The following is a 72,089-nucleotide window of genomic DNA, read 5'->3' as shown; positions in this document are numbered from 1 at the left end:
GTAATCATATCAACCTAAAAAGATGTACCATTGTATTATCAAAACAAGTAGATACTCTTAAACAATACATTCCGATTAGTAATAGAGATAACGGATGACAAAGTTCGCAATATTTTTGTTTTTTATATATTTCGGCTGAGCCCTTTTTATTTTGTATGATGGTGATGTCGGGGCCATCTTGGCGCACCTCGACTATTCCATTGTGTACCTGCTACTTACAAGCATAGTTACCGGATAGCTCTAACCACCAAGGCTTGTATTTTTCTTAGCACTTTTGACAACTGGTTGCTTTTTATAGAGAATCGTGTCTTTTTTTTGGGTAAGATTCTTTACATGTGTATACATCTTTTATCCACCATTTCAATAAAAGTCATTAACTTATAAAAAAAAATATAAGCGTAGGGCAATCAAATCAACCTGATAAATGCAGCATTATATAGTTGAATTATGTACATAATCTTAAATGAGAAGAAATAATAAGTAGATGTAAAGAGTAGAAAATTAGAAACTTTGTTTTTTCCCACAATTTACCTTTCTGGTGGCTAAAGTGGGAGTTAAATCCTCAGTGAAAAGAGTAATAGCAGTATATTGGACAAGATCAGCACTGGACTTGGCAAGAAACAAGTGAACGAGCAATGAAGCGAATGATAACACCAGCCCTCCTAGTGCTGCCCATTTTATCTTCGATTTCATCTCTCAATAATTTAATCCAGCAATGCGATAAAATCTCCCCTCCAAATCTGCGAACTCAATTTAATAACAGAAGAAAAAATCCATATGTTGAGAAGCAGTAATAATAATTCAGCTGGTGACCGACAGAATTCAGGGGAATTAGATCAAACACTTGGAGTACACAAGGTAAAATTGAGTGGGATAATTGAATCGAGAAATATAGTGTTTAAGTGCTTACGAAGGAAGCTTTAATTTGTTTTATTAGATCGAAGAGAAATTGAATAGGAAGATGATCTGATTAGAGGAGAGAGAGTGATTAGTGAAGGATTAAAGGATTGCTTAAAAGAAGGGTTTAAGCGGATATTGCGAAGATAGCTACTGCCTACTGCCCACGGGGACGGATAAGAGATTTCATTCATTTTCAGTAGTAGTTCGAATGCGAACCCCCAACATTTAAAAGGGGGAAAAAATAGCACAAACAAACAAACAAACAATTACTTACAGTTCTTTTCCTTTTACTTCTTTTTTTCTTTTTGGATAAGATAAGAAATTGCAATTTTCGTGTATTTTACACTTTGACAATTGCTTCACTATTGTGAAAAATCGTGAATTTTATGATTGCTATTTTAATCGTTTATAATCTATCAGCAAAATTTTGCTATAGTGCGTGTTTAGATTAGTACTTCACATAAGTGTTGGAGAAAAAAAAAACATTTCTTTCTGTTCTTTAACCAAATTGTATTCGACAATTTTTTTATGAAAAAACTGTTTCAACCAAATGGAGTAGGATGTCAATGGACCTACTGGATATCTATCTTTGCGGTTTAGCAGGGCAAGTGCACGGATAGTCATTTTCAAAGATGTTATTTAGAATTAAATTTATTTTGTCCTGAAATTTTAAACTAAAAATTTTAACTTCAGAACAATTCAAGATAATTTTGTCCTAAAATTTTAAATTGAAAAACTAAAATTCTGAATGCAATCCTTTAAAGCGGCTATCAGTGTCATTTCCACCGGTTTAGTTCACATAAGTTAGCAAAATTTTGTGGGCCTTGCGACATGTCCAGTGTGTCAGATTTCTCCATTAAATTTAGGGCTTTTCTGTTCCGCTTGATGAGAAAATTAGTTTAGAGGCCCGTTACTTCACTAGCATAGGGTCTCTTGTTGAGTTTGAAAATTTTGGGTGGACTGGCTACTTTTTGGTGGGCGAAGTGCACCACTTTTAAGCCTGATATATAATATAGTCCTAATTTATAATATATTTAAAGATTATTCAATTCGTTCAAACTTCAGGACTAAACTCTCGTTTGGCCACAGAATTTGGAACTTTTTAAAAAAATTTGTTTCCAAATATCTGTTTGTTTATAGATTTTAACCATTTTTGGCAGATTTTGAAAACAAAATCTTCAAACTCCAAAAATAACTCTAGAGTGGTTTTTGAAGTTTTTTACTTACAAACTTCTAATTCTTTTCAAGTAAAATGCATGTCTAAACATAGTTTCAATTTTCAAAAATTATTTTCATCTCAGCTCCAAAAATTTATTTTTTTCAAGTTTCAACCAAATCTATCTCCAAGCGCTAGCTAAGTATCCTGAATTTTTGAACTCCTAATTTAAAATTCAGGACTAAGTGTCATAAATTTTTGAACGGTTAATTTTAAATTCAGGACATAAGATTCGAATTTATGGACAGAATTTTCGAACTTTTAGACACTTTGTCCTGAAATTTGAGTGAATATATTTTAAACAACATACTTAAAAGTTGCTATCTAGTGTCATTTCAACCATTTTGGTCATGTTGTGAGTTCTTAGAAGAATTAACTTAAATAGTCACGTACCCAAGCACTTAAAATAGTCGGCGGATATATAATAGAAAAAATCATGTGATACATCAAATATTTACACTGTATTTATCATTCATAGCTATACTTTCAGCAAATTTACCATTCGTAGCTATATTTGAATTATATAGCAAATCCATAAAATAAGAGATTACTTATTTTGAACTGAAATAAGAGAGAAACAAGCTCTCATAGCTCAGTTGGTTAGAGCTATAAGTTATATCCTTTGTATATATCCTTATATTTTACCTTGGTTACAGTTAATACATATTGTATTTGGTGCATGAATGAATACAATTGCGTGAACGAATACAGTTGATACACGCCATATTCATTGCGCGAACGAATATAGTTGACACAAGCTCTATTCGTCACGCGTTTGAATGCAAGTGATACAAGTTAGTAACAATTAAATAGTAGCTACAAATGATAATTAGGCAAACTATAATTACTAGGCTCTAAACTATAGTGGTTTATGAAAATTTCTCTGTATAATATATGTATAATCCATATATAATACGTGTATAAGCATATATAATTATTGTATAATTTATATATACTGGTTGAAAAAAGTAAATTCGATCGGTTATTTGTGTAAAGATCCCGAATTTTTAGTCACTATTTGAAATATAACAGGAAAATGGCTACTTTTTAATGTGAAAATAATATTTGAACAAAAAATACTTACTTAAAACATAAAAGAATATGAGAAATAATTACTTGAGTTTGAATATTTATCAGTTCAAACCCCATAAATTGTTCCTGGAGTTCAAAAATACCCTACAGGCGGAAAATCAAATATATCGCTTTCTTCACCTAAAATATTGTAGACCGGTCTTTTGTGGAAAATGAGGTAATTAAACTCATCTTTAACGTATTATTTTGACCATATTTTTTTCTAAGGTATTATATATAATAATAGTTCTCTAGATTTGATATAAACAGTCTTAAGGCAATAACTCTTTAGTCTTTACTAATGACTTATTTTGGTGTCATGAGTAAAATATTTTCACAAAGAAAATTTATGTCTAAAAGCTATCTATGTCATTTTCCAATGTTTAGTATGTATAGAAGCCGGTGTCATGGATACTGGATAGTACTAGAAAGTATTTTATCTTGCGTCACTTTAATAATAGTTGCAATTAAAATTGGCAATAATATTTAACTTTCATATATCCTCTTTCAACTACAATTGAACATACTTTCTTTCTTCAAATTTCAACCAAATATCATCTAAACTCTTATTTTTGTAAGAACTACTAGTATAATTGTTAAGGAGATAATTGTTGTCCCCCAGAACAAAATTAAATTATTTTGAGAAGAAAAAAAAAAAGAAGCTTCAGCGTCTTTATTTAGAGTATAAAATATATATTTAGTTTATTTTCTTTTAGAAACAAAAACAGAGGCGTGTTTTATTTTATTCTTCTAATTCCTTGAATGAAATAAAAACTAAAAGTTTCGTCATAAAACGAGTTGTCAATCTTCTGCAAATCATTTTCCTGTGCGTGCTGCTTCAAAGATGACTTGCATGAAAATTTAAGAGGTTTTTTCTTACTTTTAGTGTGCGTCAAAAACTATATACATTCGATAGTTAAAATAATGTATAAAATTTGTATAATTTTTGTATGTAACGTACCATATATATATATTTCGATTATTATTTTGAAAGCGGTTATATACTGTCATTTTCCTAAATTTTAATGCAAAATGAAAATGGAATGCAATCTCCACGCAATACTTGATTTTCCAAGAAGCCCAAATCAACTTCTTTTGTCTAGACTAAGTTTTTGACCAACACACTTAAAATTGTCCACAAGGCAAATGATTGAGTCTTTGCCAAAAACCAATGAAAACATTGGGACATCAATCAAAACCTAAATACCTAGGTCTACATTTTATATCCTTGGTCTTTTCTTTGATTTCTTGAGCAATTTTGACTGCGAATTTTCTTCCTCTGATGGATAGGGACATTTTAAGAATTTTTTCGTGTCACTGCTTTCCCACTTTGACCCTTTCAAACTCACTATAGCAGTCACTAGCTACAACAAGACAGAACATTTGATTTTGATTTTGATTTGATGGTTAAGATTTTATTAATTTCCTTTATTCAAGGTTTGATCACTCAAAACTTAGACAAGACCCCTTGCTGGTCTAGGTTATTCAAATTTATACGAAAGTTGTCCAACTAATTACATTCTGTGTCTTTACGCTTTGTCCATATAAAGACAAGACCGTTGACACGTACAAAAGAAATTACAACCCTAGTTATGTACTTAATACTACAACTTTGCATAGGAGTAAACATGTATGTACTCTGAGTAATTACGAAGTCTTTTCTCGTCTTAACTTCTTTTTAATTCATGTCATCCAATCTCATGAAAGTTTTAAGATTATTAATCTCATTTTCTTTTGTATTGACTTAACTCATAAAAATTTGAAACGAATAAATTAAATTTTGAACCTTTCATTTCTTTTGACTTCTTTAACGTGTTCGTTCATAATAATTCACTTGCTTCCAATAGAAATTGTCATTCTCAATTGGGGAATATAGCATGTTCATAAAAAAAAGACTACACAATATATAAGTTAATCCTTTTCGGACAAAGTTTTCTTTTTACCTTGCATTCTTACAACGAGCTTCGTTAGAGAGTTATTATGTTATTTTTCGCTTTTGGTAGGTGAAGAGCAACAATATTACTAAGAAATCATCCTGCTAAAATTATCAAAATTCTTTATTTTAAACTCTAACATTATTATAATCAATATAATGGCGAGTTGTAAGTATTAACACTTATTTAGAAAAGAGAAAGGAGAGACCTCAGGATAAAAAAGTGTAACAGAGAGCTAAGAGGTTTTGTATGTTTCATTAACAGGCCAGTAAAGCAAGAATCAAAGGACAGGATTTTTAACAGTGGTTTGGCATTGTCAAATGCCCATAAAAAAACCTACTTTGCTGAGAACATAGAAAGTTTCTTGTCGGGCAAACCTATAATAGAAATGCCATTACTTTCTTCTTCTTCTTCCTCCTTTCCCCTAACCTATTCATCAAACTAACCTATTCATCAAATTAAATTCACATATTCCCCACTTTCAATACCAATAATTTAAAGAAGAAGAGATGGGGAGAGGAAAGATAGAGATAAAGAGAATAGAGAACTCAAGCAACAGGCAAGTGACTTACTCCAAGAGAAGAAATGGGATCATTAAGAAAGCTAAAGAGATCACAGTTCTTTGTGATGCCAAGGTCTCCCTTATCATCTTTGGTAATTCTGGCAAGATGCATGAATATTGTAGCCCTTCTACTACGTAAGTCATGTCTTTAATTTGCAGTTTATTTTTCAGTTGAAACCCACAAAGAGAAAACCCTAGTTTTATATAATGGTTTTCCTTTTTTTCTTTTCCAAAAAAATAAAGTTTATCTTCTTCTTGTTGAAATTATAATTTATTGGTCTTTTTTTTTTGATTTATTCAGGATAGCTGATATGCTTGATGGGTATCAAAAAACTTCTGGGAGGAGGTTATGGGATGCTAAGCATGAGGTAGTTTCACTTTAATTTGTGTGTAGATTTGAGTAGAGATCGAAATTGAAAACACCTTTGTGTCCATGTTTTTCTCTTGAAAGTATAGCTAGATTCTGGCTTTTTTCCTGTGGAATAAGATATGGTTTTTTGCTAAAATTATGTCAAGTGACTTGAAACATGAATTCTAGGAGCAGATCTACAAATAGGATGTGTAGCTGCTACCTCTCTCTCTCTCTCTCTCTCTAGATGTCTCAATTTTTTTTCCCTCTCTATAGATCTCTCTCTCTCTAGACGTCTCAACTTCAATTCTCTATCTCTGCTGAATATCATGGCTGCTCTTTAAGGATAAAGAACACAAAACCTTGTAAAGTATGAGATTTTACATCTATTAATAGATCTGAAAAAATAACACAAATTATCCCCTCTCGCTAGCTCCTCTATCCATCTCTAGCTCTCTTTCTTTCTCTTTTTTGCTAAATATATTTGTAAAATTAATCTCTAATTAAAGACTTAGCTTGCAAATTTTGGTACCTTGCAAAATCAGTGTCTTCCGATTTTGTAATTGTTGTAACAGCACTGTCGCTACTTGATGAAAAGGGTACAATATGATCTTAAAAACAAGTTCAAATTTATAAATAACACAGTTGCATAGAGTTATTTGTCACCTCAGCTTGAATATTCGCATAGAGTAACAATTCTAATTACTCTTGTGCTTCGTGAATAAATGGGGATACTTAATTAATACAGAACTTGAGCAATGAAATTGATAGAATCAAGAAAGAGAATGACAGTATGCAGGTTAAGCTCAGGTAAATTAATAATTCTTTCTTTTTTCTCCTTTATATTTTAACTTCTTTTGTGTATTCCCCACCCTCGATTATGTACAATTATATTAATTTCCAGGCACCTTAAAGGAGAAGATATCAATTCTCTGAACCACAAAGAACTTATGATTATGGAAGAAGCCTTACAAAATGGGCTTTCTAGTATCAGTGCCAAACAGGTAATTTAATTTATCTTTAATTTTTATCAATAATTATGTCTTAATAATTTGTAATTCCAATTATCAAAAGCAGACAGCTTTGATATCCTTTCTTTTTTCTTGGTTTTTTCAATTGCTTACAACACAGTCTGAGATCTTGAGGATGGTCAGGAAAAATGTAAGTATGCAAATTTATTTATATACATAGGTGAATGAAATCATAAGTACCACTTTGGACCTATTATAGTTACTAATATCTTATTTATTTTGTGGGATGAAATAATTCAGGACCAAATTCTGGAGGAGGAACATAAGCAACTTCAATATGCTTTGGTAAGTCACGACCATCATAAGAAATTTAGTTCACTTGCCACATGTACATGTACAAACATGAAAAACTATCAAAAATGATTTTATCTCTATTATAATTTTTCAAATTCTTTCTTTCTGAAATAGTTGTGACTACTACTTTATTCAAGGAAAATTAGCCAACAAATCAAAGCCAGTAGTGACAAAAAGATATAGTAGCTACATCTCTCTACTTCCAATAGTAGAGATTTCATTTTTAGGGGTATATTTTTTGGCTATGTGAAGGGAGCATTGGCGTAACTAGTAAAGTTGTTGCCACGTGATCAGGAGGTCACGTGTTCGAGCCGTGAAAACAGCCTCGTGCAAAAATGCAGGTAAGGCTGCATAACCTTGTGGTTCGGCCCTTCCCTAGATACTGCGCTTAAGGGAGATTAGTGCACGAGGCTGCCTCTTTTTTTTGCTCTGAATTGGTTATTCCTTCTCTATTTTGTTTAATTACGGAGAACAAATTACTTAGAAAACAACTAATTAGTATATCAATTTGTGAACAGCACCAAAAGGAGATGGCAGCCATGGGAGGAAACATGAGAGTGATTCAAGAGGAAGTGTACCATCAAAGAGACAGAGATTACGAGTACCAGATGCCATTTGCCCTGCGAGTTCAGCCAATGCAGCCAAACCTACATGAAAGAATGTAACATTATTTATTCCACTATCTGCAGTGTAACTAAAGGATCCTTAGTAATTTAGGGTTTGTACTAGAAGACTAATTAACGCCAGTTATATGGTGAACTAGCATAGACTTTATCCCGAGGCAACTTTTCATGTGGAAATTAATGGTTGTACTGAATATTGAAGGGCTCTTCCTATGGTTTTAAGTACTAAAAATGTCATACAAATATATGTGTGTGCACTGCTATGTAAATGCCGTTTGGTCATTATACATATTTTTTTCCTTCCGTTCCAAATTAGTTGTTGTTACTTTTCTTAAGAGTTAATTTGATGGATTAAATCAACTCAATATTTTAAAACTAAAATCAAGATATTCAAAAATTATACAAAAAATACTATAAAAAATTTGCCAAATTGCGGCGATTATTTATGGGGGTCATAAAAAAACTCTCACTATACATTTGTTTTGTAGCGTTTGAGCCAAACCCCCCACAAAATAGTTTTTATTGTGGCGGTTTAAGTGTGGGGGTTGCAAAAGACCTCCACTATATAGTCAATTCGTGGCGTTTGTTCCAACCTCCTCAAAAATTTTCTTATTATGGCGGTTTCTTTGTGAAGGTTTTTGATAACCTCCACAAATATTTCAATTTCAACTGTTTGAGAAATTGTCGCAATTCAGATACAAATTAATGATTATTAACTCATGCATATTTTTTAGTTATTTTTTCCGCCTTATTTCTTTAAAATTTAATCAAATTACATATTTTAGTTAAAATTATGCGAATTAATGCAATTGTTTTTTTAAAATTTTACGCCTTCAAGTGGCACCTTCCTTTATATAATCCCAGCAAAAAGAGCACATAACAGAGGGGGACATTCCACCTGACCTCTGTTCATTACATCTAAAAGACTATCCTTATAACCGTTAATAGAACAAATACAAAGATAAAGTACCTTTCTTACCAATATGCAAAAAGTACGTAAGAAAGTCTACCTATGTATGAAAGGAGCTCTCAGAAAGTGCTATACAGAAAATGACATATGTTCAGTAACAAATTTCTTTCCTCCCTTGTGTCTAAATATAGCCATTTGTATCTTATCCATCAGATATGGGCCTATAGCTTGATTGGGAAGATCCTTCCAATTATAAAAGATAGAATTCTCATGAATGATACTCCATTTAGCCAATGCATCTGCTACTTGATTAGCTTCACGATAGCAATATTGGATGGAAAACTCGCAAGATTGCAAGAGTTGTAGAATATCCTTAATTGCGTCCTGCATTTTCCAAGATGGATCGTACATGCCTTTTAATATGTTAACCAAGATCAAAGAGTCACGTTCTAAAATCAAATTGTGATATCCCTGGTCGATGCACCATTTAACTTTAATCAATGCTGCTTTAGCTCAGCTAAGTTACTACTAGCCCTTCTCAGTGGTTGTGCAAATACCATAATCAAAATACCATTAGAGTTTCTAATGATGCCCCCTGATCCCATATTCCCTTATCCATCCCTACTACCATCTGTGTTAAGCTTAAATCAGTTTGCAACTGGTTTATTCCATCTAATAATAGTAGTTTCAACAGTAGGAACAAGTACACAAATTTGATGACAAATGACATCCCATTGGTTGCCCCAATCCTTCTTCAGATTCTTTGCAATAGACCATCTATGGTGTGAGAGTATTTGATGGAATCTTCTAGCCACATAAACTCTAGAAGATCCATATCTGACTATACATCTCGCCTTCCATATCTCCCAGCAAATAACTATAGGAGTAATCCTCAGAATCTCCTGATGAATAAAATTCTTGGGCTTCATTTACCACCGTCTTAAAATCATCAATTTGATGGGAATATCTTCCCATTTAATGTCCAAGGGGTTGCCAAAGGTTTTCCATAGTCTATTTGCTACTTCTCTAGTCATGAATCTGTGATGAATTGTTTCTCCTTTAGGTATCCTGCAGCAAAAATATTTGGAAGCAAAATGTTGACCAAACTTGAGAAAAACTTCATCGAAAGGCAATTTTTCTTTTAAAAGTCTTCACATGAGAAAAGACATTTTGAAAGGCAAATGTGTATGCCAAATATTCTGAAAAAAGGGGAATGTGTCCCCTAACTTGTCTAGCTATCCTCCAAGCCGATGTTGCCATAAATTTGCCATTATAAGTTGGCATCCAAATAGGAGCATCATGTTTCCTGTGATCTCCAATGGTAATGGATAAAATCTGTCCAGTCATGTATTCAGGCAGTTGTAGATGATCAATGCTCCATCTTCCATCTACGATGATATCATTAACAGTTTGATTAGTCGGTGAATAATCATAATGAATGACCTGAGCAATGGCCCCAAAACCTGTCCAGTTGTCCCACCACAAGCTAAAATAGCTTGAATTTATCTTTCATAGCATATTGTCTTCAACTTTGTCCTTGACTTGCATGAGCTTTTTCCATCCATGTGACTGCCTGTCCTCCATTTCTTCACGTCAATATCTATACCTTCTAGCGTTTGTAATCTTTTTCTCCTCACTTTCTTCAATTGCAAAAATAAGATACAAGGTCTTCCATTATTTCTCTATGTCTTACTCGCTAGTTTTCTTTTATTGTTTTTGTGCATTTCTTTAATTCGTCTCTGAATCACGACTTCTATTTCATTTCTTCCTCATAGGTTTTTTATTTATATATTATACGAAATATCTACCCATAAATACTAAACATAATTTCTAACCACGTGAGTATCGTGAACTTTTAGGTGCAAAAAAAGAATGTGACTGATGTTGAACCACAACATTGGGTAACAAAAGAATAATGCAAAATGAGCCATCACAAAAGTTGAGATGTGAATCAACAAAAGCAAGGAATGATCGTTGATTCAAGTTGGTCTCAATGTCACAAGCGATATTTGTCTCCAAAGAAGAAGACAACTATATAGAGAATTGAATACATCAGGTACTCAGTGAGGCTCACTGAACAAAATGTAGGGTCGACGAGGCCTAATATAAACGAAAAAATATACTTTAGATTAACCATAAATAATATTTGCATTCATAGGTAACGACTACATATCAGATGAACAATAGTTGCAGGAGAGACATCTAAGTTTTGTAATTATCTATACAAACATTTGATTTTTTTTTTAAAATTATGTTTGAGATAATTTAAATTTTAAAGGGATATAGATATTTGTAATACTTAGCATGCAGATTTTCTTTATTTTCATCATAGCAGGTGTTCGACGTTCAAATAGTATTTTGCAAAGGCGGGTGTGTGAGACGAGCCATTTTACTACGGGACGAGACGTAAGCCCCACGTGTCTTTAAAATTTTTAATTTATAAATTACGCATAATAAAACAAAAAAATAGAAAGTATATTAAAGTTTAAGAAATTAAAAAAGGAATTAAAGAAACTCATAAAAAAATAAATATCTAATATGTTTTTAAAAATATAAATAATACAATAGTATTAAAGTTACTATGAGATACAACTATAACGTCTTAACTTTCAAATTTAAGAATTGTAATAATTCTGAATTTTAGATGAATTTGTAATGGTTTTTGTAAATTTTTCTATATTTTAGTTTGTCGTTGTTTTGGATTTTGTTTTGTCCTTACTTTCTTTATTATTTCTTGTTTAGTAGATAAATGAACTGTGTTTAAGTAAGTTTTACCAAACATATTATTTTTATTTTCCAAATGTGCTTCTATTTAAATAATTGTAATAATGAAAATTAAACAGAGGAAAAAGTAAAGAAACCACTTCAGTATTTTTCTTTTCATTTCCCTCATTTTTTAACTGATGAGCTTAAAATTACTCAACATTTATGCCCGCTTTGTGTCCTTGATTTGGTTGATTTGATAAAGATTTAGTCCGATTATGGTTTAATATATTGACTTTCAGTGCATGTGGTGCAAAGAGGATTAATGGACAGATAGTGCACTAAATGGGAGGAAAACAAGCTGAGCAAGAAGAAATTCTCATGTGCGGCCGCGCCCGAGCACCCACAAATGTGCACCTGAGCACACAAATATCACAAAAACACTGCCAGATGTGCGCGGCCATGTGCGCGGTCATACCCCCAGGTGCGCGGCCGCACACGTCCGTCTCCGAAAATTCTAGTCAGGTTTATTTTTGTAAATTTGGAGGCTTTTGACTTATGTGAAGTCTAGCTCGTCCCAAAAGAGGGTATCTCGGATTTGGAGTAACTTTTGGAGAAAAGAAGGCAAGGAAACAACCTAGGCTTGAATACTTCATACGAATCATTCAATACGAAAGTTTGTTGAATTCATGGGTTGTTATATTTTTTTATCCTCTTAATACTCTTTTCATGAATAATTTCTCCACTATGGAGTAATCCTTCTTAGGGTTATTGACAGATATTGTGAATTGATTGTTATTCGAGGGTTTGCTTTATGTTAGTTGCTTGAATTTGTTGAACGAATTTTGAATTAATTTAGAAAGTTAATTGGGGTTTCACTTTAATAGGAAGAGAAGTGTTGCTACAATTATCATTGTGTTATCTTGTTTGGGTAAATTTCAGGACTCTCGTAGGTAATCGAAAGAGCTTGCAAAGTTATCAATTGATCTAACTTAGAGGAATAGTTGAGAGACGTCTTCGTAAGAACATTTATTCTGCATATTTGATAACTTGGTATTTTACCAATTTATCTCATTTTTAAGCTTAGATTTGTGCTATATTTGATTGATAAAATTGTGTGTTTAATGTCGTTTACTTCTATTTTATAGGTTCTATGTGATTTAGAAGTGATCATGAAGAAACCAAGTGAAAACGAGTCAAAAAAAAGTTGAAAAGAAGAAAATCTGAAAAATGGCCTCAGATGTCGCAATTGCGACATAAATGTAGGAAATGCGAAGATAGCAGCAATCACAATTGCGATTAAGAAATCGCAAATGCGAAAGGGTCGCAAATGCGAAGTCAAACCAGACAGTCAACCTTCGCAAATGCGAAGTCTTTATCGCAAATGCGATAGTCAATAGGAAAGTCATAGTTTGCAAATGCGAACATAGCTTCGCAAATGTGAAGATCGCGCTTCAGTTCTAGGTACTTATGTAATTTCATATTTTTTGGCCCTAAACCCTTTAATACACGACGTAGCTCATTTGTAAAATATCTTTGGCAGCTTTGGACATATCTTAAAAAGAGAACACAAGTTTTGGAGCTAAGGTTCTTGCACACACACTTGGGTCTTGAAGATTTGAAGCTTTTGGTTGAGAATTTCTTACCCATTTATGTTCATTTCTTCATTTCCTTGCTTTGTATTGTATATCTAAGTGTGTAGTATTTTTTTAACACTTGAATCTTATTTATGGGAATATTTAAATTCAAAGTGTGGATTAAATATCTTGTTGTGCTTATGTATTGAACGTTTTTTATTTATTATAAAGTGAGTTATTGTTTCTTTAATTATTCTTGTTCTTTAATATTTTCAAAGGGATTAGCTAATCCTAGGACTCGCCCATTTACTTCGAATTAATTTTGGGAAAGATAATTTGGGGTTGTGAAAGATTAATTAACAAGAACTTGAGGCTTTAACCCTCACTTTATAGATTCTACCTAGGGATAAGATTGGACTACTTGTAGCCATATTCGGGTATGCTTAATCTCTTAATTATTTTAGGGATAATTCAATTAGGAAGTCTTGTTAGTCTTTGGAAGAAGCTAATATAGAATTATTACCCGAGGCTAATTAACATAAACTCACTCATATTTGTAAAATCATAAAATACATTGGATTGTTACTTGAGTGTAATTCCCCGTGCATCCATACTTGTAGCCATTGATCATTTTACTTGCTTTCTAGGTTAGTTTATACTTTCGCAATTAGTTATAAATATTTTCTCAACCATTTTTAAGTGTTTGTCTTAGCATAATAAGTGATAATTCTCTTACACGCCTAATCGTCTATATATTATTCTCTGTGGAATTCGACCCCGACTCATAGTTGGGTAAATTATATTGCATGTGACCGTGTCCATTTACTTTTTAGTAGTAGATTTGGACGTTATCAAAATTGGCGCCGTTGCCGGGGAACAATTTGACGTATTTAGATTGTTTGAGAAATAAGCGTACGTGCTTTGGTCCCAACTTGTGAATATTTATATAATTATTTTTCTTATCTTTGTTTATCTTCTTGTTTGTTTCTTGTTTATTTTCTTAGTTTTTTTTTTTTAAAATGGCATCATATAATAAAAATTGGTCGGATGGTAGTTGTTCATACTTTGATGACCCTTGTCCTTATTGTGGAGGACCACACTCTCAGCAAAATTGTTTAAATTCTCCCGGGGTGGATTGTGTGCACAATCGCAAACCCATGAGTGGAGTATTTGTGATAAGTGTGGTCGTCAAAACGGCCATTGGGATAATTGTGGTTATTTGTCCTTTCCTTCCCCAAACCCCCACTATGATGATTCTACTTTTTGTGATGACAAGTATAGGGATATGGAAGTGGAAGAAGTTGATCATGGTAAAAACGAAGAGTTCAAGCTCATGGTGGAATGCCTACTTGAAGGAGGAAACAAAGAGCAAAGTACCTTGGAGGAGCTTTTGGAAAATAGTCTCCAAAATGACTTGGCGCTTGAAAGGTTGAACTTAAAAATGGGAGAAATGCTTGAAGCTTTAGAGGTCCAAAAAGCCCCGGAAGTGAATGATAGCCAAGAACCTTCCTTAGAGGTTGAAGCCAAAAATCCTTCTTTGGCACTTGATCAAAACCGAGAAGAACTCTCAAATGCTCAAAATGAGAGGATGATGCTCATGTTGGAGGCCATTCTTGAAAATGAGGAGAAGCAAAGCTTGGCACTCAAGGACTTAAAACAAGCACTACATCGAAATGATGAGACTATCTGTACTTTGGAAGATCAAATGAATTCATTGATTAAGGCTCATTATGCCTATCGGTTTGAAAGTGTGGAAAGAGGTCAAGAAGAGTCCAACTTCGAGGAAGAAAGTGAGCTTTATTTTTAGGAATCAAGAATTGAACATCCACTAACCGACTTCATACTTGTTGGTGATGCTAAGAAAAATATGGAATTAGAGTCAACCGGTGTAGTTGAAAATATGGTTGAATTTGACTCTAATCTGGGGGACCAAGAGGATGTCAAAATCAGGAAAGAATTGAAATTTGGAGGTTTGATGTCACATTCCAAGTATTTTTCAACATTGAAATTATGTGGTGATATGGAAATTGAACTACACGAGTCAATGAGGGATTGCGAGGAGGAAAGGCAAAGGCCATACATTTTACAATTTGAAGGAACAAGAAGGCAAAATAACATTCCTCACATGAAAGCCAAGAAAAGCAAAATGAAAAAATTAAAGTTTGGCTTGATCATCTATTTACCACCCCCCCCCCCCCCGTCGCTCGTGATCACAAGCTTGAGTCCAATTTAGGTGCCCAATTCATATCGTCCAAGTGGCGAGAAAAGTGGTAAAGTTGATTCGCGTCGTGCCACGACATTAAATGCGGCGCTTGGTGGGAGGCAACCCATCATTTTCAAAAATTTTAGTCGTTTTTGAAATTTTCTTTTTTAGAGTAGCTTAGTATATTATTTTTGACTAATCTACCAAGTTTAAAATTTTTGGAATTGATTTGAGCAGGTCGGGGTGACCGGAGAGCCAAAACCAGTAGCTGCTAAAATTGCAGAAGCCGAGTGTTCGCATTTGCGAACAAAGGTTCGCATTTGCGAGCTTTGACACATCGCAAAACTGAGGACTAGGTCGCATTTGCGACCTCTGATGAATTTTTAAAGTTCGCAATTGCGAAGAAGGGGTCGCAAATGCGACATCAGGGGCCTTAAACAGGTAACTGTGTTCCATTTTGAACAAAAGTAAAAAAAAATTTGGGGCTCTCAAACCTTCATCTTTCTCACTCTCCTAACTCTCAAGTTCCACCATTTACACTCCTAATTGCAAGCATTAAGGTATGAAGGCTTAATCTTTATGCTCTATTGCATCATCTTCCTCTTCTTATTCTCTCCTTGTGCTCTCACATACTAGGGCTTAAATTAATTCTTATTTTCCGTGCAAAAATTATTTGAAAATGTCACGCCCCAAACTCGGGGAGCGCGACCGACGCTCAACCGATGAATCCGGCCGAGCAAGCCTGCTAGATACTTTCTGCCGCAAACTCACTCATGGAAAAAGAGGTGACGTATATTCATTAATTAAACAATAGGGAGATCATGAATACAATGCCAAAACCTTTCTATTAGTTTCTTCATCTTTAGTATCTCAAAATACACACCTTTTTATAGGCTAAAGTGGAACAAGTGATTCATTCAAACATAAACATGAATTATTTGACTTCCCCCAATACCGACATACAACCCACACAATGTCTACGGAGCCTCTAAAAGATACAAAAGAGTACAATGACAATGCCGACAATAAGGCTCCGGCTATACCTCCAAAGATGATAACAAAATGAAAAAAGGTACATGACCCCAGAATGAGGCGGGGCTCACCAAGTCTGCTAGGAGGAAGGTGCACTGCTATCGCTGATTAACACTGCCTGCTATGGAACCACCTGCATCCATTTAAAGATGCATCGCCCCGGACAAAAGGGATGTTAGTACTGTCGAATAGTACTAGTATGTAAAACTAAATACCATCTCAATAGAATGAATAATAATACAAGGGGGAACAGTCAAGAATTCAATAAGAGCTTCAAATAATATTAAAATATCAAGTTAAGGATCACATAAGTTTTCAAGTCAATTTCTATGTTATTAGGTTGGGTGATCTTTAGTGCCGATATACCATAATTCACAATACCATCGTATTCTTATACGGAGTCTGGTCTCGACCCAATCGTTTAGGTCGTCTTATTTGAGACATCAACCATAACCACAATTTCATTATAATTTTTAGCACAGTCACCATCATGTGTGCGGCATGGCGTCTGATCACAGCCCGATCGGCTAAGCCGTCTCACCCCAGACATTACCTTTCCCAATCAATCATCTCACTTCATACCCCTTTCACCTCTTTTCAATTCATTGGCACAAGTGGCCACAATTATAAAGTCATTCTTGGCACTTGACCGTATTTTATAATTCTAGTTCCCCTTTCCACATTCAAACATCATTATCATTATCAACAACAATAAGGCTTCTCATTTAAGACAATAAATACACATATGAGCAATTAGGGAATCTTAGGCACATAGAGGCCTTTCATACAATTTGGCATAACATCCTTTATTCGATCTTGACTTGAAGTCTTAACATTGTTAATATATATTCCATATTTTTAACACATCCTCAAATGATAAGATTACATGATGAAGCATTTAGAATACATATTGAACATATATCCTTCAATACAATCACATTTGGAATAGCCAATTCTATAATGATCAATTTGGGACTTACACCAATCACACGAACACTGTGGGATTCAATTCTAAGAAAAAGGGGTTTATCCAACATACCTCAATTGAGCTTCCTTAAACTCCAAAATGTTCTGGAATTCTTAGCAATTTCAATCTATTTTAGAAATATAATAAATTGAACCAAAATTAGGAAGAAGATCATGGTTTTAGCTCATTTGAGCATTTTATCAAACACTAGGTGTGTATTAAGGGTTTTAAGGCCCTTTTACAAAAGGTTCCATCATCCCTCAACCCATTCTCTACCATTTTTAGCTCACAACCTTCCTACATTATTTGATAACACATGCATGCAAGATAACAACTCCCACACCCAAAAATTGTGTTGCTAATTACTCCATTTTTAGTAAATTTTCGAAATTAAAAGCTAGGGCATAGACTCTTACCTTTAGGATGAAGACTTTCCTTGTTTATATTCAATGATTGAGCAAGAATTTATGGATAATAGGTTGAAGATAACTCTCTCACTCTAGGGAACTCTCTCACTCTCAAAATGTCCAATTTTAGCTCAAAAATGGTACCAATCGTCTATTTAACGAAGTAGGGTCGGGTTATAAAAATCCAAAAATGAAGTGATAGAATATAAGGGTCCACCAAACTCTATAGAGAACCAGGTTCCCTATCAGTTCTACTAGAACACACGCACACTGCAGTAAGTAAATGACAAGAGGATATTTACGTGGAAAATTCCTAGCTCAACGGGATTAAAAACCATGACCTACCCTTGTAGGATTTCAACTTCACTACTGAGCAACTTTTAGATTAAAACCTCTGCAACCTAGGAATTAACCTCTTAATCCCTCACTAACTTGTAATACTCTATTACAAGCCACTTTGTAATAACTCTATTACAAAGACTTTACAACTCAACTAACTCTAGCTAAGACTCAAACACAAAGGTTTAAGGTTTACAAAGGGTTTCCTACAGAATACTTCTAAACAAGCTAAGTAGGAATTACAATTGAAGAACTATTACAAAGTTACAACTCAACTAAGGACATACAATAACCTGATATGGGGAACTGGTGCTTAGTGATGTTGTTCTTTGTTCTTGATGCACTTGAGAATCATTTTCTTGATGATCAATCATAGTGAGTGTGCTTGAGTAAATTCTCTAAGTGTTCAAGTGATTTGTTTTACCTTCCTTGATGTTAATAATGCATTTGTGACATCACTAGGATGATGTAAGCAAGGTAGGTAAAAGACACTCCCCATAAAGTTGACTACTGCATTGTTTCTGCACTGTAGCGTGTGCAGGCAATAGCTTTACAGCTGGGGCAGTTGACTTGTGCAGTTTCCTCGAGAAACGGTAGCTATCTCTTCCCTCTATTGTTCCTTTGACTCTGAAGAGTTGAACCATATCCCAAGCTGGAACCTTTTGATCTTAAGGTCTTGAGAATGTGTAACAGGTTCCTTTTCTGGTTCTTGACAGTAAGTTTGTTAGATCATCAAAACATAATAGGGATATACATATAGCCTATCAATTTCCCCCTTTTTGATGATGACAAACTTATAATTCAAGTTCCCCATTAGAACCAGCATTTCCTAAATTCCCCCTGAATCTGTCATGCCACTTGTGTGCACACAACATGATTAAAAATAGAGCATAAAGAGCAAGATATATACAACAAAAAGGGAAAAACTTCCACTAAACAATTTGGATTTGAAAACAGGGAGCAGAGTCAATGTTACTGACAACTATCCACAATTAAGAACAACAAAAACAAATACCACAAACATCATAAAAAGAAATCATAGGAAACCAATACTTAAGACTTGACACTGAGGGGACACTGTTTAGGGAGCACTGGAAGGAGAGGGCTTAGAGGCAGAGGCAAGGGTTTGGAGGACGAGATCCATTCAAGCATTTGCCGACATTTGCTCGTTGAGCAGTCTCTCTTTTAGGTCCTCCACTTGTTTCCTGAGCTCATCATTCTCTTTTGTTGGACGAGCAACCTCTTTTCCTTGAGAACTACTAGAACCATGTGCCTCCTACAGCTGACTTAACTGAGTCTCAAGGATAGCATTCCTTGCTTTCAATTTCCTTATCTCCGAGGTAGCATTGTTCTGAGCATTGATCAGTTGAGATATGGTAGAAGTGCTTCCAACCCCTCCAATTTTCTCGATACACTCACATTCTTCAAGAGTAGCTTTGGAGAAAGTTTGCTTCTTTGTGCCCACTTTAGCTTGTCCCAGAGGAACCTTGAAGTTCTTAAAGACCTTGGTGAGAAGGAACCCATACGGCAGCCCATGATTACCATCTTTAAAGTCTGCCACTTTGTTCATGTGCTCTATCATAATCCCAGGCAGATTGATAGTAGTGAAGTTGTCCAGTGCTTCCATGAGGAAAAGGTTTACACGAGAGGTGATAGATCTTCTCTCAGCTCGAGGCAGCAGTACCTTGTTCACCATCTCAAACAGTAGTTGGTATACAGGAAGGAGGGCCTTCTTTTGAACCCGTTCCCCCTGCTGAACTGCTCTGTCCTTTAATATGGCATTTCTGAAGTTTTAAGAACAGGATCCATGAACACTAAATAGCCCTTCAGCAGGCACACCAAGAATGGACCCCAACAAGGTAGAGTCCATCACCATATCAACTCCAATCACCAACACACAAATGTGATCATCTTCAACTTTAAAAAGATCAGCATAGAAACTTTGAACTTCCTCTTCATACACCATTGGAGCATCATTTGTGAACAAATGTGTCCACTGTTGGAACTCACAGATCTCAACCAGCTGTCTCATACTAGGCTCCTCCAAGATATCAGGGGCAAATGTGCGGCCCCATAGAACCTTTTGACTTCTTAATCTCTCTTTCCCAGCACTCCTTGGATCACCCACTCTGGCCTTCTTTGAGGAACCAAGTTCCTCATCTGTATAAACTTTTCTCTTAGCAGACTTGCAAATATTCTTTCATTTTTCATCAGACTTCATAGACTTTTCACCAAATTCTTCCATCACCCTGGCAGCAGACTCTTCTACCAACTTATCACCAGATTCTTTCACCATATTTTCACTAGCGACACTATCATCAGACTTGTTCAGACTTTCAGCAGACACAGAAGATCCCCTTTTAGGCTTGGGGAGACCATACTTCTGTGAGCGCTTTCTAGTCAAGGAACCAGGTTCCTCTTCTACTTCACTATCCACATTCACAACTGACACTGTCTTCTTGCTCACAACTTTCCCATCTTTCACTAATTTTCTTCTCCTTGACTTAGCTTGGATGTTCTTAAGCACAGACTCAAGAGCCTCCTTCCTTTGCAACCTTGTAGTAGGTCGCTTAGGAGTAGACTCTTAAGTAACCATTGGCCTACGCCTAATCAAGCTAGCAATTGGCATATCGTTAGAATCCTCTTCACTTTCCCCAACTACTTCTTCAGAATCAGATCTCATCTCAGGCACAACCACATACAAAGGCTCAGCATCGAAATGACAGGAGGGAGCAGGATCAATACTGACCTGGGGCTCTTGAGAGAACCCTGAGTTGGATCGTCTGAGGAGGGATCATGTCCCTTATTTGGGACCTCATTAGTATTGTCCTCTGCCGATTGTTCAGGAACAAGCTCTCTACCCTCTTTCACAGTCTTAGACTCTTCCCCCCGAGTCCCAAAACCATCATCATCTCCTTCTATAACAACCCCTTCATGAGCTACGGACAACATGTTCTCTATTGCCTCTTTCTCTTGTACATCCATGGAAAACTCAATAGAGGAAGGAGTGTTACCTGTGGACACAAGATCAAGAGCAATCTTTGTTGAGTCAAACTTCTTGGAACTATCAGTTTGATCTACCTTTGACCCCTTTTTCATAGGCGAACTTGAAATTTCCTGATTTTCTTCTTTGTTAGCAGTACTCTGTTCATCCCTTTTTTTCGGTGAAGTAAGATAAGGGCTCTGGGCTATAAATTTTTTTGGAGTCGAGATTTTACGACTCTTATGAGAACCAGAACTCGAGTGGGTAGGAGAGGAGACGGAATGTGGGGGTGACTCTGTCCTAGGGTTTTTGGTTAGCAGTGGTGTGGGGTGAGGAGTCTAATATCGGTGTTTCAACAGGTGAGGACTCAATGGGGATGTCACTTGGAACACTCGAGGTTGTTTGATTTTCAGCCATGGTAAGAAAAAGAGAAGGGATTTGGCAGTTTGAAGAGAGGCAGAAGAATGGGGTTTTGAAATTTGATGGGAGGAGTTGTGATAGTGATAGATGTATTTATGATGGATGAGGGACCGGTTAAGAAAGGGCGGCAGTTTTTGGAGTTAGAGTCGGTTCTCAATGGGTGAGACGTTTGGGTTCAAAGGACACCAAGTAAAAGTAACTGACATACTGATGACGTGGCACTTATTTTAACCATTCAAAATTGTGCATGAGAGAATAGAGAAACTACTAACCTGTGTTAGGAGAACCAGGTTCCCTGACTAATCTTGCATCTGTAAGCTTTGCCCTTTTTACCAGCACGTATTGCATCAACTGCTTATTTGCTTTGTGATCATCACGCGTGTCTACCTGTAACGGTATAGAGATGAGTTAAACTTTGCCAGAAAATATTTTTTAACTAATTTTACATGAACATCTATTTCATAGCCAATCATCGAGGGATCAGGTTCTCAGTTGGGCTTTATCAACCCCAGTGCTAGACGATTTCTTTCAAAATGTTCTTTACTCAAAGCCTTGGTAAATATGTCTATAATCTGATCTTCCGTGCTGCAGAATTTCATGCAAATGAGCCCCCTTTCAACATTGTCTCTGAGGAAGTGGTGACGCACATCAATGTGCTTGGTTCTCTTATGTTGGACTGTATTTTTAGCCATATAGGCAAACAATCTAAGAACACTCCAAAGTCTTCCAGTTGTTGCTTGATCCACAACGATTGAGCACAGCAGGAAGCAGCTGCTACATATTCTGCTTCTGTAGTTGAGAGTGCCACTGAGTTTTGCTTTCTTGTACTCCACGAGATTAGGAAAGAACCCAGGAAATGTGCCATTCCAGACGTGCTTTTCCTGTCCACCATATATCCTGCATAATCAACATCAATATACCCAATAAGATCAAAGTTGTCACCTGATGGATAGTAGACAATCAGGTCCTACGTTCCTTTGAGATATCTCAATATTCTCTTGGCAGCCTTCAGATGAGATTCCTTTAGATTGGATTGAAACCTTGCACAAATGCCCACACTGAACATAATGTCTGGTTTGCTTGCAGTGAGATACAAGAGTGACCCTATGATCCTTTTATACATGGTCTGATTTACAGGGGAACCAGGTTTATCCATGTCTAGACGAGTAGCTGTGGCAATAGGTGTGTTGATGACTTTTGATGCTTCCATGTCAAACCTTTTCAACAATTCCTTGATGTACTTCTGCTGACTTATCAATGTTTCCTTCTGAGATTGCTTCACTTGAAGTCCTAAAAAGAAATTTAATTCTCCCATCATACTCATCTCGAACTCACTCCCCATGAGTTTTGCAAATTCTTCACAAAGAGAGTCAGCTGTGGCTCTAAAGATGCTATCATTAACATATACCTGAACAATGAGCAGGTTCCTCCCTCATTTCTTCAGAAAAAGAGTGTTGTCAATTTTTTCTCTTGTAAATCCATTTTCTAGAAGGAATTTTGATAACCTTTCATACCAAGCCCGGGGAGCCTACTTTAGCCCATACAATGCCTTGTCCAGTTTGAACATATGCTCAGGATGCTCGTGACACTCAAAACCAGGAGGCTGCTTGACATAGACTTCTTCTTTTAGATAGACATTTAGAAATGCACTTTTGACATCCATTTGGAATAGTGTGAACTCCATATGAGATGCAAATGCAATAAGAATTCTAATGGCTTCTATTCGAGAAATTGGAGCAAATGTTTCATCATAATCGATCCCTTCTTCCTGATTGTAGCCTTGAACTACAAGCCTTGCCTTGTTTCTTGTTGTATTTCTAAACTCATCAAGTTTGTTCCTGAATACCCACCTGGTTCCTATGATAGTTCGATCTACAGGTCGAGGGACCAGGTGCCATATCTTGCTTCTTTCAAATTGATCCAATTCCTCTTGCATGGCTGTGATCTAGTCTGCATCTTTCAACGCTTCTTTGATGTTTTTGGGCTCTATTTGAGAAAGAAAGGCTGAAAAGGCAAGTGAGTTTCTTGCTTTTGATCTGGTTTGAACTCCTGAGTCAAGAGGGATGATTATGTTGTCAAGAGGATGTGAGATTTTGTGCTTCCAATTTGGTACCTGAATCTCATTTGTAAAGGACCCAGGTATATCTGACTGAGGTTCTTGGCCGCTTCTTACTTCAGCAAGTGGAGTACCTTGGACTGCATCAACAACTCTATTTGCAGCTTCAGTTGTTGTGATCGTGGGACCAGGTTCCTCTCCAATAGATGGAGATGTATTTGCATCATCTTCACTGGATTCCTTGACATGACTCATCATGCCTGCCTTTCCATTTGCCATGTCAATAACTTCACCTGGAACAGATAAAGGTTCTCCATATTGGTCAACACGTCTGTCCTTCTCACAAGAGAGGTGAGATTCATCAAAGATCACATGTATACTCTCTTCAACACATTGAGTCCTTTTGTTGTATACTTTGTAAGCTTTGCTTTGGGATGAGTATCCCAAAAAGATTTCTTCATCACTTTTGGTATCGAATTTTCCAAGAGCTTCATTTCCATTGTTGAGGACAAAACATTTACACCCAAAAGTCCTTAGATGTGTCAGCTTGGGCTTCCTTCCATTCAGTAGTTCATATGGAGTCTTGTTCAAAAGGAACCTGATCATGCACTTGTTCACCAAGTAGCAAGCAGTATTGACAGCTTCAGCCTAGAAATTCTTTGCGATACCACTGTCAATCAACATTGTCCTTGCCATGTCTTCAAGAGTTCTATTCTTCCTCTCCACAACACCATTTTGTTGAGGTGTTCTTGGAGCTAAAAAATTGTGAGTGATACCATTTTCAGTACAGAACTCATCAAATTTGGCATTATCGAACTCTGTCCCATTATCAGACCTGATGCAAGCTACATTATTACCCATCTTCACTTGAATCCTTTTGATGAAGGCAACAAACACTTCAAGGTTTCATCCTTGGTTGTGAGAAACAGAGTCCAGGTGAATCTGGAGTAATCGTCAACTATAACGAAGATATATTTCTTTTCTCCCCTGCTTGCCACCCTCATGGGTCCACATAGATCCATGTGAAGAAGATCAAGTGGCCTTGAGGTACTGACTTCCTTTTTGGGCTTGAATGAGGATCTGACTTGCTTTCCTTTTACACATGCATCACACACTTTGTGATCCTTGAAACTTGACTTGGGCAGACCATGAACCAGGTCCTTCCTGACCAATTTGTTCAACAACGTAAAGCTTGCATGACCCAGCCTCCTATGCCATAATTCAGCATCATCATCAATAGCACTTAGACAGTTGAGATCACCATTCTGCAGAGACTCAAAATTAGCAACATAGATATTTTTGTATCTTTTTGCTACTAGCACTACCTCACCAGTCACTAGGTTTGTGACTGTCCATATTTTTCACACAAATTCCACCTTGTTTCTCTAGTCACAGATCTGGGAAACACTTAGCAAGTTGTACTTTAACCCGTTCACATTGTACACATTTTTGATTGAGTGTGAGAGAGACTTCCCAATCCTTCCAACTCCCAGAATGTATCCTTTCTTGCCATTTTGAAAGGATACACTCCATCCTTGCAGGGCTTTAAGTGAAAGGAAATCATTTGTACTTCCAGTCATGTGCTTTGAGAAGCCACTATCCATGTACCATTGTAGGCTGCTTCCTTTCATTGTTCCCTGCACAAGAAAATCAGGAGTGAGATTTAGGAACCCAAACGAGTTTGGGTCCCTTGTAATGAGGAAAGGGGTGAATGAGGGATCTTCCGGTCCAAGCAGGCATCATGCGTTTTTTATATGAGGGACCAGGTTCTCTACCAGTAGTTACTTTTTCAGCGAAAACTTTGTTTTTCTGCTTGTGACTGAAATCTGGCCTTACAGTTTTCTTTACAGTGCCCAGTGTTGCCACAGTGAGTGCAAAGCCAATTATCAGGTACAGTAACGTACTTGCTATAAGGGTTGTAGGGAATCTTTTCCATTTGGAACCCAATCCCCTACCTATTTCCCCCATTGTTGGTGTACATGGTAGTGATAACATCAGAGGACCAGGTCCACTTGAGTGATTTTTCAGGGTCACTCTTCACTCTTCCTAGTTCTTCATGAAATTGTTTGTTTTTCTCAAGCTCAGCACACAGACTAAACTTCACTGAATTTAACTCACTTTCAAGCTTAATGTGTGCCTCACTTGCAACTTCCTTTCCCTTTTGAGAATTTTCAGGCCTACTTTCTATTTTAGGTTCCCCAATTGTTTCCTTCAAGTCCACTACCACCACTAATAGGTCATCTCTCTAATGCTCAATGTTAGCAACTCTCTCAGCTTAGACTTCTTTTTCCTTTCTTACACACTCAAAGGTCTCTTTTAGGTCTACCACAACGACCATTAGATCATCTCTTTCATGTTCTATGTGTGCAATTTTTTCGTCTAAGGCATCCTTCTCTTTCTTCAGGTTCTCAATTATTTCCTTTAAATCAACAACAACGATTACTAAGTCATCTCTGGTTTGTTCTGCTTCTCCTAACTCCACAGTTAAAGCATCTTTATCATTTATAAGACTGTGATAAGCATCAATCAACACATTTGCCAAAGACATGAGTTTTTTTGGAGAATAAGATTTCAAATTTCTCTGAACATCCAAAAAATTTACTTCATCATCATCAGACAGAACCATCAAGGCAAAGATTAAGTCATACTTAGTTGCTTTACTTTTCACTGCCATCATTGAACTATCACCATGATCATTTTCTTTTTCAGATTTGCTAGAGGAGTCTCCCCATGTAGCAAGAGCTTGCTTTGCAACATTGTCAGCGACATTCTTTCTCTTGAAGCGTTTATCAGGAACCGGGTTCCTCTTGGTTGCTTTGTCAAAATTGTTTTTGTGCTGATCTTGCTTTAGGATAGGGCACTCCTGGATGAATTGTCATGGCTTGCCACATTTATGACAGAGGTCGTGATTTTTTGGCTTGCTAGAACTTCCCCTTTTTGGAATGCCTCCATTCCTGCTAACCATCTTCTGGAATCTTCTTGTTAAGTGAGCCATATCACCATCCTCACCACTTGAATCATTGCTGTCTGCCTTGAGAACCAGGTTCTTCTACCTTTTGGGTTCTCTTCTTTCATTGTCCTTCTTCTTCTTCATTTCATATGTTTTCAGATTGCCAACAAGTTCATCTATGGTCAGTGTCTGCAAGTCCTTCACCTCTGTAATGGCGTTCACTTTGCTTTCCCAAGAACTGGGCAGTACACTAAGGATTTTCCTGACAAGCTTGTTTCATGGAATAGTTTCACCAAGAGAGTGAAGCTCATTAATGATGGAGGTGAACCGAGTATGAATATCTTGGATGGATTCATCATCTTTCATCCTGAAGAGCTCGTATTCATTTGTGAGAATGTCAATCTTAGATTGCTTAACCTATGTTGTTCCTTCGTGAGCTGTCTGAAGAGCTTCCCAGATTTCCTTGGCTGACTGACATGCCGATATCCTGTTGTATTCATCAGGACCAATACCACAAACAAGAATATTCTTCGCACGAAAATTCTTTTCTACGACCTTTCGATCAGCGTCATTGAATTCCTTCCTCGTCTTGGGAATGGCTACAGCTGGGTCGCCAAGATTCTTGGTAGGAACAAAAGGTCCATCATAGATAATATCCCATAGCTCTGAATCTTCAGCCATGATGAAGTCGTGCATCCTAGTCTTCCACCATCCATAGTACTGGCCATTGAACCTTGGTGGCCTGTAGGTAGATTGACCTTCTTCAAAGTTTGGTGTAGCAGCCATGAGGATCCTTTTTAGGTGTTAGCCTGATAGAAAGAACCCGCTCTGATACCAATTGATAGAATATAAGGGTCCACCAAACTCTATAGAGAACCAGGTTCCCTATCAGTTCTACTAGAACACACGCACACTGCAGTAAGTAAATGACAAGAGTATATTTACGTGGAAAATTCCTAGCTCAACGGGATTAAAAACCACGACCTACCCTTATAGGATTTCAACTTCACTACTGAGCAACTTTTAGATTACAACCTCTGCAACCTAGGAATTAACCTCTTAATCCCTTACTAACTTGTAATACTCTATTACAAGCCACTTTGCAATAACTCTATTACAAAGACTTTACAATTCAACTAACTCTAACTAATACTAAAACACAAAGGTTTAAGGTTTACAAAGGGTTTCCTACAGAATACTTCTAAACAAGCTAAGTAGGAATTACAATTGAAGAACTATTACAAAGTTACAACTCAACTAAGGACATACAATAACCTGATATGGGGAACTGGTCCGTAGTGGTGTTGTTCTTTGTTCTTGATGCACTTGAGAATCGTTTTCTTGATGATCAATCATAGTGAGTGTGCTCGAGTAAATTCTCTAAGTGTTCAAGTGATTTGTTTTACCTTCCTTGATGTTAATAATGCATTTGTGACATCACTAGGATGATGTAAGCAAGGTAGGTAAAAGACACTCCCCATAAAATTGACTGCTGCATTGTTTCTGCACTGTAGCGTGTGCAGGCAGCAACTTTACATCTAGGGCAGTTGACTTGTGTAGTTTTCTCAGGAAACGGTAGCTATCTCTTCCCTCTATTGTTCCTTTGACTCTGAAGAGTTGAACCATATCCCAAGATGGAACCTTATGATCTTTAGGTCTTGAGAATGTGTAACAGGTTCCTTATCTGGTTCTTGACAGTAAGTTTGTTAGATCATCAAAACATAACAGGGATATACATATAGCCTATCATGAAGATCCGTAACAAGGTATGCGGTCACATATGCGACCGCAGAATGGATATGCGGTCCGCATAACGACCGCATAATCTGGTGCCAAAAACTGGAAAAAATCTGCCTCGGTCTGCGGTAGTTATATGGCCCACAGATCTTTTTTGCAGTCGCATAATGGGCCGCATAACCTCCCTCCGCAAAAATCCTAAGGCTAATTGTGCGACAAAAGTGCGGCCCGCGATATGGTTGTGCTGTCACATAACTGGCTGAGAAATTGACATAAAATGGCCCAAGTAGCTGCTTCACTCTGTGGCCCGCAGAGTGATTATGCGGCCACATAATGTGCCGCAGAAATGCCTATTTCTGCAAAATAATTTCCTTCAACTCCCCAGCGCACTGTTCAATCCAAAAAGTCTGAACCCCGATTTTTAGGAAATATTTCACGGGGCCTTACATCCTCCCCCACTTAAGATCATTCGTCCTCGAATGAGGATCAATTCTCACTATTAACATCCTATGCAACTCAGTTTTCATACCACACACCAGCAGCCCCAAATTTGACTAACTCCCTAAATTTCAAAAACTTTTGCTAGAGTTTTCCCTGTAACTAGGCCTATCCACCTGTCAGAGAGCCCCAAAAACACATCCTTAAAACATATACATCAACTACTGACGTAACATAACTCATAACAACGCCAATTGTGGCCTCACAAGCAATATATTGCCAGGAAAGGAACACCCTTAATATCAACTGTACAAATGATACATAATTCATAGAAAGTAACTCTTAGAATTTTCATAAATTACAACTTTATAAATACATGGCTATTCAAACAAATAACGATACTTTTTCTTCATTTCTTCCTCGGCCTCCCAAGTAGCCTCTTCAACCTGCTGGTTTCGCCACAACACCTTCACTGAGGCAATTTCTTTATTCCTCAACTTTCGAACTTGCCTATCAAGAATGGCAACTGGAATTTCTTCATATGACAGTTCTTCGTTAACCTCAATGGTCTCAACTGGCACAATAGCTGACGGATCTCCAACTACCTTCTTCAACATAGACACATGGAATACCGGGTGCACTAATGACATTTCGGGTGGTAGCTCAAACTTGTGCGCCACCTGACCAATCCTCTAAATGATTTTGTACGGACCGACATACCTCGGACTCAATTTCCCTTTCCTTCCAAACTGCATTATACCCTTCATGGGGGAAACCTTCAAGAATACCCAATCATCTTCTTTGAACTCTAAGCCTCTGCGACGAACATCTTAATAGGATTTTTGATGACTCTGAGCACTTTTCAATCACTCCTTAATGATTTTAACCTTTTCCATATCCTGATGCACGAGGTCTGGTCCTATCAACTCAGCTTCCCAAATCTCGAACCACCCAATGGGAGATCTACATCTCCTACTATATAATGCCTCAAATGGTGACATCCGAATACTAGCATGAAAGCTGGTATTATAAGTAAACTCTATGAGTGGCAAATAATCATCCCAGCTACCCTTGAAGTCAAGAACACAAGCACGCAACATGTCCTCAAGTGTCTGAATAGTCCGCTCTGCCTGCCCGTCGGTCTGTGGATAGAAGGTTGTTCTAATATTCACCTGAGTACCCAAACCTTGCTGAATTTCTTTCAAAAATTTGTTGTGAACTCTCCTGACTATTTCCTTGATATACAACTGAGCATACTGTTCCACTATGTCGGTAGATTTAACTGGCAAGAAGTACGCTGATTTCGTGAGCCGATCCATAATCACTCAAATTGAGTCAAACTTGCGCGACGTGCGTGGTAATCCTACCACAATATCCATATTATTCATTTCCCACTTCTGCATTGGAATTTCTATGTTCTGTGCCAACCCACCAGGCCGTTGGTGTTCGGCCTTTACTTGCTGACAATTCGGACACCTTGCCACAAAGTCCGCCACATTCCTTTTCATGTCATTCCACCAATAGACTTCCTTGAGATCATGATACATCTTTGTAGAGCTCGGGTGCACGGAATACCTGGAAGTGTGAGCCTCAATCATGATTCTTTCCCGGAGACCATCTATATTTGGAACTCATAGCCGCTCTTGGCACCTTAGTGTACCATCATCCGTGCCAAGAGTAAAAGCCATAGTTTTATGTTTGTGAATCCCCTCCTTCAATTGTACCAATAATGGATTGTCGTATTGCTTCTCTTTGACTTACACAATGAGCAATGATTCAGCCCTATTCTGCACAATTACTCCTCCTTCACTAGAGTCCGCAAGACGAACTCCCAAACTAGCTAACTGGTGAACCTCCTTGGCCAACGGCCTCTGACATGCCTCCAAGTGAGCCAAACTACCCATAGATTTCTGGCTAAGAGCATCCGCCACCACATTGGCTTTCCCCGGGTGATATAGGATATCGATGTCGTAATCCTTGAGTAACTCAAGCCATCTTCTCTACCTCAAATTCAGCTCCTTCTATTTAAAAATATATTGAAGGCTCTTGTGGTCCGTGAATACATCCACATGGACCTCGTACAAATAATGACGCCAAATCTTCAATGCAAAAACCATCACCGCAAGTTCTAAGTCATGTGTTGGATAGTTCTTTTCATGATTCTTGAGTTGCCTAGAAGCATAAGCTATAACCTTGTTGTGTTGTATTAACACACACCCAAGTACGATTCTCGAAGCATCACAATATACTACGAACCCATCTGTACCGTCTGGTAGAGTCAACACCGGCACCGTAGTCAATCTTGATTTCAACTCCTGGAAGCTCCTTTCATAAACATCAGACCATTGGAACTTAACCGCTTTCTAAGTCAATTTAGTCAACGGAGAGGCAAGAGTAGAGAACCCCTCCACAAACTTCCTGTAATACCTTGCTAAGCCCAAGAAGCTGTGAATCTCGGTTGGTGTTGTAGGTATAGGCCAATTCTTCACCGCTACAATCTTTTGAGGACCAATATTAATTACTTCTCTAGAGACAACATGACCCAAGAATGTGACAGATTCGAGCCAAAATTCACATTTTGAAAATTTCGCGTACAATTGGTGCTGATGAAGAGTCTGCAAAACTGCCCTGAGATGATCGGCATGGTCCTCTTGACCTCGTGAATACACAAGAATATCGTTAATGAACACTATCAAAAAGGAATCGAGAAAAGGCTTGAAAACCCAATTCATAAGATCCATGAAAGTTTCTGGGGCATTTGTTAGCCCAAAAGACATTACCAGAAATTCAAAGTACCCATACCGGGTCCTGAAAGCTGTTTTCGGAATATCCTGTTCCTTGATCTTCAATTGGTGGTACCCGGACCGTAAATCAATTTTGGAGAAGTACCTAGCACCCTGTATCTGATCAAACAAATCATATATTCTGGGTAATGGGTATTTGTTTTTGATTGTGACTTTGTTGAGTTGCCGGTAGTCAATACACATCCTCAGTGATCCATCTTTCTTCCTCACAAAGAGAACCGGTGCACCCCATGGTGACACACTCGGTCCGACGAAACCCTTCTCTAATAATTCTTTCAATTGTTCCTTTAGCTCCTTCAATTCTGTTGGTGCCATCATGTAGGGCGGAATAGATATAGGTTGCGTGCCTGGCATCACATCAACCCCAAAATCAATCTCCCTGTCTGGCGGAATCCCAGGGAGCTCATCAGGTAGGACCTCTGGAAATTCATTCACAACTGGCACAGACTCGAGTGTAGGTGCCTCAACATCGGTGTCCGTAACCCAGACTAAATGATAGATACAACCCTTGTTAATCATCTTCGTGGCCTTAAGGTAAGAAATAAACCTACCTTTTGGTATTATATTATCCCCCTTCCACTCAACAACTGGCTCATTTGGATATTCAAACCTCATAGTCCTAGTTAGGCAATCGAGCTTGGCAAAACATGAATAAATCCAATCCATTCCTATAATTACATCAAAATCGACCATCCCCAATTCAACAAGATCGGCCACAGTGTCCAAATCACGTACCATGACAACAAAACCCCTATAAACCTGTACGGCCACAATAGACTCACCAACCAGAGTAGATACAGAGAACGGCTCAGGAAGCTATTCCGGTTCTATCCCAAATTCGATAGCAACATAAGGGGTAACATCAGACAAAGTAGAACCGGGATCAATAAGAGCATATACATCATGAGATTGGATAGTCAATATACCTGTGACAACATCTGGAGAAGCCTCTACACTCTGGCGAACACTCATAGAATAGAAACAGTTGGGTCCTCCCGAACTCTGCGCACCAGCCCTAGATGCACCACACCCTGCGAGTGCTGGAGTGCCTCGAGCTGGAAGGGTTGCTGAAGATGTAGCAGTTGCGGAACGGGATGGTTGTGCTGTGCCCCTGCCTACACCCTGGCGGGATGAACGACACTCCCTCTGAATATGACCCCTCAATTCACACCCATAACATATAGGTCGGTCCATGTAACAGATCCCCAAGTGCATCTTCCCACACCTGGGGCATGTGGGCCTCAACTGTTGCTGGAATCTCCCTCATGATCGGCCATGATGGTGGGGTCCCCTGCTGCCCTGATTGGGCCTGAAACAACTCCCCTGCTGGCGGTGCACTAGCTAAAGACTGAGCAAAAGACTGGGATGGCCCTGATGATCCTTCGCTAAAAGTTGATCTTCCCCCTAAATAACTCCCCAAAGTTGCTCGTGGACCGGGCCTTGCAGTTACCCTCTCGCTCCATTATGTTCTTCAACATATAGTTCTCTGTAGCTTGAAAATGCTACCATCTTCCCATAGTTCATCTCTAAATTCAAGGCAGCTGTAGCGGCCTCATTGATAACCAATGGGCTAAGGCCTTGCACAAACCGGCGCACTCTAGCCTCCATAGTAGGCAACATGAGAATGGCATATTTAGACAGGCGCGCGAACTCCATGTGATACTCCCACACACTCTTACTTCATTGCTTAAGGTTCTCAAACTCTGCGGAACGAGCTGCCCTAGCCTTGGCAGGTAAGAAATGGTCCATGGAAGAGTCAGCAAACTCACTCCACCTCGTTGGAGGGCTCCCCTCCTCCCGAGAGTCCTCCCACAACTCAAACAAAGAATAGGCCACCCCTTTTAGGCGGTAGGCTGCCAACTCCACTCCCTCTTTCTCAGTAGTGCACATAACCCGGAGAGTCTTATGCATCTCATCAATGAAGTCCTGTGGGTCCTCCTCAAGATTAGCACCTGTGAACACTGGAGGATCCAACTGAAGAAACCTGTTCACCCTGGAACCACTAGAATTCCCTTGTTCGCTAGAAGAAGTGGGTGCAACATTTGGTCTCTAGCTTGAAGAGCCACTATCTGTGTCAGCATCTAGATAGCTCCCCTAAGATCCCCGTCAGAAATACCAGAACCGAAATCTGGGGTTGGAGGTGGAACCAAAATATCAGTTGGAGGAACCGTTGCACCCTAAGTAGGTGCAGGAACTAGTGTGGCCTAGTCAGGTGTAGTGGAATCAGGCAGTGTAACAGTCGAGGGATTATCACCACCCCTCGGGTATTCACCCGCATCATCAAATAAAGGGTCAACTACCACTCCTGAGGCAGCATTGGCTCATTTACCAGTTCTTGCTCTCTTCTTAGGTGCCATGTACTAAAAGTTAAAGGAATGCACGAGTTAGAGGAGGAACAGTTTGTTAATCCATTTCATTGCACGATCCAGAATATCAAAGAAGGGTATTATTCCTAAATGTCCAAGTAGCCTCCAACTTATAGATGTAATCGATAACACACCGATAAGGAGGACTCTACTAGATACGGCTCCGAGACATCCTAGAACACTTTAAAACCTTAGGCTCTGATACCAAGTTTGTCACGCCCCAAACTCGGGGAGCACGACCGGCGCTCAATCGAGTGAACGAGGCCGAGCAAGCCTGCTAGATACTTTTTACCCCAAACTCACTCATGGAAAAAGAGGTGACGTATATTCATTAATTAGACAATAGGGAGATCATGAATACAATACCAAAACCTTTCTATTAGTTTCTTCATCTTTAATATCTCAAAATACACACCTTTTTATAAGCTAAAGTGAAACAAGTGATTCATTCAAACAGAAACATAAATTGTTTGACTTCCCCCAACACCGACATACAACCCACACAATGCCTACAAAGCCTCTAAAAGATACAAAAGAGTACAATGATAGTGCCGGCAACAAGGCTCCGGCTATACCTCCAAACATGATCACAAAATGAAAAACAAAGCTACATGACCCCGGAATGAGGTAGGGCTCACCAAGTCTGCTAGGAGGAAGGTGTACTGCTATCGCTGATCAACACTATTTGCTATAGAACCACCTACATCCATTTAAAGATGCAGCACCCCCAACAAAAGGGACGTTAGTACTGTCGAATAGTAATAGTATGTAAAAGTACACACCATCTCAATAGAATGAATAATAATACAAGAGGAACAATCAAGAATTCAATAAGAGCTTCAAATAATATTAAAACATCAAGTTAAGGATGACATAAGTTTTCAAGTCAATTTCCATGTTACTAGGTTGGGTGATCTTTAGAGCCGATATACCATAATTATCAATACCACCATATTCTTACACGGAGTCAGATCTCGACCCGATCGTCTAGGTCATCTCATTTGAGACATCAACCATAACCACAATTTCATTATAATTTCCAGCACAGTCACCACCATGTGTGCAGCATGGCATCCGATCACGGTCTGATCGGCTAGGCCGTCTCATCCGAGACATTACCTTTGTCAATCAATCATCTCACTTCCTACCCCTTTCACCTCTTTTCAATTCATTGGCATAAGTGGCCACAATTATAAATTCATTCTTGGCACTTGGCCGTATTTCATAATTCCAGTTCCCCTTTCTACATTCAAACATCATTATCATTATCAACAACAATAAGACTTTTCATTCAAGACATTAAATACACATATGAGCAATTAGGGAATCTTAGGCATATAGAGGCTTTTCATACAATTTGGCATAACATCCTTTATTCAATCTTGACTTGAAGTCTTAACATTGTTAACACATATTCCACATTTCTAACACATCCTCAAATGATAAGATGACATGATGAAGCATTTAGAATACATATTGAACATATATCCTTCAACACAAGCACATTTGGAATAGTCAATTATATAATGATCAATTTGGGACTTACATCAATCATACGAACACCGTGGGATTCAATTCTAAGAAGAAGGGGTTTAGCCAACATACCTCAATTGAGATTCCTTTAACTCTAAAATATTCCGGAATTCTTAGCAACTTCAATCTATTTTAGAAATATAACAAATTAAACTAAAATTAGGAAGATGATCACGGTTTTAGCTCATTTGAGCATTTTATCAAATACTAGGTGTGCATTAAGGTTTTTAAGGCCCTTTTACGAAAGGTTCCATCATCCCTCAACCCATTCTCTACCATTTTTAGCTCACAACCTTCCTACATTATTTGATAACACATGCATGCAAGATAACAACTCCCACACTCAAAACTTATCTTGCTAATTACTCCCCTTTTAGTAGATTTTCGAAATTAAGAGCTAGGGCATAAACTCTTACCTTTAGGATGAAGACTTTCCTTGTTAATCTTCAATGATTGAGCAATCTTCTTCTCAAACCGACCAGGGTAGCCAACTATTATCTTCTGCATGAGGACCATTTGCTATGCTTTCCGAGGAAATGCGGCTGATTCGTGACCTAGTAGCTGGGCTTCCACAGGGACCTGGGGAGACATCTGAGGGACCCTCTGTATGCATTTCAAAGAAAGAATTTCAAAAATATCTTGATGATCAGAAGAAGCAGGGGGATCATCTTAAGAAGCTCGAGAAGGCATATACTGATTTGGCCACGGCGCATGGTACTTTGAGCACTTCTCATGACAAACTGGCAAGTGCACACACCAGGATGAAGAAAAGGGAGAAAAAGAGAGATAAATTCTTCACCCGCATGTGGAAGGGTGTGAAGGGGCTGTGGAAAGTTCTAAAGCCTCAAGAGCCAGTGCCATCAACCGAGTCGAAAGATAATGATGATGCTCCAGTTCACTTGTCCGAGGAAGAAGAAGAAGAAGAGGAGGAGGATGCGACTGAGTCCGACAGCGAGGAGAGCACTTGATGCAGTATTCAGGGAGCACTTTCCACTATTTTACTCTATTTTGTTTAGTTGCATTGGGGATATTGCAACATTTCTAGTTGGGGGTGGCTTCTTGTATAAATGTGGATATGGTAGATTGATATTTTATTTTCATGTGATGTTATTTTGTTTTCATGTGATGTGTTATATTAGTATGTTTACTAGCTTCTTGAATTTTTATTTTTATATATAGTATGTTCTATTGACTTGATGTTTATTAGCTTCTTGATTTTTTTAAATAGTATATTTTATTTTGGTGGTGATATCCTTGGTTTTCTTTTTTACCACGGTTCTTTTTTCGAGGATGCCAATTTTCTTTTTGAACCGGATAATTTTTGGTAAATTTTTGTGTCGACTTTGCCCGTTGATGGATAGCTAGGCGACTTTCTTAAGAGAATTAGTCTTGTAGTTTAGATGTAGTTTTTGTTAATTTAGGAAGAATAAGTGGTATGAGTTGGGGTTTGTGCCTATTGGCCAATTTGTGGCTTGCTTGGTACCAACATGATTTAAACCTCGGCATATGAATTCTTGATCTTTAAAAAAAAATAATAATAATTGAAGTAAAGATCATTGTCATGACTTTTAGACTCAATTTTTGGCTCTTTGATTCACTAAATAGTTTCTTAGGCTATATGTGACTTCTTTGAGTTAATTGGTTTCAATTGGATTTTGGATTTGTATTCTGCTTGAGTTTTAATGTGCCATGTGTGGTGAGATTTATTGTGAGTTCTTTTGCATTATTTGTAGTCTAGAACTTGCCCAGAATGTGCTTCAAGGCAAAATCCTAGACTAACTTGGGCTGAAAAATGATGTTAGGCCTTCTTTGGACCACTATTGTGCCTTAAATTTCCCACCCTTGTATATTTTTCCTATTCAACCCTTTTTGAGCCTTTAAACTTTTTCTTTGGCAACCATGTTACAAACTTTAACCCTTCATTATTTATTGATTTATCTTTTGGCACCCTACCTCCCTAAGTACTTTGAAAGTATAAACATAGGCTAAAAGCCTAAGTTTGGGGGTGAAGGATGGAAAAGTTGTGATGTGAAAGTTGCTTAAAAGGTGAAAAGTAATTAAAAGAGAGAGAGAGAGAGAGAGAGAGAGAGAGAGAGAAAGAGTAATATTTGAGAAAAAGAAGGAAAAATAAGGAATTGTGAATAAATGGAAGACTAGGTGATGAAATAAAAAACGAAGAAAGGGTGAAAAAGTTCTTGAAGGAAGTGTACTTTGATTGTTGAAAAATTGTAGTGCTTAGGGAGATTTTGAGACACTCTAACCAAAATTGTGCCCTACCTTAACCAAAAGCCTAAACTACAACCCTTTAAGTCCTAATTAATTTTGAACCAAGTTTGTCTACATTAGTGGAGAAATACATGAAAGGCAAGTCTATGGTACTACTTGTGTGCATTTGAACATTTTTGTGAGAGAGGGTTATTTCTTTCCATTTGATATCCCATTTATGTTTTGAATTGCAATTTATGAGTGTGGGATTCTCTCTTAAGTGTGAGGGCACATGAGATTTGAGTTGTAAATTTTATCACATTTTCAATTGGGAGGAATGAACGAGGGAAGTTAATTGTGATAGAGAGGCAAATATTAAAGTTTTAGTGTCATGACTTGATTGCTACTTTGAGTTACGTAGTGTTTGAGCACTTGAATTTGTTTTGGTATTTCATATGCTTTGGATTAATTGTTGGTACCAATCGAAGTCATGTGTTTGTGCTTACAGTAGACCTTTTTGACTTGGCATGATATTGATGCACTATTGAGTTAAATACTTGAAAGGGGATTTTGTCGCTTTCATTGCTTGAGGACAAGCAATAGTTTAAGTTTGGGGGTTTGATAAGTTGGTATTTTACCAACTTATCTCGTCTTTAAGCTTAGATTTTGTGCTATGTTTGATTGATAAAATTGTGTGTTTAATGTTGTTTACTTCTATTTTATAGGTTCTATGTGATTTAGAAGTGATCATGAAGAAACCAAGTGAAAACGAGTCAAAAAGAAGTTGAAAAGAAGAAAATCTGGAAAATGGCCTCAGATGTCGCAATTGTGACATAAATGTGGGAAATGTGAAGATAGCAGCAATCGCAATTGCGATTAAGAAATTGCAAATGTGAAGTCAACCCAGTCAAACAGTGTTCGCAAATGCGAAAAAGGGTCGCAAATGCGAAGTCAAACCAGACAGTCAACCTTCGCAAATGCGAAGTCTTTATTGCAAATGTGATAGTTAACAGGAAAGTCATAGTTTGCAAATGCGAAGATCGCGCTTCAGTTCTGGGTACTTATGTAATTTCATATTTTTTGGCCCCAAACCCTTTAATACACGACATAGCTCATTTGTAAAATATATTTGGCAGCTTTGGACATATCTTGAGAAGAGAACACAAGTTTTGGAGCAAGGGTTCTTGTACACACACTTGGGTCTTGAAGATTTGAAACTTTTGGTTGAGAATTTCTTACCCATTTATGTTCATTTCTTCATTTTCTTGCTTTGTATTGTATATCTAAGTGTGTAGTATTTTTTCCAACACTTGAATCTTGTTTATGGGAATATTCAAATTTAAAGTGTGGATTAAATATCTTGTTGCGCTTATGTATTGAACGATTTTTATTTATTATGAAGTGAGTTATTATTTCTTTAATTATTCTTGTTCTTTAATGTTTCTAAAGGGATTAGCTAACCCTAGGACTCGCCCATTTACTTCGAATTAATTTTAAGAATGATAATTTGGGGTTGTAAAAGATTAATTAACAAGAACTTGAGGCTTTAACCCTCACTTTATAGATTCTACCTAGGGATAAGATTGAACTACTTGTAGCCATATTCGGATGTGCTTAATCTCTTAATAGTTTTAGGGATAATTCAATTAGGAAGTCTTGTTAGTCTTTGGAAGAAGCTAATATAGAATTATTATTTGAGGCTAATTAACATAAACTCGCTCATATTTGTAAAATCGTAAAATACATTGGATTGTTACTTGAGTTTAATTCCTCGTGCATCCATACTTGTAGCCATTGATCATTTTACTTGCTTTCTAGGTTAGTTTACACTTTCGCAGTTAGTTATAAATATTTTCTCAACCATTTCTAAGTGTTTGGCTTAGCATAATAAGTGATAATTCTCTTACACGCCTAATCACCTACATATTATTCTTTATAGGATTCGACCCCGACTCATAGTTGGGTAAATTATATTGCATGCGACCGCGTCCATTTACTTTTTGGTAGTAAATTTGGACATCATCAAAATTCTTGCATATTTTCATAGCACTTATCATTAGGTTGTTTTAACGGAACTCTAATTCATCCGGAAGAAGAATTTGAATACTTAATATAACTTAATCATCTGTTGAACTAACCCAGAGTTATCCCGAATAATAGTTGATCACGTATCTTGTCAAGCCCTTATTCCTCATATTGATATTTAATCATTACTACTTAGTCACTCAATTTCCATTATTCATTCACAATTGAGAATCTTAGTTTTTACTCTTACTTAGTTAATAACTCAAAATCAAAGGTTTATTTTCCTGAATAGTGTTAAGCTGAAGATTTCTTTGAGCATTATTTAACCCAATCTTTGTAGAGACGATTTAATACTAAACTATATTTGACTAGCGAGCCTAAGTTTTATACACCTGTTTTGCGCTCGTCAAATTTTGGTATCATTGCTGGGGATTGACGATTAATAGTGTTTAAAAATAATTTTCGGTGCTAATTCAGGAATAATTTTTTTTTCTTTTACGCTCTTCGTATATGTGTGCAGGCAACATGTTAAGTTCAATGGTGTATGACTCGATCCTCCTCCAAGTAATTGGTGCCATACAATCCAGAATTAGACAAGCACCTACGGCAGTTGAGAGGGGAGAAAGAATCGAGTGGATCCTTTTTGTGTCAGACTTCGACTCAAAATACAATGGTGAACAACGAAAAGGAAGTAGACTTAGCTGCAAGAGAGGCATCTCAACAACAGGCTGCACGATTAGCAGCTGAAGCAGCCCTTAGAGCTGCTGAGGAAATGGTTGAAGAGGGTCGAAGATTCAATCTTAATCGACCCCTGGTTGAAGATAAGTTTGAAAACGCAGCTCCCAGGCTTGGGAGGTCTCTACGAGATTATGCCAGACTGGTCTACAACCAACGACAATCTAGTTTGAGGCCCCCACCCATTAATGCTGACAATTTTGAACTCAAGCAGGGAGTCATCCAGACCATTCAGAATAACTACATTTTTAGGAGCAAACCCAATGAAGATCCCCATAACCATCTGATGGACTTCAATGAAATCATGAACACATTCCGCTATAATGGAGCATCACATGATGCTATCTACCTCAGAGCATTCCCTTTCTCACTTAAGGATGATGCAAAGCAGTGGTTAAGGAGTTTACCCACAGGGTCAATCTGTACGTGGGAAGAGATGACTACCAAGTTTTTAGAAAAATATTTCTTTACTTCCAAGACTAGAAGGATAAGGAAGGAGATTCACAATTTCAGCCAAGAAAAAGAGGAGATAGTGTTTGAGGCATGGGAAAGGTTTAAGGAGCTGTCGCGGAGGTTCCCTCATAACAGAATGAAGTAAAGGATGCAATTCCAGGATTTTTGGGATTGGTTAACTCCTTCATCAAGGAGATTGCTGAATAGTGCGGTTGCAGGCTCTCTAATGAAGAAAACTCCAGAAGAGATTGTCATATTCCTGAATGAACTATTTGAAGACGCAGCACAATGGTCTGATGACCAAGATGATCGAAGAAAATCAGCGGGGCTGCACCAAGTAGAATCTTCTGTAGCAATGCATGCCCAGATTGCATCTATGGCTAAGGACATCAAGCAATTGACAATAACCTAGGTGCAATATCAACCAAAGTTGGGATGTGACATTTGTGTAATGGGACACCTGACTCATGAGTGTCAAACATCCGCTGCAGAAGAAGAAGTTAAGGCATTAGGAAATTTCAACAGAGGCAACTACCAAGGAGGTAACAATTTCAACTCTGTGGGACAGAGACATATGGGTTTCTCATGGAGTTCTTCAAGTGGTAGCTTGAACTCATGGTAGCAGCAAAATCCTAGAGCACATGTGCAAGGACCTCCTGGCTTCCAAAACCAACAAAGTCAACAGTACCAGCCTCTGCCACCCAACAACTCAAGTTTGGAAGATTTAATGAAGGCGTTCATAACCAAATCAGATGAGAAGCTTGAGACTCAGGGCACAACCATCAGAGAACAGGGAACAGTCATCCGGAATTTAGAAAGACAAATGCGGCATATTGCATTATTATTATTATCATAAAGGGCTCCTAGGGCTCTGCCTTCTGACACTGAGAAGAATCCAAAAGAGACGGTCAAGGTCGTGTCTCTCAGGAGTGGAAAAACATTAGCAAATCCTATTACAAAACCAAGAGTTGAAAGTGTGATCAAATCAGCCAAAATAACGGAAGATCAGAAAAATTGGTGAGTCTTTGGTTACGGAGAACATTAGTGAGAAGGAGGATGATAAGCAGAAGTCAAACAGTAAAGTTGAAGAAATCAAGAACATGCTAGTGTTACACTTCCCTCAGAAGATGAAGTGGGAGAAATTAGATAGATGCTTTGGGAAATTCTTAGAGATGCTGAAATAGATTTATGTGAACATCCCGTTCACTGAGGTCCTCACCCAGATGCCTGCCTATGCCAAATTGCTGAAGGAAATCATGTCAAGTAAAAGGAAGCTCGAGGAAACTAAAGTGGTCAAACTTAATGCACACTGTAGTGCCATCCTGCAGAATAAAATTCCTCAAAAATGTGGGAATCCTGGAAGCTTCACTATACCCTGCTCGTTGGGGAATGTGAATTTTGATAAGGCTTTGTGCGACTCAGGTGCATCCATTAACTCCATGCCATTGTCAGTTTTCAAGAAATTGGAAGGAGAACTAGGAGTGATCAAATATGTGCCAGTATCTTTGCAACTGGCTGATCAAACCACTATTATACCATAGGGCATAATTGAGGATATTTTGGTGAGGGTGGACAAGTTTGTCTTCCCGGTAGATTTCATTATAGTAGACATGGAAGTAAATAAGGAGGTATCTCTAATCTTGGGGAGACTATTTATTTGCACTGGCCGGACTATTTGTGACATATATGAGGGTCAACTCATGCTATGAGTGGGAAATGACAAAATGGTGTTTCAAATGAAGAGAATGATGAAATACCCGTGTGATGAGGCATCTGCTTATGCATGTGTCAAACTGGGTGTGGTAGAAAGTTAGCTGAACAAAACAAGCTTGACAAGCTTGTAGGTGATTCATTGGAAAGATGCATTACTCAATCGAGTACAGCTGAGGATGAAGACCCTGAGATCAAGAAAGAAGCTGAGGTATTGGAAGATGAAAACCAATTGATAGATGAAGAGGAATTTGAGAAAGAACAGCTCAAGCCAAAGCTGGAATTGAAAGTACTCCCAACACATTTAAAATATGCCTTTTTGGAGACTAACAATTTTCCTGTGATTGTTTCTGCTGATTTGACAGGTGAACAGGAACACATGCTGGTGGAATTGCAGTGGAAGCATAAAAAAGCAGTTGGTTGGAGCATAGTCAACATTTGGGAAATTAGCCTTGCAATATGTATGCATAATATTTTTTGGAAGAAGGGAGAAAACGGGTAGTACAGCCTCAACACAAATTGAATAAAAACCTAGAGGAAGTGGTACAGAAATAGATACTCAAACGGCTGGATACTGGTATAATATTTTCCATCTCCGATAGCCAATAGATCAGCTTCGTACAGGTTGTGCCGAAAAAAAGGAGCACGACGGTGGTGAAAAATGAGTACAACGAGCTAATTCCTACCAGAATTGTCATTGGTTGGAGGATGTACATAGACTACTGAATGCTGAATGATGCATTGAGGAAGGATCACTTTCCTCTTCCCTTCATTGATCATATGTTGGAGAAGATGGCAGGGCGCGGATGTTACTGCTTTTTAGATGGTTATTCAGGGTACAATCAAATATCTATTGCCCCTGAAGATGTTGAGGAAACCACATTTACCTTCCCTTCCAGAATCTTTGCATTCCGGAGAATGCCTTTTGGACTTTACTTTGCACTAGCTACTTTTCAAAGGTGCATGATGTCAATTTTTTCAGATTTGAATGGGAAGTGTCTACAGGTGTTCATGAATGATTTTACTCTCTTTGGAGATGACTTTAAGGATTGTTTGAGGAATCTAAAACTTGTACTGAAATGATGTAAAGACACTCACCTAGTACTCAACTGGGAAAAGTGTCACTTCATGGTTAAGGAGAGGATAGTCTTGGGCCACAAAGTCACAGCTGAAGGTATCGGGGTTAATAGGGCTAAGGTAGATGTGATCGCTAAGCTCCCACCACCAACTTCAGTGAAGAGCGCCATAAGCTTTCTAGGGCATGTGGGATTTATAGAAGGTTCACCAAGAATTTCTCCAGCATCATCAATCCCTTAACAATATTACTTGCCAAAGTTGTGAAGTTTATGTTTGATGTAAAGTGCCTCAGAGCATTCAAGTTGATCAAGGAAAATCTAGTGAGTGCCCCCATAATGGTAATTCCTGACTGGAGCGAACCCTTTAAGATCATGTGCGATGCTAGTGATATGGAAGTGGGAGCAGTGTTGGGATAGAGAAGAGATAAATATTCAAACCATTGAGCCAAGTGAAACTTGTTTTGATGTTTGACAAAGGAACTCGAGCATGGACACAGACGCGGGCAGATTCGAGCATAAGGGATGCATGTGAAGGAGATAAGCATAATTTGTTATATCTAATATCTCCTGATCAAAAAGGTTGCATAAATGATAAAGAGAAGGACTCCTTACTCGAAGAGAACTTTATTCAAGATAAGAGAGAAATTAGAAGTTGAAGATAACTAGAACTATTCTACCAAGAAAGAGTAGCATTAGAACTCTAGTTATTTCTTATTCTACTAACTCTATATATTGTAGGATGCTCTCATTCTACAAGCACGCACAAACGCTGAAGTTAAATATGAGTTGAGAGTAAAATAGCAAGGCATTTTAAAAACAATTCTTGTGTGATTCAAGTGTGCAAACCGGAAGCTACATGAACCAGATAGAAAAACTAGTTCCAAGTGTCTGTCTTTTATTCTAGTTCAATTGTAGTAGGGCTTTTCAAATTGTACCTTTCAGCTTTATCTAGAGGCAATTATATTAGGTACTCTGAGTGTTCAAGTTAGAGTTAACTTGAAGTTATCGCAACAGTTAGAGGTTGGTTGCCACAACAGGATTAGAGGTAATCCTTAGGTTTACAAAGAGTTTTGTAAATGATGTTTTGGCTCAGTGATTTAGTGAAGTGTTGGGGAAAGAACTCCTGAGTAGTAGGTAGTAGTTTTTTCACCTTTTGAGCCGGGTGTATTCCACATAAAAATACTTATGTTCTTTACTTTCCGCATTTACTATTTCCGAAACAGTAGTATAATGAACACTTAGAAGAACTAGGTCTTTATATAATCAGTGCACGCAAAAATTGGACACCACACAAATCAACCCCTCTTGTATGGTATTGAAGTATAAAACGTCAATTGGTATCAGAGCGGGTTCTCCTTGAAGAGGCTTACACCTTAGGAGAAGATCAAAATGAGTGCACCACCTGGAAACTGGGAAGGGCAATCCACTGCTAGGACACCACTCTTTAACGGCCTGTACTACTCTTGGTGGAAAAACAGGATGAGAGATCACATTATAGGAGATGACTATGAGCTATGGGATAAGAGCGGATTGCACTGCTTAGGACTTGACAAAATGGGAGAAGAATGCTAAAGCCAAGAAATGACTTGTTTGTGAACTTGGTCCAGATGAGTATACCAAAATCCAAAGTTGTACCACTACTAAGCAAATTTGGGACACACTGCAAGTGGGTCATGAAGCAACATCTCAGGTGAAGAGATCCAGAGGAACTCTACTGTATTCTCAATATGAGAACTTTTCTATGAAGGAAGAAGAAACCATTCAAGAGATGTACACAAGGTTCACTACTGACAAATGAACTAAAGTCTCTTGGAAGGATTATTCCTAAAGAAGATAGAGTCGATAAGATACTAACTAGGTTTTTGCCTATCACTTGGGAGAGCAAAATCACTGCTATTCAGGAATCAAAGAATATTTTCACTCTCCCACTAGATGAATTAATTGGAAATCTCACTACCTATGAACTTAGGAGACAAACCATGAAAACGGATGTACCTAAGAAGGAAAGGAGCTTGGCACTTAGAATCACTGAAGGTTTTGATCTAGAAGATGATGAAATGGCTATGATCACCAAGGACTTAAAGAACTACCTGAGGAGAGGAAACGACTCTTCAAGAATTGGAAACTATAGCAAGTTAAAAGCACCCGAGAAGCAAACCAATGATGGCTTCTACAAGTGTAGAAAGACTGATCACCACATCAAGAATTGTTCTTTATGGGAAATTTAATGGAAGAAGGAAATAGCTGAAGGAAGGAACAGGAAGAAGGAATAGGTTCTACCCAAGAAAAGCAAAAACAAAGGATCAACCAAGGCTATGGTCGCTGCTTGAGAAGAAAGCTCAGATGAAAGCTCAGACGATGATGAGGATGAACAAGCACTTATGGTCATCGGGGAATCTGATGAAGAAACTGAGGTAAGTTTAATTCATCTCAAAGACAAAATTGCGTTGTTGCCTAAAAAAAGGTTGTCTGAGTTATTTCTAGAACTAATTGATGAATCTGAGGATGTAAACAATGAAAAGGAACAGTTGTCTAAAGAATGTGTGATTTTGAACGCTAAGTGCAAAAACTTGGAACTTAGGGTTATTGAAACTGTAAGTGAAAATAATGTGTTAAAGAACCAGGTTCATGCACTTGACTCAACTGTCCTAGAGCTTAGATCTAAAAATCTAAAACTGAAATTAGGAACGGGTAAAAAGACAACTGATCACACACAACTCACTCTAGAAGAAAATGTAGGAAAAATGGAAGATGAGTTGTATAAAAGGGATGAGCAGGTAAGAATCCTAAAGGAGGATCTAAGGAAGGTCAAGCATGAGCTAAACATAACTTGTAAATGGAACATGTCCTCCGATGCACTTTCATGGCTACACAAACACTATAGTAGCAATAGAAGAGGACTTGGCTTTGGGAACCTGGCACCTAAGTGGGATCCCAAAAGCAAATACCTCACACTTTTTGAGAATAAGATTTTCACACACTGTGATAAAACAGTGAATACACTGCAAAAGAAAAGGCGAGTCAAAAGAATAAAGAATTTGTTCAAGGAAATAATAGGCTACCAAGTTAGACTAAAATGAATTTGATTCATCCGTTTGCCTATAGAAAGGGACCCAAACTAGTTTGGGTTCCAAAGACTAACCCCTGATTTCCTTTTGCAGGTCCAAATGAAGGGGAGCATCCAAATATAGTACATGGATAGTGGCTACTCAAAGCATATGACAGGAAACAAGAACCATTTCCTTTCATTTAAGGACCTTAAATGAGGTAATGTCTCATTTGGAAATAGGAAGAAAGGTTAGATCATTGGGGTTGGAAAGGTAGGTAAGACTGATTCTCACTCCATTGGGAATGTCTACTTGATAGATGGACTGAAGTATAATCTAATAAGTGTATCACAATTGTGTAATAGTGGTAACATGGTAGCATTCACCTCTACAAAATGCTTTGTGATTAATCTTACAACTGACAAGATAGTTTTGCAGGGAAAAAGAGTGAACAACATATATGTTGTAGATCTGTCCACACTTTCAGATAATGAACTACCTTGCTTAAGTGTGTTGGATAATGATCCCCTCCTTTGGCACAAGAGACTTGGATATGCCAGTCTAAGTCAACTCGACAAACTAGTCTCCAAGGACTTGGTGATAGGGCTGCCTAACATTAAGTTCGAGGAAGATAAAGTTTGTGAGGCTTGTGTAATGGGAAGCAGGTAAGATCCTCTTTCAAAAGAAAGAAAGTGGTAAGCACCACCAGAACGACGGAATTGGTCCACATGGATCTTTGTGGACCAATGAGAACATTGAGTAGAGGTGGTAAGAGATATGTGATGGTGCTTGTTGATGATTGCTCTAGGTTTACTTGGACATTATTTTTTATATCTAAAGATGAAGCATTTGACATGTTCCTTTCTTTTGTTAGAAAAACTCAGAAACAACTAGGTAATCATCTCTCATAAATTAGGTCTGATCATGGTACTGAATTTGAGAATGCTAAATTTATTGAATTTTGTGATGAGCATGGCATAAATCATAATTTTTCTGCTCCTAGGACTCCACAACAAAATGGAGTAGTTGAAAGGAAGAATAGGACATTGGAAGAAATGGCTAGGACTATGCTTCTTTCTTGTAAACTGCCCCATAGTTTATGGGTAGAAGCTGTGAACACTGCATGTTACATCATAAATAGGTGCATGACTAGACCTCTTATTGAGAAGACTCCCTCGAGTTACTTAAAGGGAGAAAGCCAAACATATCCCATCTTAGGGCATTTGGATGCAAGTGCTTTGTGCATAATAATGGTGAAAACTCCCTAGGTAAGTTTGATCCCAGAAGTGATGAGGAAGTATTCTTGGGATATTCTTCACATAGTAAAGATTATAAGATTTATAACAAAAGAACTATGTGTGTAGAAGAAAGTGTACATGTGTTTTTTGATGAAACTAATATTCTTTCTAAGAGACAGGAGCATGATGATGAAGCAATTGGGCTGGTAGCAAACTCAAATGAAACAACAGCCTAGACTGATGCTACACTAGAGGAAGGAACAGGGGATGGAACATGTCCTTCCACCCAGGGCAACTTGACTGGAGGAACTGAACAAAGAGGAACGGATCCTCAAACCTCGAGGGAACCTGTCCATGAAACTGTTCCTCAATAACAAAACATTGAAGTAACATCTAGGGGAAATAAGCTGGTTGTGAAACCTTACAAGTATCAAAGTTCTCATCCCATTGAGAAAATAATTACTGATCCAACCTCTGGAATCAAAACCAGATCTTCTTTGAAGAATCTTTGTGATTTTGATGCATTTTTATCTCTTATTGAACCTAAAAATGTTGCTGAGGCTTTGCAGGATACATACTGGGTGAATGCAATGCAAGATGAACTCAACCAATTTGAGAGAAGTCAAGTTTGGCATCTGGCACCAAGACCCAATGACAGATCAGTAATTGGTACAAAATGGGTTTTCAGAAACAAACTTGACAAAAATGGAACAGTTATAAGGAACAAGGCTAGATTGGTGTTTCAAGGATATAGTCAAGAGGAGGGCATAGACTATGATGAGACTTTTGATCCAGTTGTAAGATTGGAGGCAATTAGACTCATTATAGCCTTGCTGCTTATATGGAATTCACTCTCTATCATATGGATGTCAAGAGTGCCTTCCTCAATGGCTATCTAAAGGAAGAAGTGTTTGTCAAGCAGCCTCCGAGCTTTGAAAGCAAAGAATGTCCTAATAATGTGTACAAGCTTGACAAGGCACTTTATGGGCTTAAGCAGGCTCCAAGAGCATAGTATAAAAGATTATCAAAAATTTTGCTTGAGCATGGCTACAAGAGAGGTAAAATTGACAATACTTTATTCTTGAAAGAAAAAGGTAAATATCTCTTGGTAGTTCAGATATATGTTGATGATATAATCTTTGGAGCAACTACTGATAAGTTAAGTAAAAAATTTGCTAAACTAATGGGGAGTGAATTTGAAATGAGTATGATGGGTGAGCTTAATTTCTTTTTAGGCTTACAAATTAAACAAAATTCAAATGGAACTATGATACATCAATAGAAGTATGTGAAAGAATTGATTAAAAGGTTTAGAATGGAAGATTCCAAAGAAATTGACACTCTTATAGCAACAGTCAAAAAATTGGATGTAGATGAACCTAGTTCATCTGTTGATCAGACGTTATATAGGGGAATGATTGGGTCTTTGTTGTATCTCACTGCTAGCATACCCGATATTGTTTTCAGTATAGGCCTTTGTGCTAGATTTCAGGAAAGTCCAAAGGAGTCTCACTTGACTATTGTCAAGAGAATCTTGAGATACCTAAAAGGCACCACTAACCTTTGTCTATGGTATCCAAAAGGTAGTAATTTCAACTTAGTGGGATATGCTGATGCTGATTATGCAGCTTTTCTTGTGGATAGAAAAATCACCTCAGGTATGGCACACTTTCTTGGCTCATGTCTTGTGTCTTGGGCCACTAAAAAGCAAAATTTTTTGACCTTATCTACTGTTGAAGCTGAGTATGTTGTTGTTGCCTCATGTTGTGCTCAATTGTTGTGGATCAAACAACAATTAATGAAATTTGGAATTGATGTAGGTTGTATCCCCATCTTTTGTGACCACACTAGTGCAATTAGTATGACCAAGAACCCGGTTCATCACAAAAGAACTAAGCACATAGATGTTAGGCATCATTTTTTGATGGACAACTATGAAAAGGGTTTGATCACTGTAGAATTTTGTGCTACTAACAAGCAAATAGCTGATATTTTCACAAAAGCTCTAAGTAGAGATCACTTTAACAGGAACAAGTTAGAATTAGGGATGATTAAGATCACCTAAAAGGAACCAGTCTTAACTCAAAAATTGGTTAGAGAAATTATGAATTTTTGTACATAATTAGATTAGATATTGCTCAGTCTCATACTTTCATCAGTATACTCTTGTGCCATATGCTAAAATGACTCATTAATCTCTAATGATATTATCTATATTTTCTTTGAAAATTCAGACTTACACAAGAGATTTCTCAGTGAAGAACCTGGTTCATCAAGATTACTTGGTACGTATTCTTCACTCTGTATATTTTGGAATAATTATATTTGGATTATGATCAAGAGGAGGGTCCCATTTAATTAATCTCCTTGAGCTTATCCATTACGAAATGAACCAGTTTCATTAAAAAGAGTCCCAAAAATATAATAAGCGCCTAGATTCTAGGGAGAGTTATAAATGTCTCCTCAAACTGACTCCCAGGTTGATTAGACATTTGAACTTCTGAACCTCTGAAAAAGTAGATGTTACCCAATTAAACTCTACCTCTTTAAATTGATTAGGCCTTAATTGTTTCTTCAATTCTTAATTTCCAAGCCATAAAAAATCTCTCTATTTCCTGTCATCTTCCAAACACACAAATACTCATCTTCTCTAATACCTAAACACAGCGATGGCAAATCCTTCTGAGAATCCTTCATCACCACCCAATGAAACAACACCCACACCATCCATCATACCTTTAATCATACCCACCTTTAAGAAAAGAAGTTTCAAGATACTGGCTCACAAGGTTATTGCTGGAAAAGAACAAATCAAGAAAATCAATAAGCAATTGAGGGCAAGTTAGGGAGTTGAACCCTAAAAATCTGAAGACTCTTTCAAATCTTCAACTGAGGGGGAAGAAACTGTTTCATCTAAAATAGAGCAGGTAAAATCTGGTCCTAAAGTTACATCTGAAATAACCTCTGAAGTTACTGCAAATCTGGAAATTAGATTTGTTCTGGTAGGAAAAGTGACTGGGGTAAAGACTGTTGAGTCTGAGAAAATGGGTGGTAAAAATAAAAGGAGAAAAGAAAAGAAGAGTGAGGGTGCTCAAGGTGATGTGAGGGGAATGGGACAAGGAGTGGCTGAATCTTCACCTACCCCTATTGGTTTGACTGAAAAAATTGGAGTTATGGAGTGAGTGAGTGAGGAATAGGCTGGAAAAGAAGAAAGTGTGAAAGAAAAAGGGGGAAGTGGGTTCGGAGAAGCTACTAAGGGGTTGATTAGATTGGGGAAGAAGGTTCAAGAACCTGTTCCATCTGAGCAGGAACCCATTGAAGACTTACTGAAAAAGGTGTCAGACAGTTACAATCCTAAAACAAAAAGGAGTTCCGGAGTTAGAGTCCCTAGTACTGCTAGGGCAAACAAGAAAAGAAAAGATGCCTCGTCTATCCCTGTAGAGACTCCCTCCTACAAGAGGAAGAGCTACAATGAGTCAAAAGAAGCAAAGTGAGGCTGAACTGGAAAAGGCCTTAGAAGAAAGTAAGAGAAAAGCCATTGCTAAGGGAAAGAAGAAGGTGGTTTAGCCTGAGATGGACCTGGTTCTTCAGGATGAAGAGGAGGCAGAAGAAATGGAGGTTGTGACTCCAAAGGCAAAGAAGATCAAGACTTCTACAAAGAAGTCTGTTTCAAAGACAAAGTCAGTAGGGCTATCTACCTTGGTCAAAAGAACCAGGTCTGCCTTGAAGTCCAGCAAAGTGAAAATAGTGGAAGAAGAATGGAGTGGGGAAGAATAAGAAGAAGAAGAATCTGATGCAGAGAAGGACAAGATGGTTAAGTTTGGGAAAATATCCATCTTGAAAGGTAGACTACTTAGGAACTTGGAGGAGGAAGGCATGGTGATGCTGCTGGAAAAATTACAATTGCAAGGTTGGAAGGACATGGTCGTTCAGATGGATGGAAAGCTTGCCAGAACTAATATTGTAGAGTTCATGGCAAATTGTGAGATCAAGAATGGTAGAGTCACCGGTGTAGTGAAGGAGGTGACTGTGAGTTTTGATAACAGGGAACTGGGAGAGATATTAGGTGTACATATTGCATGGTACAATGACTACAAGAAGCTCAAATGGACAAGTTTAGAGAATCTCCCTACTGCCTTTTCCATTACAAGAAAATTTGGTGATAATGAAGAAGAGCTTGAGCCCAAGGCTATATACAAAAGTGAGATGAAGCCACCCCATAAAATGTTGTTCGAATTTGTAAACAAAGTTGTGCTGCCTAGGCAGGAAAGGAGCCACATTCATGGACTTGGTCCTTATGAAATGTCTGGACAGTGGAAGGCAAATCAATTGGCCTGGATTCATCATCCAGCTTCTCGATAGGGTTCTGACTGGCGCCAAAACTCATGTCATACCCTATGGGTTCATTCTCACGGCTGTACTCGCACACTTTAAGGTACCCATCAAGAAATGGGAGGTTGGTACAAGCAAGGATCACTTTGGGGCAAACACTTTGACTACTTGTGACTATGAAGTCCACACCACTCCCAAAGAACCTGGTTCATCCAAAAAGGTACCTGTGAACAGCAAAGTATGAGCCTTGGTGCAAGAAATTGGGGCTAAGGATGCTGAAATAGAAAGGCTGAAGAAGAGGTTGGCAGAAGTAGAAACTGAGAGAGATGCTCTTAAAGCTGAGCTTGCAAAAGTCAATGAGAAGAATGATGGCATTCTTCATGATATGCTGAAACTGCATCAAGCCAAGAACCAAGAACCAAGAACCCGGTTCTTCCTAAGATGAAAACCTTCCTAGCCTAGTTAGCCAACCAGTGACCCGGATGGGATTTCTTTTTATTCTTTTTGCTCATGATCCAGTATTTTTATTTCTCTTTATGCTTTGTGGGTGACTAAGTATCAATGATAATTAACTGTTTTGTGCTATAACTGTTTGATGATACTTCTTAGATGGCTAATATCATTAGATTGATAAATGATGCTTGACTCCATAATTGCATTTGAAGTAGCCCCAGACGCCATGAGTAATTTCTATTAAAATCTGGTTATCTAACATAATTTCTATGCAACTTTTCGATGATGCCAAAAGGGGGAAGATAGGTTGTGCTTTTACTTTGGACTATGATGTTTATAACCTAATGAACCTGGTCCTTGATAATTTGTGACTCTAAAATAAAAATTGTTCTAACATTGTGTTGATGTTTAGCTAAGTTGACACAGGGCCTATGCTTATGAAAAACACAGAGTTTGTCATCATCAAAAAGGGGGAATTTGTTGAGCCAAGTGAAGTTTGTTTTTATGTTTGACAAAGGAACTCGAACATGAACTAGGTCCATACATAGTGTACACAGACACAAGCAGATTCGAGCATAAGGGATGTACGTAAAGCAGATAAGCTTAAGTTGTTATATCTGATATCTCCTGATCGAAAAGGTTGCATAAATGATAAGGAGAAGGACTCCTTACTAGAAGAGAACTTTATTCAAGATAAGGGAGGAGTTAGAAGTTGAAGATAATTAGAACTCTTCCACCAAGGAAGAGTAGCATTAGAACACTAGTTATTTCTTATTCTACTAATTCTATATATTGCAGGAAGTTCTCATTCTATAGGCACGCACAAATGCTGAAGATAAACGTGAGTTGAGAGCAAAATAGCAAGGCATTTTACAAACAATTCTTGTGTGATTCAAGTGTGCGAACCAGAAGCTACATGAACCAGATAGAAGAATCAGTTCCAAATGTCTGTCTTTTATTCTAGTTCAATTGTAGTAGGGCTTTTCAAATTGTACCTTTTAGCTTTATCTAGAGGCAATTGTATTAAGTACTCTGAGTATTCAAGTTAGAGTTAACTTGAAGTTATCACAACAGTTAGAGGCTGGTTGCCACAACGGGATTATAGGTAATCCTTAGGTTTATAAAGAGTTTTGTAAATGTTGTTTTGGCTCAGTGATTTAGTGAAGTGTTGGGAAAAATCCTACTGAGTAGTAGGTCGTGGTTCTTTCACCTTTTGAGCCAGTTGTTTTCCATGTAAAAATACTTGTGTTCTTTACTTTCTGCATTTACTATTTCCGTAACAGTAGTATAAAGAACTCTTAGAAGAACCAGGTCCTTATATAATCAGTGCACGTGAAAATTGGACACCACACAAATCACTCCCCCCCTCTTGTGTGGTATTGAAGTATAAAACATCAATTGGTATCAAAGTGGGTTCTCCTTGAAGAGGTTTACACCTTAGGAAAAGATAAACATGAGTGCACCGCCTGGAAACTGGGAAGGGCAATCCACTTCTAGGCCACTACTCTTTAACGGCCAGTACTACTCTTGGTGGAAAAACAGGATGAGAGATCACATTATAAGAGAGGACTATGAGCTATGGGACATTGTCACCGATGGTCCACTAGCTACCTTAAAGATAAATGTTGAAGGAGTAGAGGTGCCAAAGACAAGATCGAATTGCACTGTTGAGGACTTGAAGAAATGGGAGAAGAATGATAAAGCCAAGAAATGGCTTGTTTGAGGACTTGGTCCAGATGAGTACAGCAGAATCCAAAGTTGTACCACTACTAAGAAAATTTGGGGCACACTGCAAGTGGCTCATGAAGTAACACCTCAGGTGAAGAGATCTAGAGGAACTCTATTGTATTCTCAATATGAGAACTTTGCTATGAAGGAAGGAGAAACCATTCAAGAGATGTACACAAGGTTCACTACACTGACAAATGAGCTAAAGTCTCTTAGAAGGATTATTCCTAAAGAAGATAGAGTCGAGAAGATACTAACTAGGGTTTTGCCTATCACTTGGGAGAGCAAAATCACTGTCATTTAGGAATCAAAGAATATTGCCTCTCCCACTGGATGAATTAATTGAAAATCTCACTGCCTATGAACTTTGGAGACAAACTATGAAAATGGATGTACCTAAGAAGGAAAGGAGCTTGGCACTCAGAATCACTGAAGGTTCTGATCTAGAAGATGATGAAATGGCTATGATCACCAAGGACTTCAAGAAGCACCTAAGGAGAGGAAAATGCTCTTCAAGAAGTGGAAACTATATCAAGTCAAAAGCTCCTGAGAAGCAAACCAATGATGGCTTCTACAAGTGTGGAAAAACGGATCACCACATCAAGAACTGTCCTTTATCGGAAATTAAATGGAAGAAGGAAAGAGCTAAATGAAGGAACAAGAAAAAGGAACAGGTTCAACCCAAGAAAAGCAACAACAAAGGATCAACCAAGTCTATGGTCGCTGCTTGAGGAGAAAGCTCAGATGAAAGCTCAGACGATGATGAGGATGAACAAGCACTTATGGCCATCGGGGAATCTGATGAAGAAACTGAGGTAAGTGTAATTCATCTCAAAGACAAAATTAAATTGTTGCCTAAAAAAAGGTTGTCTAAGTTACTTCTAGAACTAATTGATGAATCTGAGGATGTAAACAATAAAAAGGAACAGTTGTCTAAAGAATATGTGATTTTGAAGGCTAAATGCAAAAACTTGGAACTTAGGGTTAGTGAAACTGTAAATAAAAATACTGTGTCAAAGAACCAGGTTCATGCACTTGACTCAACTGTCCTAGAGCTTAGATCTGAAAATCTAAAATTGAAATTAGGAACGGGTAAAAAGACAACTGATCACACACAACTCACTCTAGAAGAAAATGTAGGAAAAATGGAAGATGAGTTGTATAAAAGGGATGAGCAGGTAATAATCCTAAAGGAGGATCTAAGCAAGGTCAAGCATGAGCTAAACATAACTTGTAAATGGAACATGTCCTCCAATACACTTTCATGGCTGCACGAACACCATAGTAGAAACAGAAGAGGACTTGGCTTTGGGAACCTGGCACCTAAGTGGGATCCCAAAAGCAAGTACCTCACATTTCCTGAGAACAAGATTTTCACACACTGTGGTAAAACTGGTCACTATAAAAGTGAATATACTGTAAAAGAAAAGGCAAGTCAAAAGAACAAAGAGTTTATTCAAGGAAAGAATAGGATACCGAGTTAGGCTAAAAAGAATTTGATTCATCCGTTTGCCTATAGAAAGGGACCCAAACTAGTTTGGGTTAAAAAGACTAACCCCTGATTTCCTTTTACAGGTCCAAATGAAGTGGAGCATCCAAATATGGTACATGGATAGTGGCTGCTCAAAGCACACGACGGGAAACAAGAACCAGTTCCTTTCATTTGAGGACCTTAAAGGAGGTAATGTCTCCTTTGGAAATGTGAAGAAAGGTTAGATCATTGGGGTTGGAAAGGTAGGTAAGACTGATTCTCACTCCATTGGGAATGTCTACTTGATAGATGGACTGAAGTACAATCTAATAGGTGTATCATAATTGTGTGATAGAGGTAACATGGTAGCATTCACCTCTACAAAATGCTTTCTGATTAATCTTACCACTGACAAGATAGTTTTGTAGGGAAAAAGAGTGAACAACATATACGTTGTAGATCTGTCCACACTTTAAGATAATGAACTCACTTGCTTAAGTGTGTTGGATAATGATCTCCTCATTTGGCATAAGAGACTTGGACATGCCAGTCTAAGTCAACTCGACAAACTAGTCTCCAAGAACTTGGTGATTAGGCTGTCTAACAATATGTTCAAGGAAGATAAAGTTTGTGAGGCTTGTGCAAGGACGAAGCAAGTAAGATCCTCTTTCAAAAGCAAGAAAGTGGTAAGCACCACCATAATGATATAATTGGTCCATATAGATCTTTGTGGACCAATGAGAACATTGAGCAGAGGTGGTAAGAGATATGTGATGGTGCTTGTTGATGATTGCTCTAGGTTTACTTGTACATTGTTTTCAACATCTAAAGATAAAGCATTTGAGCAGCATGTGTTTGAAGTAGGATCTTGTGCGAATTGAGACATCCTTTCCACTTAATGTATCCAACTAGGTAATCAACTCTCATTAATTAGGTTTGATCATGGTACTAAATTTGAGAATACTAAATTTATTGAATTTTGTGATGAGCATGGCATAAATCATAATTTTTCTGCTCCTAGGACTCCACAACAAAATGGAGTAGTTGAAAGAAAGAATAGGACATTGGAAGAAATGGCTAGGACTATGCTTCTTTCTAGTAAGCTGCCCCATGGTTTATGGGCAGAAGCTGTGAACACTGCATGTTACACCATAACTAGGTGCATGACTAGACCTCTTATTGAGAAGACTCCCTATGAGTTACTTAAAGGGAGAAAGCCAAACATATCCCATCTTACGGCATTTGGATGTAAGTGCTTTATGCATAATAATGGTAAAGACTCCCTAGGTAAGTTTGATTCCAGAAGTGATGAGGGAGTATTCTTGAGATATTCTTCACATAGTAAAGCTTATAAGATTTATAACAAAAGAACTATGTATGTAGAAGAAAGTGTACATGTGTTTTTTGATGAAACTAATATTCTTTCTAAGAGACATGAACATGATGATGAAGCAATTGGACTGGTAAGAAACTCAAATGAAACAATAGCCCAGACTGATGCTGCACTAGAGGAAGGAACAGGGGATGGAACATGTCCTTCCACCCAGGGCAACTTGACTGGAGGAACTGAACAAAGAGGAACGGATCCTCAAATCTCGAGGGAACCTGTCCATGAAACTATTCCTCAATAACAAAACATTGAAGTAACATCTAGGGGAAATAAGCTGGTTGTGAAACCTTACAAGTATCAAAGTTCTCATCCCATTGAGAACATAATTACTGATCCAACCTCTGGAATCAAAACCAGATCTTCTTTGATGAATCTTTGTGCTTTTGATGCTTTTTTATCTCTTATTGAATCTAAAAATGTTGTTGAGGCTTTGCAGGATGCAGACAGGGTGAATGCAATGCAATATGAACTCAACCAATTTGAGAGAAGTCAAGTTTGGCATCTGGCACCAAGACCCAAGGACAGATCAGTCATTGGCACAAAATGGGTTTTTAGAAACAAACTTGACAAAAATGGAACAGTTACAAGGAACAAGGCAAGATTGGTGGTTCAAGGATATAGTCAAGAGGAGGGCATAGACTATGATGAGACTTTTGCTCTAGTTGCAAAATTGGAGGCAATTAGACTCTTTATAGCCTTGCTGCTTATATGGAATTCACTCCCCATCAGGGTTCTCTGTAGTGGTCTTTGCTTATAGCCTTATAACCTTGGTGCTTATAGGTGAACTATGCTACCACGGAGAAGGAGTTCTTTGTAGTGGTCTTTGCTTTCGACAAGTTTAGATCTTATCTAGTGGGGAGCAAAGTGATAATGCATACTGATCACTCGGTACTGAAATATCTGATGAGCAAGAAAGTGTCAAAACCGCATCTAATGCAGTGGGTACTGTTCCTGAAAGAGTTTAATCTTGAAATCAAATATAGAAATGGAACGGAAAACCAAGTGGCTAGCCATCTATCGTGATTGGAGAAACCACCTATTGAAACCGTGGACATACGGGAAGAGTTCCCGGATGAGCAGATTTTTTCCATTGTTGTAGTCTCTGATAGACTTCCATGGTATGCTGACATAGCCAACTCTTTGGATACTGGATGGCTACCACATGACTTGACCTCTGACTTGAAGAGGAAGCTGTAAAGCGAGGTAAAAAGCTACATCTGGAATGACCCTTTTTTATTTAAATTGTATGCAAATGGCATGATTCAGAGATGCATACTAGAATGGGAAATGGGAAGTATATTATCCCATTGTCATGATAGAGCATCTGGAGGACACTATGGAGGAAATAGGACATCAGCGAAGGTCATGGAAGTCGATTTTTACTGGTTGTCCTTGTACAAGGACGCAAGATCCCACGTGGCTACATGTGATAAGTGCCAACAGACAAGTATCATTAGTAAGAGGGACGAGATGCCCCTAAATTCCATTTTAGTATGTGAAGTCTTCGATGTCTGGGGCATCAATTTTATGGGTCCCTTCCCATCGGACTATTCCTATGAGTATATCCTAGTGGCCATAGACTATGTCTCCAAGTGGGTCGAGGTAATCCCCACTAGGACAAACGATGCTCGGATAGTATGTGAATTTCTTTGGAAGAATATTTTCACTCGTTTTGGAACTCCTCGAGTCATCATCAGTGATAATGAGTCACATTTTGTCAATAAACAGTTTGCCACACTGTTGTCTAAATATGGGGTAACTCATAAAACAAAAACCTCATATCATGCTCAAACTTGTGGGAAAGTAGAAGTATTTAACCGTGAACTCAAAATAATTCTAGAAAGAACGATTAGTGCTTCCAAAAAAGATTGGTCAGTAAAGTTAGATGAAACTCTATGGGCGTATAAAACAACGTTCAAAACAACCATAGGGACTTCACCCTTCAAGTTGATATATAGAAAGTCATGTCACTTACCTGTGGAGATAGAGCATAAGACTTATTGGGCAATTAAATTGCTTAATCTTGATCTTAATCTTGTAGGTGAGAACAGAATGTCACAGATGAATATCTGGAGGAATTCAGAATGGACGCATATGAGAATGCGTGAATTTTCAAGGAAAAGACAAAAAAATGGCATGACCGTTTGATTAAATCGAAAGAATTTCATGAAGGGGAAAATGTCTTGCTGTACAATAGTAGATTCAGATTATTCCCCGAAAAATTTAAGTCTAGATGGATGGGACCGTATATGGTGAAGCATGTATCACCCATATGGAGCGATTGAAGTCCAGAACATGGAAGGAATGGAGAGTTTCAAGGTGAATGGGCATAGGTTTAAACCATATCTGGATAGAGGACTTGCTCAGCAATCCACGAGCATCATAATCAGTTGAGGATGTCCGGTTGAGTCAAGCTGACGAATATAACTCAGAACTACCTCTAACTCTTCTGCTAGTGTGATTTTTTTAATTTTTTTTTAGTTTTTGTTGTAGCTTAGACTAGGTAAATTTAGTGTATATTATGATTTGGTCGTTGTAGGAAAGTATATATTGAGGAATGGTGGAATTGAGGCCATCAAAAGGCAATTTGTACGTGTATAGGTGCACGATCGCGCACCTGGAGGGGTGTACCACACATTTGGTCGCGCAAAATACGGCGTCAGCATGTCTGAAGGTGCGTGGCCACGCACGAGGGGTGTTGAATACGCATCAGGCAGCGCATGTTTCACATACTTTTTGGTATATGTGCACGGCCGCGCACATGTTAACCTGACCACGCACCAGGTAAGTATCTGAACCCATTTTCTTATAACCCATATTTCAGCCCCCCCCCCCCCCCAATCCTTCCCCCTTTTCTCTACTCTTTTACCAAACCCAACCCTAACTCATTCCAATTTCCCCCTCTCTCTCGCTCGTGCCTCAAACATGCACAACACCCCCTCCCTCACTTTCTTCCCCCATTTCCCCCTCCCCAAGTGTGTCTTCATCAATTGAACCCCCACGTATGTAACTTCTTCCATGTTTTCTTTTCGTTATTTTCTTTTTCTTTTGGGGTCAAGGACTGGTTTTCACCATGGATGTTGAGAGTATGGCTGCTATGTAGTTGAATTGTTGTGTATGTAGTCCACCCAGGACTAAAATTAATTTGTGTGGAATAGGAGCAACCTTGCATGTCAGGTGTTTGTGTAAATACCACAATGAGGTTATGCAGTATTTTCTAGAATTTGTTGCCCACCCAATAAAACTACATATACTTTATTTGGGTGAACTGATACTGGGGGTATACTCTAATGATTGTGGGATAGAAACTTCACATGGCAAGGAGGGTGTATCTTCGTGACCACTATACAAGTGATTTCTGAGTAGCCCTTCTTGGTCCGAAGAGTGGTTTAATTATTGATATTTGTCGGGTTGTTTCAGGTGCAAATGACCACTTTAAAATAAAAAAAATCCAAGAGCCTCCACCGGTAGACAAGCAGGCACGTCTAGAGCTAAAGATGTGGGCACTTCGAGGTCGCATGCTTCTGCATCCTCTTGCCCATATGATCAAAACAAGTTTTTCTCCTGGGAAGCCCAAGACCCGTTTAATAGCAAGGCGAACAAAAAGCGAATACCTAAAAGGGGAATCGACATCGGGTCTCTTCTCAATGAGTGTTACAAGGTTCATAAGGAATTAGTTTGGCGGGGAATAAGGGTGTTCTTCGAAAAACCTGACGAGGCCAATTTGACTGTTGTTAGGGAATTCTACGCAAATTGTCCAGAACATTAAGACTATGTGTGTACAGTCCGAAAGAAGAAGATAGACTTTTCCAAATAAGATATCCAAAGGGTCTACCACTTACCGGAGTATGTGAACCACCTCGATACAACCAATTACTTTTTGGTGCACATCAAGCAACCATACCCGTGGACTACGTTCTTTAAGACCATCTGTGTGCCCGGGAAAGAGGTGGTGTGGTTAATCAAGGACCACAAATTTCATTCTGTTGCACTCACTTTTGAAGGGAAGTGTTGGTTATACATCATTAATAACCGCTGGATGCCTTTCGGCAACACAAGTGAGGTAAATGGTCCACGGGTTGCTCTGATCTGGTGCTTTGTCAATGGCCACGACTTTGATATGGGTAAGGTCATTCAAGACGAGATGATAATTCAGTGTCCGGTACAAAGGTATGGGTTATTTTTCCCATTGTTAGTCACTCGGTTGTGCCGTGAGGCACGGGTACTAGAAAACAAGGCTACAGATGGAAAGATCAAGAAAGAGAAGAATTTTCGGGCTGATATAAAGTTATCATTGGGAAGGAACCTACTGTGGTTGTTGAGGTTGAGAGTGAGGAGTTTGATGCACCCGTAAAGGAAGGGGAAGTGCACGGAGAGGATGTTGATGCTACTACTACGCATTAGCAGGATATTAGAGAACCTTCCGGCAGTGTGTGGGAAACAAGAATGGTTGCCTTGGAATAGGAGATGGCGGGGATGCACACTTCTGTTACTAATTTGGGCACTCGAGTGGATCCACTTGCCGGGCAAAATGCCAAGTCCGAGGGAGATCATGCATGGCTGCGCGCACTCAGCAGGGCTTGTCACCTGGACCTGGCACTGTCCCCGACACGGATTGACCTAATCAGGGGAGTTTTCTTTCACCTTTGCATTTTAATTTTGTGACATGGGGACATGCCACTAGTTAAGTGTGGGGGTGGGGTATTGTAAATAGCGATGTCTAATTTGCTTTCCTATTGAAAAAAAATACACAAAAACAAAAATCCCCAAAATATTTTCTTATTTTGTTAGGATAACTTCTTCACTTATACCTCTATGGGTTTCTTGTTTGGTTCTTTACCATGATCGTAATATTTTGAACCAGACACATTTTAGAGTAGATTTTTGTTTTTTCTTTATTTTTAGATAAGTTTTTAAAAAGTTACTTGTGGTTGGCAAAGTTGATTGCGCCTGACTGGTGGGATGCATGATCCCGCCCTTGTAAGTTATAGAGACCATTGGTGACTACGGTCCGAATTCTGTGCCTATCCAAAATGCTATGTGTGGTGAGGCGAATGTTTGCTTAGTGATCATGCCTGACATGGTCTAAAACTTGGGTTAGTTTTGGCTCAAGGCGAAATCATAGGTAATAGATGCATTGGGAGATGACAATAGCTTTCTTTGATAGCCCTTTTTCGATTGCTTTGAACCCTCCTAAACTGATAAGTTATCCCTAGTTAGCCCAGTTAAGCCTAATTCCCTCTTTCTTTGGCAATCACATTACAACCTAAACCCGTAGACATCCCTAAGCACTTGAATGCCTTGTGTGTGATTATAAAAGATGTAAAGACATAAGTGTGGGGGTGGGGGTTAATTTTGAGTGGAACTAACAAGAAATAGAAAAAGTGCATCATCATGAATGTATGTGAGGTACGAGAGTAGGGGATTGTGAAAAGTGAAAAAAAAAAAAAGAAAAAAGAAAAAAAAAGAGATATGCTCATGTTGAGTAAAGAAATAAAAGTGAACATTCCCATGATGATGTAAAGTCCTTGTATGTTGTTCTTAAAGAAATGGAAACTGGGTGCTATTCTGAATTGGAAGTTGGGGGCAATTATCACTGGTAGATCACGTGTGAAGTTGTAGGTATTAAAGTGCTTAGGGAGGAATAGATACTCTTATACATATTATATCCAACTTGTCTCATAATGTATGTTACAACCAAATACAAAGTTCTACATGATCTAGATGAGACTGTTCCTACATTAGTGGAGAGTTACACGATAGCTAAGCTTATGGTATTCTTGAAAGCATGATTCACTTCTTTGTGAGAACGAGTGATTGTTGTGTATTACCCTAGGATATTATTTGCAATTGGTGTGTGAATGGGCATTGTATTTTTCTTGTGAGGTGTATTGAGGATTTGGCGCCAATTTGACCACAATACTAGTGGGATGTCATGACCGGGATTAAGGTTGAATGTGATCACAGGATGTTGTCTAGTTGATTCTGGCAGGCCACTTGTCTAAGGAGGTTGCAATTTTAGAAGCAATTTAGTCTTAGATTTGCTCGGGACGAGCAAAAGCTAAGTGTGGGGGTGTTTGAAGAGCTTAAAATTACTCAATATTTATGCCCGCTTTGTGCCCTTATTACTCATATTGATATTCAATTGTTGCTACTTAGTCACTCAATTTCCATTATTCATTCACAATTGAGAATCTTTGTTTTTACTCTTACTTAGTTAATAACTCAAAATCAAAGGTTTATTTTCCTGAATAGTGTTAAGCTGAAGATTTCTTTTAGAATTACTATCTTTGAATAGCGAGCCTAAGTTTTATATGTTGGTTTTGCACTCGTCATTAACTCAACTACTCAGATAATTTCTCTTTATTCCTGCCATTGTTTCCCTCCATATTTCCACTTTCCCCTCTTCTCCCATTTTCTGCATTAGAAACTTTCATTTTCAGAGCTATATATTCACCATATAATTCCTCTTCGAGAGATGAAATTCCTGATGAGCATTAGGTCAGTTATTATTTTTCTTTTTGTATTTTAATTCTTTTAAGTTTGTTCATTTTAGTTTCATCAATATATGTGATGACTCGATAGCTCATTTGGAGATCTAGCCCTTATTTTCGTATTCCGAGACTCCGATTAGCTCTCTTTAGTATTTTTTGATTTGCGTCCATAGTCCCTCCCTTTTCGGAAAGACTTTATGTGAAAAATTGACGAAAATATGTTTAGCTTTTAAAATAACTTGAGTTGACTACGGTCAATATTTTGTATAAACAATTCCGGATCAGTATTTTGACGATCGCGGTGGGTCCGTATCATGATTTTGCACTTCGATATATGCCCGGAATTGAATTCGAAAGTCCCTAACTTAAGTTGACCTGATCTTTTGAAAACTAGTAATTTGAAGGTTTAAAGATTTCCTAGGTTTGACCGTAGGTTGACTTTATTGCTACCGGATTTGAATTTCAGTTCCGAAACTTGGTATAGGTTCATTTTACTATTTAAAACTTGTCTGCAAAATTAGGTACAAAACGGAGTTGATTTGATAAGATTCGGACGCTCGGTTATGAATTTGGAAGTTCTTGAGTTTCTTTGAAAATTTCACGTATTTTGATGTTCGATTAGTAGTTCTAGGTATTATTTTGGTATTTTGATCATGCGAGCGAGTTCGTATGATATTATTACACTGTTGTGCTATTTGGTTTGGAGCCCGAGGGGCTCGGGTGAGTTTCAGACGCGTTTTGGATGAGTTTGCATGATTTGAGTTGTTGGTTTCTGGTGTTTAGTGCAGGTCTCGCATTTGCGAGGTCTGGCGCACAATTGCGAGCCTCGCTTTTGCGAAGAGTTGTTCGCATTTGCGATCATGGGCTTGGCTGGGTGAATCTTGCATTTACGAGGATTTTGTTCGTTTTTGCAAACTATGGCCGTTCGCTTTTGCGAAGGAAGTGGTCTCATTTGCGACACAGGTCACTTGAGTGTGGTTCGCATTTGCGAAGCTTCTGGCCGCATTTGCGAAGGTGGAGTTTTCACATTTGCGGTATAAATGTCACATTTGTGACATCTGGGCTTATGAGACAGGGTTCACATTTGCGACCTCTGTCTCGCATTTGCGGGCATTTCTTCGCAAATGCGACACCTGCAACTAAAAGAGGAAAAAGTGGGACTTAACTTATTTTACACCATTTCTTAACCCTAAACACTGTAGAGGCGGTTTTTCAAGAGAATTTTCTTTCCAAAATCATTGGTAAGCAATTTTAATCCATTCCTTTTCAATTGCCCATTACTTTTCATGTGTTTTCAACATCAAATCTAGGATTTCCATGGTATAAATTAGGGATTTAGGCAGAAATTGAGGATTTTGAGAAACTGAGATTTAGACCTCAAATTGAGGTCGGATTTCGAAATTAGGTAATTGAGTTTTGGTCCGAATCTTGAGTTTTGACCAAGCGGGCCGAGGTTGACTTTTTAAAAAATGATCAAAATTGAACCTTTTTCATTGATGGGTAGTTTCTAAAGCTGATTTTGAACCGTTTGATCGATAATTTGATATATTTGATTGATTTGGAGGCTTGTTCAAAAGGCAAAGCCGTGGTTGATTGATTTTTTTAATTGCGGAGCGAGGTAAGTATCGTGGTTAACCTTGACTTGAGGGACTAGGACTTGTTGGTCTATTTGATACGTATTTTATGTGTGGGGACAACGTATATATGAGGTGATGAGTATCTATGCATTTCCATTGCGTTGAAGTATGCAGGTGGAGATTGTTTATTTGTATTAAATTATTTTGTTAATTATGTTATCCATGCTTAGGTTATATTATTATTTCTTTAAATTATTCGTTTCGTATTTATTGCTTATTTCAAAGATGTTGTACATTTTGAAATTTGAGTTTGATATCGTGGCACTATATTTGAAGTGAAATTGTTCCCGCCTTGACTTTTTATTATTCGGATTTGTATTATTGCTTGGTGAGGAAGAGAGAGAAGCACGAAGGGTGTTGCCGTGCCTTATTTGCATTCATTATTATACATTGAGATATTTGAGAGTAAAAGCACGAAGGGTGATGTCGTGTCGGTGAGTAAAAGTACGAAGGGTGATGTCATGCCGGTGAGTAAAAGCACGAAGGGTGATGCCATGATATTATATTCATAATATTACATGGTGAGGATGAGAGTAAAAGTACGAAGGGTGATTACGTGCCATTTTTCATATTGCTTTATTTGATTTTCGATTTTGGTGATTTACTTGGTTATATTGTTGTCTAATTCAGAAGATGTTATTTCATGATTTCGTACTTGCCATTTTTATGATATCCCCCCCCCCCTGCATGTCCCTTCCCAGTTAATATCTTATCGTTCTACTTGTTGTCTTGTTGCTTCATATATATTTGTACAGGGTTTTTACGTAGGTATCTTGTCATAACCTCGTCACTACCTCATCGAGGTTAGGCTTGACACTCACAGAGTACATGTGGTCGGTTGTACTCATACTACACTTTGTACAGATACTGGTATCGATCCCAGCTGTGCTTAGAGGTGCATCGACTCGGATCACTTTCACTACAGAGACTCGAGGTAGATCTGCTGGCGTTCACAGACCTTGAAGTCCTCTTCTATTCCCTACCTTTACTGTTTATCTCTTTCGAACAGTTGTATTTATTTCATACGAAGTTTGTAGGCTTCTAATTGCTCATATACTCGTGACTTCAGATTTCTGAGAGTAGTTAGTATCACGTTGTTATATTCGTACTATGTTACATTTGGAATTTATTTCTCGTTAAATATTATTAATTTATTTTTAACTGTTAAAATTGGTTAATTACTTATTTCACGTCGGCTTACCTAGCAAGTGGATGTTAGGCGCCATCACAATTCCAATGTTGGGATTCCGGGTCGTGACAATATGATTGCTGGACACACATTTGTGCTTTATATTTAGGATGTAGATATGTAGTTTATTTCAGTACTTAGCTTTACCCAAATCATGACATTGTGTAGTTCGTTGATTCTCTGTGATCCTCTTTGCCAATTACTTGGGTTTGACTATTTGTAGAGTATATTGTGGTTTATTTTTTTATTTTATTTTGGATTTTAAAAAAGCAGATCTTTTGGTGCTCTAGATTGGGTTTGTTGGGTAGTTTGTGGACAATATTTTGTATCATCTTTTTGTCTAATGTTTAGTTTGTAGTGATCGATCATTCTTTTTGGTGTATCTTAAAAAATGTGTTCTATTTATTTTGCTTAATCATTAATTTGAGAAGATGTATCCTTGTTTATAGGCAAGTAGAATCAGCCAATTTTGAAAATTAAACTGTCTAAGGACAATAATTATTGTTCCTGTAAATCACCTCTACTATTTGGAGGGCAAGGATAGTCCGATCACAACTTTAATGTCAAAATACCTAAAAGATGCACTACTTTAATTTGATCAATAAATGCTTCATCTCAGTTCCTCTTTATATTTGATTCACCTCTCTCTCTTTTTCTTATGAATATGCAGTCATGCCAAAGATTAAACGTTTTCGGAATCCACTAAAGTCAGCTCGTGAACCATTTGATGCTCATGGACATTCTTCATCATCAACAACTCCAGTCCAATCACATGCTATAGAGCCCTCAACAACAGTACAATCCCTCCCATATGCTCATGAAGTCCCGCAACAAGAACAATCTCTAATTCTGCCTTCTAATTCAAGTGCAACATATGTGCACCATGTAGGACGGGAACCTACAAAGTATTGGACAATAGAGGCAAAAGGTATATGCCTTACATGTATTTTTACTTCAGTTTATGAGAATCTTATTTTTTTCTTTCCTTTTTGGTTGAGTAACTTGTTTTTATGTTAAAGACTCAGAAGATGCTACCAAGAAAATTAGGGTCAAGGTCAATGAGATTAACAACCTAATTGTTGGGGAGCGCATCATTGTGGATTTTGATGACTATAACACAACATATGGTGAAGCACAAGGATTGCTTGCTAGATATTGTGGATCGTTGGTAATTGATTGTAATTTATTCCCGATTAGTTTTGAGGAGTGGTCAGGGCCATTAGTCATGCCTAAGAAGTACATAGAAGGCTGATTTGAAACTATACTAAAGGTACAAGTGTTATTACATACATATGTATTAATTGCACCTAGATTTTTATACACATGAAAAAACTAACTTTCATTTTTTGTTTGAAGCCTCGATTTGATTTTCGGGTAAGTGAGTCCATATACTGCAATGCTAGTCTATCGAAGAAGTGGGCTACACATAGGCAGAGTTTGTGGAATGAATATTTTGACCCAACTAGAAGCAAAAATAAAATTATAAGTAATGTGCCAACAAGTATAAATAAAGATCAACAAGCTAGTTTTGTTGCTTATCATTAAAAATCATCAACAATGGTAAGATTTAGATTATTTTAACAAGTTTCATCATAATTAAATGAAGATAATTTTTTAAATTTGTAATTGTTTTATTGATAGGAGCTTTGTAGAAGAAATAAAAAAATTCAAAAGAAGCAAAGAATGCCACACACTGGTGGTTCAAAAGGTAACTCGAGAAGACGATACGAGCTGGTATGCACATTACCTTTTTAATTTTACTTTTTCTCTAATTAAAATATTTTATGAAAACTTTTTAAATACATTTCTTTCTTAGTTTTTGGAAAACGGAAAAACTCCTAGTCGTGGAAAAATATTTATTGCAACTCATAAGAGAATTAATGGATCATTTGTAAATGATGCGGCAAGGACTATAGGGGTAAGTATAGCTTTGGTGTATTTTTCTAGTATTATTTTCATTATTTTTGTATAACATCCTGCATCTCAAATCTTACTATCTTGTACTTACTAATTGATATATTATCTGCTTGTAGGAACAAATTAAACTGAATATGACTCAATGTGATACTAATGAGTGTGAAGTTTCCCCGAATGATGTTATTGGCAAGATATTAGGGAAAAAGCACTCTGGGAGAGTATGATGTATAAGTATGGGAGCAGCTCCTTCAAACACATTCAGGAATACCAAAGGACGACTTAGTGATCCGAGTGTTTTTTCATCTAGCTACGGTACATCATATAACATATACTCATTTGCAACAAAAACTTATGCGTGTGGAATCCCAACTAGAAAGCACCTTAAATACGTTGAAGGTTTACGTGATGTCAAAGGAAGGTTTGTTTCCAGAAGAATTTGCTGGTCTGTTTGCTCTTCAACCACAGGTAAAAAGTAATATAATCTGTACTTCTTCTATTACAACAACTTTTGATCAGTTTAATTGCATTTTATTTCTATGTGATAACAAAATAAAGTGAATAAAAATTATTAAACATAGTTCATTTGATCATGCTCTCTTCTGTGGAAGAGATTAACTATGTCTAATATTGCTAGAGAAGCCATACTATTATTAGGTTGAGTTGTCTTCCGACTGTTGGTCCTGTCTACTGTTGCCATATGATATCATAATTGAAAAGGCAGGTGTAAGATTGTGTAAAAATTAAACATTCTATAACATGGCAATGACCAAAGTCTGATATTTGATTTAATACATGCATAATTAGTTAGTACAATATACAGTTCAATATCATCTAATTCTAGTAAAAACCATATTGCTAACTTTGCTAAAGATGGACGTGGTGGCAAGGAATTAGTGATGACCCGATAGGTCATCTTATGTTTTAGAACCTAATTCTGCGCTATGAAGCCTAAAATACCTCATTCTATCCTTTTCCGATTTGCGTGCGCAGTCCGGGCATTTTTCTAAAAAGCTTATGTTAAAAACTGAAAAAAATAAAATTTTTGCCTTAGAATACATTTGAGTTGACTTCGGTCAATATTTTGAGTAAACGGATCCGAATTCATATTTTGACGGCCCCGGTAGGTCTGTATTGTAATTTGGGACTTGGGCGTATGCTCGAAATCAAATTCGGAAGTCCCTAACTCGAGTTATCGTACTTTGTTAATATTTGAAATTTAAAGGCTTAATGATTTTGAAATGTTTGACCAATGTTTGACTTTTTAGATATCGGATCCGTATTTTGGTTCTGGAACTCGGTATAGGTCCAATACTATATTTTATGACTTGTCTGTCAAATTTGATGAGAAACGGAGTTGGTTTGACGTGATTCGGACGTCCGGTTGTGAAAATAGAAGTTTCAAAGTTTTCTTGAAAATCTTATTTGATTTAGTGTTCAATTCGTAGTTCTAGGTATTATTTTGGCGATTTGATCGCGCGAGCAAGTTCGTATGATATTTTTAGACTTGTGTGCATAATTGGTTTAGAACCCCGAGGGCTCGGGTGAGTTTCAGATAGGCTATGGAGTTGTTTGGACTTAGAAAAACTCAGCTGGTGTTTTAGTTCTAGTGCAAGCCTCTGATCTCACATTTGCGACATCAGGCATCACATTTGCGACCTCTGATGGGTTCGTATTTGCGAGCAACTCATCGCATTTGCGAAGTGGGTCAGGGGAGGTATAGGATCGCAATTGCGATTAGGTAGTCGCATTTGCGGAAGGTCAGAGTTCGCATTTGCGAACAATTCATCACAAACGCGATGAAAGCAGAGATGTGAGGGTGTTCACATTTGCGATTTATTCTTCACATTTGTGGGGCTCGCATTTGCGAACCCCAGGTCGCAAATGCGACATCTGCAGCTGATCAAAATGGGACTTTGATGGGATTTTGGTTCATTCTCTCAAATTTTCAAAACAAGAAACCCTAGAGGCAATTTTTCAAAGAACCTTTCTTCCCCAAATCATTGGTAAGTGATTCTAAACTAGTTTCTTTCAATCTTTCACTACATTTTCTAAGATTTCAACCAAAAATCTTGTGTTTTCATGGTGAAAATTGGGGGTTTTGGTAGAATTAGGAATTTTTATAAAATGGGAATTTAGACCTCAAATTGAGGTCGGATTCCAAAATAAATTACATAACCGAGCTCGGGGGCTCGGGGGTGAATGGGTAATTGACTTTTTCAATAAGGACCTAAATTGAATCCTTTGCAATCGTGGGTAGTTCCTAAGGCTTAATTTGAATCATTTGGTTGGTAATTTGCTAGATTCAATTGGTTCGGAGGTTTGTTTGAAAGGCAAAGCTGGGATTGAGCTTTGAGTAGACTTTTGGAGCGAGGTAAGTGCCGTGGTTAACCTTGACTTGAGGGATTAGGACTTATTGTCTATTTGCTACATGTTTAGATGTTGGGTACAACGTATATGTGAGGTGACGAGTACTTATGCGTTGTTGTCGAGTTAAAGCATGCGAGTGGGGACTTGTTCCTTGTAGTTTATTGCTTACTTTGATCTTGTTATCCATGCTTAGACTAGTTACTTACTAAATTGATCATTCTTATCGTGTTTGCGGGCTTTTGTGATAATTGAATATTGATTCTAAAGTTGAGATTGGTATTGTGGAACCATTGTTGAAGTAAGGCTTGTTCTTGTTGATTCTATCTCCCTGCTATTACTTGTTCATTGTTATGTGGTAAGGGAAAGTGTTAATGCACGAAAGGTGATGTCGTGCCATATTATGAGTGTTAATGCACGAAGGGTGATGTCGTGCCATATTGTGAGTGTTAATGCACGAAGGGTGATGCCGTACCATGTTATGAGAGTTAATGCACGGAGGGTGATGTCATGCCGTATCTATTGATTTATATTGTGAGGCTGAGTAAAAGCACGAATTGTGATGCCGTTCAGTATTATTGTTTCATTGTGAGGTTGAGAGAAAAAGCATGAAGGGTGACGCCGTGTAATTTTCTTCATTGTGTTTAGTTGTTTTCACTGGTTAAAAGCATGTTGACTATTCTGGTTATCATTTCCATTGTATCTCTTATATCTTATGCCCCTTTAGCATGTCCCCCTCCCAATAGTACATGTTTAGCTGTTATTGCTATTTTCTTGTACATATACTGTTATCTGCACAGATTTATTATGTGGGTGTCTTGTCATAGCCTCATCACTACTTCGTCGAGGTTAGGCTCGATACTTACGAGTACATGGGGTCGGTTGTACTCATACTACACTCTGCACTTCTTGTGCAGATTTTGGTATCGGTCCTAGGTGATCGTGAGACTCGGCGGTCCGGACTTGCTTATTGGAGACTCAAGGTAGATCTGCTAGAGTCCGCAAACCTTGGAGTCCCTTTCTAGTTTCCTTATTTCACTATTTCTTTTCATTCAAAACAATTGTATTTTCGTTTAGACTCTGTTTGTAGCAAATCTTAGAAGCTCGTGATTTGTGACTCCAGATCCGTATTGTATCAAATATTATGGGCTTTATGTTATTCCGCATTTCAGTTTTAGCATCTATTTAGCTTAATTGATTATGCTATTGAAATTGACTAA

At 37.9% G+C, this 72,089-nt stretch overlaps 6 protein-coding genes across 7 annotated transcripts in view; 3 read left to right on the top strand and 3 right to left on the bottom strand.

Annotated features, from left to right (window-relative positions):
* The window catches only part of LOC104114721 (protein EMBRYO SAC DEVELOPMENT ARREST 30), an 8,257-nt gene extending 7,157 nt beyond the window's left edge, over positions 1–1,100 (bottom strand). For both annotated transcript variants that reach the window (XM_070177674.1, XM_070177675.1), the window contains exon 1: positions 532–1,100. In XM_070177674.1, the coding sequence (XP_070033775.1) occupies positions 532–693 (162 nt within the window). In that variant the 5' untranslated portion in view covers positions 694–1,100. The remainder of the gene's footprint in view (positions 1–531) is intronic.
* A 4,350-nt stretch (positions 1,101–5,450) lies between these two features.
* On the top strand, positions 5,451–8,292 carry LOC104102592 (floral homeotic protein PMADS 2). Its single transcript, XM_009610343.4, has 7 exons — positions 5,451–5,818; positions 5,985–6,051; positions 6,781–6,842; positions 6,937–7,036; positions 7,164–7,193; positions 7,304–7,348; positions 7,876–8,292. The coding sequence occupies exons 1-7, from the start codon at positions 5,631–5,633 to the stop codon at positions 8,020–8,022; spliced, it is 639 nt and encodes a 212-aa protein (XP_009608638.1). The 5' UTR covers positions 5,451–5,630; the 3' UTR covers positions 8,023–8,292.
* Positions 8,293–26,944: 18,652 nt separating this feature from the next.
* LOC138894562 (uncharacterized) lies at positions 26,945–27,313 on the bottom strand. Its single transcript, XM_070179266.1, has one exon. It carries the CDS (start codon positions 27,311–27,313, stop codon positions 26,945–26,947), a length of 369 nt encoding a protein of 122 aa, XP_070035367.1.
* Positions 27,314–32,322: 5,009 nt separating this feature from the next.
* On the bottom strand, positions 32,323–32,700 carry LOC138894561 (uncharacterized). Its single transcript, XM_070179265.1, has one exon. The coding sequence runs from the start codon at positions 32,698–32,700 to the stop codon at positions 32,323–32,325; it is 378 nt and encodes a 125-aa protein (XP_070035366.1).
* A 9,346-nt stretch (positions 32,701–42,046) lies between these two features.
* LOC138894560 (uncharacterized) lies at positions 42,047–42,364 on the top strand. Its single transcript, XM_070179264.1, has one exon. It carries the CDS (start codon positions 42,047–42,049, stop codon positions 42,362–42,364), a length of 318 nt encoding a protein of 105 aa, XP_070035365.1.
* An 11,768-nt stretch (positions 42,365–54,132) lies between these two features.
* LOC138894559 (uncharacterized) lies at positions 54,133–54,711 on the top strand. Its single transcript, XM_070179263.1, has 2 exons — positions 54,133–54,396; positions 54,499–54,711. Exons 1-2 carry the CDS (start codon positions 54,133–54,135, stop codon positions 54,709–54,711), a joined length of 477 nt encoding a protein of 158 aa, XP_070035364.1.
* Positions 54,712–72,089: the final 17,378 nt, after the last annotated feature.

Source organism: Nicotiana tomentosiformis, chromosome 6, assembly GCF_000390325.3.
Source record: "Nicotiana tomentosiformis chromosome 6, ASM39032v3, whole genome shotgun sequence".
NCBI classification, from domain to species: Eukaryota; Viridiplantae; Streptophyta; class Magnoliopsida; order Solanales; family Solanaceae; genus Nicotiana; species Nicotiana tomentosiformis.
The sequence above is the reverse complement of the archived record's forward strand: the minus strand, read 5'-3'. Positions and strand labels throughout refer to the sequence as shown.

What these genes read in the sequence shown, in the direction of transcription:
- LOC104102592 (XM_009610343.4), top strand. Translation starts at nt 5,631, where the DNA reads ATGGGGAGAGGAAAGATAGAGATAAAGAGAATAGAGAACTCAAGCAAC. An exon ending in AGTATGCAGGTTAAGCTCAG is followed by an intron (nt 6,843 to 6,936) that starts GTAAATTAATAA and finishes ATTAATTTCCAG; the next exon opens with GCACCTTAAAGGAGAAGATA. An exon ending in TGAGGATGGTCAGGAAAAAT is followed by an intron (nt 7,194 to 7,303) that starts GTAAGTATGCAA and finishes GAAATAATTCAG; the next exon opens with GACCAAATTCTGGAGGAGGA.
- LOC138894561 (XM_070179265.1), bottom strand. Translation starts at nt 32,700, where the DNA reads ATGGACCGACCTATATGTTATGGGTGTGAATTGAGGGGTCATATTCAG.
- LOC138894560 (XM_070179264.1), top strand. Translation starts at nt 42,047, where the DNA reads ATGCCTGCCTATGCCAAATTGCTGAAGGAAATCATGTCAAGTAAAAGG.
- LOC138894562 (XM_070179266.1), bottom strand. Translation starts at nt 27,313, where the DNA reads ATGGCTGCTACACCAAACTTTGAAGAAGGTCAATCTACCTACAGGCCA.
- LOC138894559 (XM_070179263.1), top strand. Translation starts at nt 54,133, where the DNA reads ATGAGTGCACCGCCTGGAAACTGGGAAGGGCAATCCACTTCTAGGCCA. An exon ending in ATAAAGCCAAGAAATGGCTT is followed by an intron (nt 54,397 to 54,498) that starts GTTTGAGGACTT and finishes GTAACACCTCAG; the next exon opens with GTGAAGAGATCTAGAGGAAC.